The following is a 72089-nucleotide window of genomic DNA, read 5'->3' on the forward strand; positions in this document are numbered from 1 at the left end:
TATAGTGTATTCCTACTAATTGCATTATATTTTTCCTTGCTGTGATGATGTATTACTTATTGTGGAAGTTAATGCTTGTCAAGTGTGTTCTTACTAATTACATGCTTTTGCCTTGTAATGATATCTTAACTCCTGTTGGTATAAAATGTAGTCAAGTGTGTTCATATCAATTTCGTTCTATGTTTCCTTGATGTAATGATGTATTAAATAGTGTGGGTGTACAGAAGATCAAGTGTATACTTACTTATTGTATTCTATATTTCTGTGTTGTAATGATATCTAACCCGTTGTAAATACATATGTATATTACGGATTACAAATGTGTCGAGGTTTGTGATTGGATAACAACACAGAGATGTCAGTATATATTCAGGAATCTTCCGGGGTATTAACGACGTTGTTATCCCTAATTGAAACCTCAAAACATCATAATAACACCGGTTACTATGTGACGTAGTAAAAAGCTATACAGAACACTAAGGAATGTCAGAGGCTTACAGAGGTAAAATACTGGCATGCTTCTGTCAATAATACCTGTTTAACTCAAAATCACGCAATTTACACTTTTAATACTTAAATGTAATGTTAAAAGTGTTATTATGAATTATTACATACACGATATAATTTTGTTCACAGCAAATTAGAAAAATCCTTCACGTATGCCGAACATATCATGTTGGGTTTTTCAAGAAACAACGCCACACACACATACTAACACAAAATATGAAATTTGTCAAGATAAAAAAGGTGCATTCAAATGGATTACTCAAACCTATTAAGTGACAATAAACATGATGTAATGAATATACATGCCGCATCATGAATTATTAATAAAACGCCGTACCTGCACTGGAAAAAAACATTAAGACAGAGGTAATCCGTAATATATGTGTAATTCAGGTCTCAGACAGGGTATTATACTGTGACATTCCCGCCTTAGGGCTTATATCCTATAAACTTTAAGCCGGGATTGTCACAGTATATTATACCCTGTCTGAGGCCTGAATATATAATATATAAACACGTACGTTATTGAAACTATGTATGTCATTTCAGATTTTGTGTTTATGTGTCATTCAATATTGTAAGCTTATTTTCGTTGTTCGTTTACATTTGTTAATTTAGTATATATTTTAACTTTCATCTTCAATAAAAAAAAAAACGATTTTAAATTACATTGTGTTTTTGTTTTCTGAATTTTTTTTTATGATTACCGACCACAACAAACAAGGTATACAACTTTTCTCAAACGACATTTTTTAAGTAGATTGTTGTCAATGTAAACTTTATATCATTAAAACAAATTATGATTATAGATATAAAAAAAAAATCTGTGTTACATTGTCATTTCGGGGACTTTTATAGCTGATTATGTGGTATGGGCTTTGTTCATTGTTGAAGGCCGTTCGGTGACCAATAGCTGTAAATGTCTGTGTCAGTTGGTCTCTTGTTGAGAGTTGTCTCATTGGCAATCATACCACATCTTCTTTTTCATATATACTGAATGACTCATTCCATGAAACGATGCGGTTCTATTCATATGCTTAGGGTAAGATCAACTTGAAAATCGGCAATACAACAGATACATTCTGATAGGTAAGTCGACTGGGATGACGAGCCACAAAAATATACTGCCTCTACCACGGAGGATATTTTAAAAAGGGGTATCCATTTCTTTTATTACAATTTTTGTACATGAAAGCTATTTATCGACATATACATGTAACCGGTCTATAATTCAATGGTTTGTACAACAACACACATGTGTCTATCTGAGAAGAAATATTGATTGAAATGCATTTATCATACTTTAAACATACTGTATATTTAGATAGATGACATGATTTTCCTCCATTGTTTAATATGACCTTCTTAAAAAAAACGACATCGTGAGTTTCTTGCAAGAAGCATTATAGTACTGCAACCAAAGTTCATTTTTTGAACTTTAATGGTCCGGAAGAACACACATCTAAATTATATATCAATGGAGGACAACGTGTACAATAAGAAAAGTTGGGTCGTTAAAATCCAGAGTGGTCACAATTTTGTGAAATTGAGGTCAAAGGTCAGATCTAAAACCATCAATATTTCAACCACAAGGACAAAAAAGAGAAATATTTTGATATTTATTCAATAGAATGCTACAAAAACGATTCAATCATAAGCATATGCTATAAACGATGTTAAAACGACAAATTTGACTACTTATATGAAGAGCTGCCATTACAAAATGGCGTTGATTTGAACCTTCTGATTTTTTTCCATTTAAGACATAGCGAAAGAAGAAGTGGCCTTGAGCTTTTCACATCCATAAACTTTTATATTGTGTATAGTATTTCACTATAGTATATTACAGAATTATTTTCTAAAGTATAAAACACCAGTTTATCAAATTATTTCAATATTTGTTCTATCTTTGAAAAAAACAAAATTCAAGCGCTGAAACAGTGTTTTTAATTTAGCATTTTAAGGGTGGTGTATTTTGTGAAAATTAGTATCTAGTTATAGATAAATACATATTGTATATTTGCAAAATCTGGACATAGCAGTTATACCACAAAATATACTATAGTCACCCGAAGCGAATGCGAGGTTTAAAAAAAAATGAGTGCAAAACAAAGTCAGTTTGGTGCATGAACATTTTTTTAGTGGGATGATCCTGGTAAAAAAGTTAATTCATTAAATTTTTAATGGAAGGATGAAAAAGTATACAATGCAATGCCAATGTTGTTATTCAAAATCAGTCATGATCCTTTTATAACTTTTAAAAACGACACACAATAGCTCAAGTATTCATAAAATAGCGACATGAATCAATCTCTTAGTCATCATATGCGGATTCAGTACCCGTATTAGCATTACAAGACACTTCCCTTTTTTATAAGAACAAGTTCGGCGCAGGACAGAGTTTGTTCAAAGCAAACACAGTTTTTGAGTACAAATGCTATCTGGAGCGTAAAAACCGTCATGATTCGGTCAAACTCGTCAGATATAGTCTTAACTTTGCATAGGAAAAACAAAAGAAATGTGAGTACAAAGTTTCGATCAATGTTCGTGACCCATATTCCCATATGCATATGCATGATGTATCTGTACTGCCAATCCCAAATGTAATGGGGAGAATGTTGCTACAGAAACGATTGATTTAGTAATAGCCATACATTTAAGAACTTTTGTTATCTTTAGGGACAATATACGGTTCAGAAACGCCTTTGTGTTATTTTGCATCAATTAACTAACAAATGAACTTTTGAGCTTAGGCTCCGTGTTGAAGACCGGACCGTGACCTATAATGGTTTACTTTTATAAATTGTGACTTGTTTGGTGTGTTGTATCATTGGCACTCATACCACATTTTCCTATATCTATTAACAAGCTATGCGGGCATCATTTCCATAGAAATACCAAAACGAGGACATAGCTCATAAGAGCACTGGTGGCAGGGTGAAGTAATTGTTCTTCTTTTAATGAATCCTTGATATTTTCAGACACACCTTGGTGTAATTCTGAAAGTCTTAACATAGACTTCAATTTTCCTGCAGCAGATATGGCAACCCCTAAATTGAGTTCAGAGCTAAACTCTATATTTCATATCCCTTGGCACCACTGTGTCTGAATTGTAAGGTATCACAATATCTAGTTAGTTTTGAAGTTTGGCAGTTTGGTAAGCATCAGAGACAATCTTGGTTAAAATTGATCGGTATACATATATATAGAAAATGTGCTACATGAGAAAGGCTTTTTTTTTTTATGGAAGAACAAATCACATCATTAACAATCGTTATTAATGAACTGACAGCAATTTCAAATTTAAATTTTTCAGTAACTGTTTTACTTACATGTAATTGCACAGGTGTTGACTTCAATAAGTACTTGGTTATGCATGGATACATGATTACTCACATTAATAAGCACAACTTAAAAGACTGTCAACACGTTTAGAGGACTCAGTTTTGTGTAGTTTTCTGTTTTTTTTTAAAGGTTTTTCTTTTACACAAAAACCCTGTTTCATATCCAAACTACAAGGAAGAAACTGAGTACGAGATCGTATAAAAGTGTCAGGTTGTGAGGATACATGTCGATCAGTTTGATCACATATATGGATTTCTGATATTTCTAATTTAAAGTTCCTCAAGGGTGACTGGGGAAACTAAATATGGTCACTTGGTCTTCTCCCGACCGGCAGTAAAACGAAGTGGGGCGTCCGTTTGGCTGTGCGGGATGTATCAAGTTCGCAGTCACGTCCGGTCAAAATGGGGTCGTTAAATCCGATGCCTCGTGTAAAAGGAGTGTCACGTTCTTTGCACGTAAAAAAACCCTTGCATCAAGTCTTTGAGGGGTCCGTAGGTGGCATGATGCAATGGAAAATTTCTGTCCCAATCCAATAAACCATCATTTTCCAGTACCAGTCTAAATTTTCCCGATCATCATCCCGAATGGCCTCTATTATGACAAAACCTACCTATTGTTTTTATTGTTAACTTGTTATCGTCTTGAACATGCATATTTGCCACTGGACGTTAAGCAACCAACAATCAATCAATCAATTTAATTTAAAGACGCACCAATTTTGCCTTCTGGTGCAAGTCTCATAACATCACTGTTCAATGTTTCGCCCACGGAAAGCAGAATATCATGAGAAGTTGGTTTTAGCATCACCTTGTCACACACCAAATCTCTGCGAAACTTCAACATGTTCAATAGTACTTCCCTCCCCCCCCCCCTTCCCCCGACCACTTGCTTGCATATCAATTGCTCTGAGGTTAAACATTGACATACAATGTTTTTTCACACAATGTCAACTAGTCATTATCCGGAAAAACGTCTTATCCGAAGGATTTGGTTAACTTTTATATAAAGTCAAAATTTTTATTAACAAAAATATAACTAATTTACAGATAATACACGAAAGAACTACTATATATATTCAAAACACTCAAAAATAAATTAACTTCTCCTACAAAATCTACATAATCACATCGAAACTATCAAATTGATTGTGAAGGAAAAAATAAATGGTGGAGCTGATTGACGGATAGGAAATTTCCGTAATTAAAAAAGGTACAAATGATGTTTTTATTTTTGAGTTTTTGACAAAATTGTTTGGAATTTGCCCAAATAAATTTGCATGCAGTATCGCAATAATATGTTTTGTCCTCTCAAATGTCAAATACTGTTTTTGAATCATACGTTTTCTCGTTTTCAAAGAAAAACGCGTTAAATTTCTATCTAAAAAAACAGCCAACTTTAAGTTTGAAAGTTTTACTTGGAGATGGTATTATATTTATGTCTTCATCATTCCGATGATCCTTGATGATATGTGCATAGAAAATATTTACGAAAATAGCGAGAAATTTAACCAAAAAATATATCTTTGGATTTTAAGGTAACTACCCAAAACCGTAAATTGAGGGGTACCCCCATTAAAGGGATAAAATACAAAAATGTGACCATAAAAACTTTTTACGACCCGACGGAAATTAAAATATAGATATTATTCTATCATTTAAAACAATTTGCAGCCGTGTGTTATTCCGGACCATTAAACTCGTTAACTAAGCGTCTTTTTCGATGTCAGTTGCAGTACTATTAGTAGCGTACCATTTCTGAGTAACTTATTTCATCCTAGTTTTTTTCTGGGGTCATGCTGGTACTAGATCCAATTGCCATCCTATGTACATGTTCCGGACCATATGATTATTTGGACCATACGTGTATACTCATAGGTTCTATTAGTTGGTTATTAACGGGCCAGACCATATGAGTATTTGGACCTTATAGGTATATTTTTTTTAATCACTTTATAAAAGTTTTAATAATACAAAAAAATTATCTAAAACAACAAAGAAGGTTACATGACAATGTATTTTTTTATGTAGGCTTGAGGTGACATTTACTTCCACATGGTATCATAGATTTTTGATTGTGCACGATCCTTTTCATTTACACCTTTTGTTTGCGAGTGAAAATTTAGCTGCGTACAGTGATATCGAGCCTTGGGCCATTCCGATATACCTACGGTGTTTTAAAGAAGCTCTAGATCTCAAATATCGTAACATGATTGCGATACAGCATATTCACAATGCGTTATTGTCTTTGCTCATTGTTGAAGGCCGTACGGTGACCTTTAGTTGTTAATGTCTGTGTCACTTTGCTCTCTTGTCGACAGTTGTCTCATTGGCAATCATACCACATCTTCTTTTATATATGTTACTTTTCAGTTACTTCTTGTGTAACAGTTCATTAAGAAATTTTTGGAATTAATTTTTTTAAGTCCACATATTGCCATTCACTCGTAATAACAAATCTGTAATGACCATCGATAATGATCATCGGTATAAAATGTGTTTATTATAGTTTTGACAAGTAAGTAAAATTAACGATGTGAAACTTCTTATTTTTATATAACTAATCTTTTTATTATAATATAATAATAAAATTACCTATATGAAAGCGTCTTTTTAGTGAACGGTAATCCATATGAAGAGTTTAGAAGCATTAAAAGTAAACTGTAACACAGTCTTAATTACCCGACCATACGCGTACGGTCGGACCATACTCGTATGGTCCAAATACTCATATAGTCCGAAACATACACAAAATATAAAAAAAAATGAAAGGAAATTTTGTATGATTATCAATGAGAAAACTATTTAACACAGTACACGATGTACGATTGTATATAGTTTTAATTATTTGTAGATAAAAAAATAACTGTTTTGTCAGTAGTGAAGGCAGAACATTTAATTCAAACATCTAAATATATGACAACTCGTATATCCAAATTGTTAAAGGAATGAAAGATTGGATGTAACGAAACATATTTCTTCCTAAAAGTTACCTTATTATTAGTTGTTGCTGGATTTTTTTTTAACTAGATATTAGTAACTGCGAGTACTCTCAGATCTGTACTTAGTGTCTTTTTGTTGTCGGGAAATACCAGTACCCGGCCATGTCCACTCTGTATATTTGTTAGATGTATTTCTATTTGTATCCATCTGATGAGTTAAGCCTTAGTCGACTGATTTTTATAGTTCGTTCTTATGTTGTACTGTTACTCCACTGTCCCAGGTTAAGGGAGGTTGAGGGTTCCGCTAACATATTTAACCCTACCACATTCTGTATGTATGTGCCTGTCCCAAGTCAGTAGACTGTAATTCAGTGGTTCTCGTATGGTGATGTGTTATTTTTTTGTATTCAATAATTAGTTGGGGTTTTGTATTCTTTTCATGTATATATATAAAAAAAAAAAAGAAGATGTGGTAAGATTGCCAATGAGACAATTGTCCATAAGAGACCAAAATGACACAGAAATTAACAACTTAAGATCACCGTACTGCCTTCAACAATGAGCAAAGCCCATACCGCATAGTCAGCTATAAAAGGCCCCGATATGACAATTTAAAACAATTTAAACGAGAAAACTAACGGCCTTATTTATGTAAAAAAAAATGAACGAAAAACAAATATGTAACACATATACAAACGACAATAACTGAATTACAGGCTCCTGACTTGGGACAGGCACATGCATAAATAATGTGGCGGGGTTAAACATGTTAGCGAGATCCCAACCCTCCCCCTAACATGAGACAGTGGTATAACAGTATGGTTGTTAACTGAAACCTTAATTACTACATAATTTTTTATAACTTGATATAAAATCTTTGGTTTTTGAGCTTTTTTGCTTCATAGACATTGAACTGCCACAATTTGTTGCTCTCATCGTTCAAGGTGGGTGTTTATTGTGTGAATTCCGATCGGACCTTGTGGAAGCATATGTTTTTTTTCATTTGATTTCATTGAATTGGTAATTATATTTGTAAAGAAAACAAATAACTTTGTATTAATAAGACAAAGGTATGATTTATATTTAAATTCTTATTCTTAATTATAAGTCTATGGCAATAAATTTCACAAGAATTATAATTAAAAGAGTTCATTATTATGATATTAGAGAAAAATCCTTCTGCCAAAAGAATAAACATTGAACGGCGACACCATTAGTATAGCAAATTTCTGAAAACCAGCTGTTAAAACATTTAACAACGTCCTTCTTCCTGTGATGATATCATGTATATTTTTGTTAGGATTGCAGTAATGGATATAACAAATCCATATATATATATCAGGAAATAGGAAACATGTATTGAAAGTAAAACAATGCACAATTAACTTTTTTAAAGTTGAACAAAATAAAACTGGAAAAATGGATGGTTATCTGTTATTTACATACATTCTGTTAAAATGTAAGTCAAAAGAATGAAGTTTTACAACTTATCAAGCTATGAAGTAATACTGTTTGTGAATAATTATACACACTTAAAGTGATTCGTTTTTTTTTAATGATTCCAATCCGTGTTTAAGTATGAAAAGCTGGTGTTTCCTTATTGATTCTTAAAATATCGATCAAATGCTCTTTTGATGATTTTGAGTGCTACACACTGTCAAAATTTTCTCATGCGAATATCACGTGACATTCAGATAAAATTCACCTCAGACGAGCTTATACGTGAAATCTGTGTTTATAGACGCAACATCAATCCTTAATATCTTTTTGAGTTAGAATTTCCCTCTCGTATATTTCGCCCCTGTCTGAAAACAGTAGTACAAACAAGAGGTAATTTATCTGATTTTGATGTAATTGAAGAAATTGAGATGTAATTTGTATAACTTCACGTGATCATAAACATCTGTGATTGTCATTTGGGATTCACGAGAAATCGGTTTTACGTATAAGCTTGTTTGGTGTGAAATTCACATTATCTAAATCCTCTGATACGCTTCAACTTCGTACTTTATTTGGCCTTTTTAACTTTTTTTTATTCGAGCGTCACTGGTGAGTCTTTTGTAGACGAAACGCGCGTCTGGCGTATACTAAATTTGGTCCTGGTATCTATGATGAGATTATTTATATACGTTGGAGTACTCATCTCGAATTCTATGGTTATTGATCCCTACCGAGATACGTATAAGACTTTAACACTTGCATTATTTTGCTGCTAGAAGGAGTAGTTTTTAATAGTGGCCAGTGATGGTATCAATGTGGGAAACATATGAAAATATTATATAGAACAACCTCATTGCCTAAAATCAATTATATTAATCTGTGTTTATAGAAGCATCTACCATGCCGAGACTTAAAAGTCAAATGTTTGAGTTGCTGGTGTTATATATTACGTTTTTATCAAATGCAGTTTATGTAAGTTAGAATTGACCTATGTTTTGTCATGTCAACTATTGTATTATGAAAATTCAATAGATGTGCTTTATCATCTGAACGCACGCAACATTTTCTTGGAAAGTTTAACCATTTGTTTCTTTATTTTCATGAAACCTTTTTATCAGATTTTACCCAAATCAATGGAAAAGTATGCATCAACTGGAGTTTATACAGTGATCAGCTTAGAATAGCGTGTAAAGCAGATAAAATAGTGTTTAGCGTCACAATTTATAATCCTTACGGTGTTGAAGTAGCTCACTGTTTGCTTCCATACCCAAAACCAACGTGCTTCTCGAATGTGAAAAAGGGCGCCATAACACAGGACATATCAACTGGTGAAACAGTGTATTACGTTCAAAGAGATCTACATGATTATTTACTGAATGGAGAGTGGAGGTGTGTTCATGGATCCCAAAATGAAAATGCCAGTGTAGATGTTGAAGTGCCAAAAACGTTAGGTAAAAGTATTGTTTTTATTAATTATTCTTTATTTTTCTATGACGTTAAAAGCATTTTCAAGTGATTTTATTTGAGACAATACGTTTCAAAATGTGTAGGTAGGATTTAGGGTCAACATAGTCCAATAAAAACAGACAAAATTACGGACAAAAATAAAACGACAAAAAGACAAACATCAAAAAGTATCAGAAATGCATGCGCACTACACACACCAAAGATTATCTATAATGAAAGATGGCGAAATAAACAAAGTTCATACTGAATGCAACAAGCACATCCGCGTCTTTTGAATAGCAAAATGCTCATTTAACTTCATAACTGGTGCTTCAAACTTTTGCAAATGTTCATAGATCATCGTTTTAGTAAAGCAGCCCGCTTGGCTTGAACGCTTATTTCTGGAAAGAAGTATCTTCAAAACATACAACTATACGAAAATAACCTTTTATTGATGAAACTCTCCGTAAAAATAGATAAACTATACATTTATTAGATATTGTTAGACTATCTTTTCAAGTCCCTGCGATATGTATTTTGAAGGAAATAAATAACTAGTGTTAATAATAGAATTTAGAATGGAACTGGGAAATATGTAAAAGAGACAACAGTCCGACCAAATAGCAGACAATTGTTAAAGGCCACCGATGGGTCTTTAACGCAACGAGAAAATCCCGCACCCGGAGGTAGTCCTCAGCTGGCCATTCAATAAAATTGTATACTAGTTCAGTCCGGTACCAGAATAGGTAACAAAAGAAACTAAGCAAAATGACAATCACACATAAATGAACAAACGACTACTAGCAGTTACTGGCATAGCAGCTCCAGACCTCATGCAATTAAATGTGTATGAGTTGTAGACGTACTTTATCAACTTGAAGTTTATATGATATATTATAAATGATTTACCCGAAAATAAATACATGCAATCTATGCAATCCAATTTGATTAAAAATGGATATTAGAAAAAGCGCATTTCACTAGTTAAGTGAAAGAATCGTAAAAGAGATTCTGATAAATATAGATAGACAACATATTGTCGTTTATCGTAGCCCATCTACCTTGGGTCGGTTCTATGAAGCTACCATTAGATGTGTCACAAGATATACCTTAGGACATGTCTTATGACCCTCTTATGACTATCGTAGGACATATCTTGCCTCAAGCTTCTTATGAAAATCTTAGCAAAGATATCCTAAACCGGTCGCAAATTCTTTGTATTTTCAAATATTAACATTGAATTACGAAAAACATGAATGTAAATGTAGTAATGTCTTTACCATAAATTTCTAAACGAATTGATTACTATTATTAGATAATTTGCAAAATTTATATAAAAATAAATGCAATTTATATAAAAAATTATCTATAAATAAAACATCAAGATACTTTGTATACAAAATTGAGAAAAAGAATAAAACGATGACATTTTTTTGTACAAGTGAGTTGAATTCAATTTGCTACTGATTCGGTTATAATAAGGTTAAAAGATACGATCGTGCATTATTAGTATCAATAAATCGATTTTTTTTTACAAGTGACCGTTAACATATAAAGATTTAGTTATAAGCCGTAAAAAGGAGAATAGATAGATAGATAATAATTAAATAGTTAGCTAAACAAATACAAAAATTTATTGTTATTTGTATGACCAAACTTATCCCAAGTCCCAAGTCAAGAGCATTTGGTCTTTGATAGTCTTGTATGATTTTTAATTTAGTTTCTTGTGTATATTTCAGAGTTTAGTATGCATCCATTATCACTGTATTATTATACGTTTTTGTTTAGGGACCAGCTAGAGCACGCCTCCGGGTGCAGGAATTTCTCGTTGCATCGAACACTTATTTGTTGCCTTTGGTTGTTGTCTGCTCTTTTGTCGGGTTGTTATCTCCTTAACATATTCCAAATTTCCATCCTCAATTTTATTCTGACTATCCTAAGACCATCATATAACATCTCACGTGTAGTCCTAACTTTATGACCAATTTAAAGAGATGTCATACTACTTTGTGAAACCTACTTAGGACTAAGATATGTCGTAAGACCATCCTTAGACATGTCTTAGTTCTACGACAGCTTCGTGAAATTGGACCCTTATACATATGAGGTACATATACAACTGAACTTTAGGATGGGAGAGGTATTTTTTTTTAAACTTATGTAGATTCAAATCGAAAGTAAACTGTTCTGCTAATAATACAAAACATAGCCTTTGATTGGTGTAATGCTTCCAAACATTTATTCATCGATTTATCAAAGAAATAGTATTTAAAAATACATGATCCGTATTATCACAATCCCATCACAAATGATTATTACTGATTTAAATTCAAGCTATACTATCAACTAAAAATGAAAATATAGAAAAAATATTAATTAAGAGATTTAAAAGAACCCAGTTATTTTGAAATAGTCTTAGTCTTATTTGCTTGTGACCTAATGACTTGAGAGCCAAAATGAATAAAAAAAACCAACAGCCTTTGATTGGTGTAATGCTTCCAAACATTTATTCATCGATTTATCAAAGAAATAGTATTTAAAAATACATGATCCGTATTATCACAATCCCATCACAAATGATTATTACTGATTTAAATTCAAGCTATACTATCAACTAAAAATGAAAATATAGAAAAAATATTAATTAAGAGATTTAAAAGAACCCAGTTATTTTGAAATAGTCTTAGTCTTATTTGCTTGTGACCTAATGACTTGAGAGCCAAAATGAATAAAAAAAACCAACAGCCTTTGATTGGTGTAATGCTTCCAAACATTTATTCATCGATTTATCAAAGAAATAGTATTTAAAAATACATGATCCGTATTATCACAATCCCATCACAAATGATTATTACTGATTTAAATTCAAGCTATACTATCAACTAAAAATGAAAATATAGAAAAAATATTAATTAAGAGATTTAAAAGAACCCAGTTATTTTGAAATAGTCTTAGTCTTATTTGCTTGTGACCTAATGACTTGAGAGCCAAAATGAATAAAAAAAAACAACAGCCTTTGATTGGTGTAATGCTTCCAAACATTTATTCATCGATTTATCAAAGAAATAGTATTTAAAAATACATGATCCGTATTATCACAATCCCATCACAAATGATTATTACTGATTTAAATTCAAGCTATACTATCAACTAAAAATGAAAATATAGAAAAAATATTAATTAAGAGATTTAAAAGAACCCAGTTATTTTGAAATAGTCTTAGTCTTATTTGCTTGTGACCTAATGACTTGAGAGCCAAAATGAATAAAAAAAACCAACAGCCTTTGATTGGTGTAATGCTTCCAAACATTTATTCATCGATTTATCAAAGAAATAGTATTTAAAAATACATGATCCGTATTATCACAATCCCATCACAAATGATTATTACTGATTTAAATTCAAGCTATACTATCAACTAAAAATGAAAATATAGAAAAAATATTAATTAAGAGATTTAAAAGAACCCAGTTATTTTGAAATAGTCTTAGTCTTATTTGCTTGTGACCTAATGACTTGAGAGCCAAAATGAATAAAAAAAAACAACAGCCTTTGATTGGTGTAATGCTTCCAAACATTTATTCATCGATTTATCAAAGAAATAGTATTTAAAAATACATGTTTTAAATAACTCTTTTATACCTTAGGAATTAAAGATGTCGAATTAAAGCGGTCCCATATTTGTAAGATCTTATAAGACTGAAAATGTTAACAATGTTTTTGTTTTATTTCAGGCAATGAAGTACCACCAAAAATTACTTTAAGCGGACCCAAATACGTCAAAACTAAACAAAAAATATCACTCCTTTGTACTTCAAACACCGACCCCAAAGATTCAGCTGTTTCCTTTCGAGTGTACAATAAGTTTAATACAACAATATATAAAAATACGAGCGGCTGTTTCACAGGCTTAAAAGCATCAATTTGTCCGAGTGATGAGTGCCAATGTTTTTCAGATGGCAGAAGTTTTATCTTACAATATCTTGCAGAGTTAGATAGTGGAGTTTTGTCATTCCAATGTTCTATGAATTTCAAGAACTTTGGTTACCTGTCAGATTGCCTTTTTGTTACTATGGTTGGTACGTACGTAAACAAATACATATCTACATAATTTTTGCGTTGATGTAAAATTCATTAAAAAAGGAACGATTATAACACAAAGTAAAATAATTTAATATACAATGTTTTAGTTTCAGAATCGTGATTTTTTGTTTAAGTTGTTTTTGACTCTGAACTAGTAGTCATTGACTGCGCTCAGATCTTTCCTTTTTGTCTTTTTTATGTTGGGATTTGTAGGCCTAAAATGCATTAATTCTTTATGAGAAAGTTACGGGGGCGGGGCGTGCAATTCATTTGTAGAAACAAACGAAAAACGTTTTATAAATATCGTGCGTTTGAAGGGTTATTATTCACTTTCACCAGGAACGCTCAAGTCCCAAAATATGAATGCCCAGAAAGTATAAATACTTAAAAGCGGGAGCAGTTGTATGACTGAAACGGACATAAAAGTGTACTTAAATGCATCTACGACCAACTTTGCCTGAGGGAGTTGGAGCTTTTATATTGAAAAATGTCATAATCAATCATCGGATAATTAAATAAAATCATTATTTAAATAAATATAAATCATATAATTTTATGTTGCAGATATAACAGGTCCTTCCATTTCGTTCGATACAGAATCTCCATTATCTGCCGGTAGTGTTGTTGAAATTACGTGCAAAACCATTTCCAGAGATTATCAGGTCGAACTTACAATGCACTGTCTGAAAACAGTTGTAAAAACAAACGAGAGTGACAACAATAATGCGTACGTAGTAAAAATGTCAAAAGCAGTAACGTCATCAGATAACGAAACAATATGTATATGTAAAGCATCCAGCGTCATAACAACTTCATTTTCAATAACCATGCAGATAATAAGTAAGTTATATATAATTAAAGATAATTTTTCGACAATTTCGTGTAAATATGCCTTTTTCTGAATATCCTTCATAAATGTGTTTGAATACAAACAAATATCTATTATAAATTTTAGATTTCCTGTATCATTAATTATATGATATTGTTCATTTTCGTACTCCATGAGAGAACCAAGATACAAAAGTAGCTTTTCACAAATGTGAGCGAACAGAAATCACAAAAGTTGACTTTAAAAACCAAACGTTTTGCACAATCTTGCTTTGACCTTGTTTGAATGGCTCTGATATTTTATAAACATTAAAAATGCAGAGAATAATTGGTTCAATAACAGTCAATTTACCATGTTTAAGGTCAAGTGCAACGAAAACAGGACTTAAGGAATCCTCGGGGACGAAATATTACAAGAAAGTCGAATCTATCAAGTGGTTGAAAACCCATTAGAGATCATAGCAATTTGAAAATAATGTTCTAAACTGTGAAAGTAAACCGATGCGACAATGTTGTAAGAAGAGTTCAACAAGTTGAACATTCCGCTAGATAAAGACAGAATGTCAATACTTCATGGAGAATAGAATAATGGCATATAGGTCTTATTTAAGCTTGTGTCTTTTATGTTAATATCTAAATATATTTTTATTTCCAGGAGCTCCAATTCTCGACACACTTGAAGACATTTACTGCAACCATACTGACTCAGTCATTTTATCATGCCGAGTCAGCGGTGAAATGACAGAATTGGGATTCATGCCTTGGAAGCACAAATTTCATGGTACATATATTAGATCTGTGACGGGAAATATCACAGGGAATGTTTCATTTCTGTCCATCGATTCTTGTTCATATGAGGACACTGGTGAATACATATGTGAAGCATGGAACCAAGACTCTCTGCAGATATACCACCAACAAAGGTCTACCTATCTAATAGTTTTGGGTAAGAAGTAGCACCAATTTGCCCTGAATTTGTTTCACTCACAGTATCAAATTTTTTTAAGATATTTAAATTCGACTGGAATAAGAAAAGAGTTGTTTTTATATTATTTAGATATTTTGAAATTTTACTTATTTGCATTTAATCAAGTTGCTATGAATCAATTCATTTCCTAAAGACAAAACATGACTTTACCAGCAACATAATTTTGATTTAGCTTTACGATGTTTAATTTTTGGGTTTAACTATCCTTTAGCATTAATAATAAGGTGAACTGTTTAGAAATTAACCATTATATTATTAAAACCTTAAAATTCAAAAATTTGGCTGTAATACTGTGAGATTAAGTAAAGAGTTTTTTTCCACATTACTCCATTTCATATCGATATCTTATATCTCTATTAATACAAGCCAATACGCTACCCTTGTCTTTTTTTTGTGCAGTTTTTTTGTGCAGGTTGTGTAATCATTTTGTGTTCAAAATAATATATTTGAACTGCTGTTAAGGTCCACTCTAGAATAGGCCTACATGTATTACCTTTGCAACAAATTGTTACGTTTCAAAATGATGTTGTTGGAATCTGTTTGGGGAACGATTGCAGGTAATTGCAACACAGAATATCAGAAATAAGTGATGAAAGTAATAGTTTATATGAATTTTGCTATCTACTTTAGGTATTTTTGACATATAGCTGGTCAATGATGTTCGGTACTTATACATCTTCGGATTTCAAATGTTTGGCTTTGAGCGTTCCTGATGAAAGTAAATCCAGAAAAGCGCAATAAATTATTAAACGTGTTGTTTTCCATTTTTTATTTTATACAATTTTTGCAATATATAAAAACTATAATAAGTATTTATTTTTTTGTAGGACAATAGTCTAGAGTTTATGTCGGTGAACGCTTTGCTTAAAAGTGTATTCCATAGCAAATTTTACAATGTTACGAGTGACTTAATTGAATATTCGGTCAGTGACGGTATATCACGTGCACAAATATAGTCAACGCTTTGTTTGACTTCTCAGATAAAACTAGTGCAAAATGATTAATATCTTGTTAATATTATGAATCAGGATAAGCCTCTCAAATTGTATTAGTAAGGTTGAAGCAAAAAACATATAATTATGTCTTTTTTGTCACTGTGTAACTTTTTTGTATGAGGGACGAAAGATACCAGAGGGACAATCAAACTCATAAATCGAAAATAAACTGACAACGCCATGGCTAAAAATGAAAAAGACAAACAGACAAAAAATAGTACACATGACACAACATAGAAAACTAAAGAATAAGCAACACGAACCCCACCAAAAACTAGGGGTGATCTCAGGTGCTCCAGAAGGGTAAGCAGATTATATTCCACATGTTGCACCCATCGTGTTGCTCATGTTATAACAAATCCGGTAAATTGTCTAATTGGGAAGGTCATATTCATGAAAGGAAAGGAGATTGAAGTTACGACATAAGGAACATATTCGATATCATTTGTGAAACGGTTATTCCATAACGGTCAACCACCTCGTGATGGCGTCTTTAAAATTTACGAAGGGATGATTTCAACTTCACCATTTGGAACTCTTGGTTTAATAGCTTCCTTGTGAGCAGCCTTATAACATGTATAAGACTCGATGTCTAATTTTTGATACACTGGATAATCTGTACGGGTTGTAGTAAAGTTTTATTTTCATGCTACGCAACTGAAATTAAGGAGGCATATTTACCCCTTTCCGTTCGTCGGTCCGTCCGTCCGTCCCATTATGGGTACTAGTATATCAATATTTTAGAGTTGCATTAACTTTCCGGATAACTCCTACAGTTTGAATGCTAGGAAGTTTTCACTTTGTAGGCTGTTTGTAAATATATTGGAGGTGTGCAAGTGGTCAGGGTTTTGAGTTTTATTTATATTTGATGTTTTTTGGAGACTGTTGAACTTTTCATTTTTAGAGTTTATACTTGCATCAGAATTGCAGTGAATCATTTACCCTTTGTGCATGATTAAGTAAAAATAAGCGAGTTTTAATGAATTGAAAATGTTAACACAAATTGGTGAGCTGAAATAGTAAAAAGTTTTATTCTCTACTGACCCATATTGTCAACTACTAGATATACGTGGAGATATAAAGCAGACATAGTTAACTGTATTGTATGTTATTCTCTAGTTCAAGTTCGATTGGTTAGATGCAGTCAACAGTTACCAGATATTTTGATTTTTGATTGAGACGACACAATCTTTAAAGCAGAACATTTATTCAAATTTTTGAGTCAAAGGTATATTTGTCTCATTTTATTTTCAATCTAGGTCCTCCAATTGTAGTTGACAAGATAATTACGATGGGTACAACTTTAATATTATCTGTCAAGTTCCTATCAGTGCACAAGCCGCACAAACCTAAGTGGTATTATCAAAATCAGCTTCTACCAACATCAACACAATTTTTCCAAAATACTTCGAAGGATGTTTTAGTGATGAGAATGTATGGACAAATTTTAACACATGACGGTTATATAGCAAACCTCACAGTGCTGAACGGAGACTACAGAATATTCAATTACCTGCTATTACTTGAAAATGATTATGGAACAACGAAATTACAATTTGAATTTAACAATGGTATTACGTTAATAATGCTTTTTATTATATAGTTTTTTTTCACACTTGGCACTATATTGCATGCATGAGTGTAATGATTATGCTGTAATTTCATTTTTAAACTGAATGAATTATTTGTCATACCTTTCCCTAATTTAAGCGTTTTAATTTATTAAATAGAAACCTATAGTCGTCGTGGTATAAGACACAAATATTTGACAGATGACAGTTTTTATATGAGACCGTGTGATTTAAGTTAAATACAGATATTTATATATTTTGATAATTTATCTTCAAAATCAATTTAAAAGCATTCTTTTGTTATAGGTCCTTATGTTTTCAACATTAGACTGTTCAGCTGGATATCGCTTGCAGTTTTCTTGTGTTTGGTTGTAACTGTTGTATTAACAGTCCTGATCTACCAACAAAGAAAAAGTATGTATATGTACATCAGTTAAAAAGTATATTTTCAAACAAGTTGAGATAATTTCGCATTGACATTGATATATTCAACGCAAGTTGCTGCCATTAATTCAGTGTTAAATAGCTGTGTTAAACTTACAGTATCTATGAAAATTATTCTTTTATGTAATAACTGAAAAAAATATAGTCTACAAGATTCTTATGCACGTAATTTCGAGCAAAACATTTATGTTCGTCATCTGTGTGACTAGAGCTACATTACAAATTTCTACCAAATTTAAAAAGTTATAGACTGAAGACACGTTAACAGAAGAATAAAAAATATATCAATAATAATATAAAAAATAATTAGTTGATTGTCTGTAATAAATCTTGAATGTTCTCTAAAACTTGTGGTAGTTTCTTATATTTTTAGTTTCGTTTTATTTTCGTGGAAAGACCTTTTGTTTTTCTTCTTTTTTTTCTGCCGTCTGAGATGCTTTTTTGTCTTACAACATTTCGAATGGATTTTTTGGCCAAGGATGTTGTACAGTAATAGGGGTTTCAAAACTTACCCTGTGTGACCGAACACTTATTTTTATCGGAGTTATCTCCCCACGTCCCCTTTTCTTGTTATCGCTATATCTCTAAAACCGTAAAAGATTTTAACAAACTGTTTTCACCAAATTGTTTGTCTACTCCTAAGAATGATTTAGTTTTATTTGACTGGAGTGATTGGAAGACATCTTATGGGAGTTTTTTCCCTTTGAAAATTATAGTAGGCGATTTGTTGGACAAATTCATATGTTATAAGTCGTAGAGGCCTACAGTCTTTTGATATGAAGTCCTTTGTCCATTTGAAGGACATTGAGGTCAAGGTCAAAGGTCAAGGTAATGTTATAAATTTTGAACTTTGCTTGTTATCGTTATTCAAAAGAAACTGTGACAGTAAATGATATCATGTGTTTGACAAATAACTGTTTACAATAAGGCGCAACTTCAACCTATTTAAGTCGAAGAGTTTTGGTTAACCCTTATTGGAGTTTTCTCCCCTTATGTATTTGAAATCAGTATTTCTCCACAACCTTACAAGTGATTGACCTGGTTTCTTTTGATTTGAGATCACTGACCTTTGACCTCAAAATTGAGGTCAAGGTCAAAGGTCAATTTGACGTTCTAGATTTTGACCTTTGCTAAAAATTCTTTCTGGTTCATTATAAAACAATTAAGTCTTCTGCATAAACTTATAAATCTTATTTTTTTCATATCAGTTTGATTTACCACATTACATCAACACAGAGTGACATTTTCAAACATCATTTTTTTAATTTAGGTGGAAAGACCTTCAATTGTTCTCTGAAGAATTGGTTGTTAATCTGTAATTTTTATTCTGTTGTGCCCTTTATTGGGTCTTTTATGTGTATTCGGGCCTTAACATTAATTTACTTGCAAACCTGTTTCCCTACATTGCCTTGTTTAACCATCTACTTCTTTTTCAAACGAAGGCGTGAAAGTTGTTGGTTTATAACGAAAGCAATGTTTTATTGGTAATCATGTGTTATAATCTGATAGAAATGTGTGCGCTGTTTTATTTTTTCATGTGTGTTTGATGTCGGTCCGATTAAAAATGGAATTTTTTATCAAAAATTAAAACAAATCGTGAAAAGATATAATATTAAGATTGACACCAAAGCACTTGTTATTTGAATATTAAATACAAAATGTACAATTCATTATACATGTAGATTCCAAGTCTAATATTTGGTATTTGCGCATGATGCAGTTCTTTAAAAAAATTAACCTATTTTTTGTTAACCGTATTATGCCTCTTGAAATAATTTCAACTGAAGTGTGCAACTAGTTTGTTGTTGTAGATTTCATAAAAGAAAATCTGTAAATATCTTACGTTTGTCTACTGTATTTGTTTTGTGTTTTTTTCCTGGCGTATTTATTTTACCGAATTTCGCAGATGGTATATAAACAGAAATACATGCGAATATAAACGCAGAATTACAAATGAGAAGCCTAAAATAGAGACAAAATAATTTATTGCAACAAGGGAAGAAATAATTGTTTAGCTTGTACTTAGATAGTTCAACAATTATTGTTAAAGACTGTACGGTGACCTATAGTTTTAAATATCTTTAACCTTTGGTATAGTGTTGATAGTTGTTTCATTACTTATCGTATTACATATCGTCTCTGTATCTAGAATAAATAAAAGTCTTACTTACATTTTATAGAAGATGGTCTTGATTTATAGATTCTTGGTGCTGAAGTGTTTTTTAAATTAATTTTTTTATAGTTTTTCCTTTATAAGCATGCGTACTTTTATGTGTATTTCAGTTGCATGACTTGACGCGGATATCCAGCACACAATCTTTAATATTGGCTTTTCTGTCTGTTTATTTGTACGTTGATTCGATTATTGTAGTCAGTGATTGTATTTCTGTAATGTTTGTTTACATATATTTTTCTGTTGGATCCGTATTATTGTGTCTGTTCCGATTGCGCATTCAATGTTGATGTTGTCAATATCACGGAACTATATATATATATTGCATACCAGTGGGAGGTTTAGCTAGCAATTACAACAGGTTTTATTCACAATTGTCTTCGGAAAATGTCTGTTTCAAGACAGGAATATGACAGTTTTTTCCATTCGATATAGCCGAACTTTTAATTTTGTCAGATTTACTAGACATTGAATTTATGAATTTACCTTGGAGTTCGGTGTCTTTGTTGAAACAGTGTAACTTGCTTTTAAAATGCGACACCTGAGAATTTCAACATCCTGCTTTAACCGATGCATTTCCATGGACCCAAAATATGCCTATCCTTACAGAAAAAACTTCAGTATTCCGACAATCTGCTTAATCTGACATTTTCTTCTGGTCACCAAGCATTAATTTGCATCCTTGCCCCCTCCCTCGGCGACAGTTTTTGTGAAACAATCATAAACATAGGCAATTTTTTCATCGAAAACAGAAAGTCGATTGCAAGCAATTTTCGAAATTTTCCACATGACAACTGACCGGATAATGGTTTTAAGTTCACTTAATTAAAATGGAGAAAAAAACATTACATGATACTCAATAGCTAGTAAATATATTTGTCTTTTACAATACAACTTGCATATAAGGATCGTATTTGTGCTATGGGGATAAATTTCGGTTTACAAGAGCTTAATTGGCGTCATTCCTACAATAGCCTCCATTTTTACGATTAACAACATTAGCTGGCGTAATAGGGAGACATTTTTAAAGAAAGAGATCCTGGCTGTTCTACAACATAATCAATACAATAATAATAAGTCAACATAGAACGAACATGAGTATTGGGTACACAGTTGATGAGGAAGGTCAAATGTTTTTGGTTTATAAAATATTGAAAAATGTGTCCGTTTAGTTGTGTTTTAAATACTAATGATATCATTTACATTTTTATAGATTCACAGAGACTGGGTGCATCAAGAGCAATGTGAGTAAAATGATACTTGATCATGGTGTCAAATATTGTGCAGTAAAATTATTATCAACAAATCAAAAGGTAACCCTTTCTCATCACCGACGTCCGTCGTCCGTCGTCGTCCATTAACTTTTACAAACATTTTCTTCTCTGAAACTACGTATTAAACATGTTAAACCAAAATTGTCGGCAATTAATAATGGGGTGTATTTAAAAAAAAATGTCTGATGAATCCGCCTATTAACCAAAATGGCCGACCTGGCTTAAAATAGAACAATTGGTTAAAATGCAAATGTTTGTATAATACTTTGAAATATTTAATGAAAAGTAAAAACAACTGACAAAAATTTCAGAACGTTGAAATTTACCTGAGTGTTTATTTTTACGTCAAAACTGCCAGACGACTTCTTATAAAGGTTATAGCTGTTAAAGTAAATTTGTTTTCCGTTTTTGTCTAATATTTTGAAAACTATGATAAATACAAAGAAACTTGCTAAAGGAAAAATCAAAGGAAAAATTAGCAAGACAAGATCTAGACGGAAGTTATTACTTGTATTAACGCATTTTACAATTTTTGCGTTTTTGTAGAATATCTTAAAAACTATAAGAGACAGAATGGTATATCACTGTTGTTTAAATTCACGACAGGAGGTAACAATATAAAAGATTCAAGAAGATAAAGGTTTAGCCAGTGATGAAAGACCTGTTTATCTTAATATTGTTTCTTATAAGCATTATCGACCTTACAGTGTTACCACATTAGGCAGTATTATCTATTCGATGTCTCTTTTGCACTTTGTGCATTAATCATGGCATCAACCCAATGTAATGAACCGTTATTAGTTCATATGTATAGACTGTAAATGTAGAAGTAATTGCGATGCTTTTAGTATGAGTTTCGGAGTTCGCAATAATGAAAAACTCGCTTCGATAATTTACAATAAATAATAAACAAGCATTTGCAAATGCAGTAATTCTTTGTCTCATTTTTACCAGTGATCAATGATTTTAATCAGTGATTCGTTATAATAAATTCAATATGTGTGGTATATGTATAAAATATGACTGATCTTAAAGCTGTTCACTTTTAAGAAAGCGATGATATTAAAAAAAATTGATGACGGGTTTGTTTTACAAAGGACTTGTTGCGCACATTCAAATCATAGCTTATTTTTCCTCTACAGCAGATATAATCTGCACCCAGTTGTTCATCTCGAGTAAATATATTTTGTTAAATATAACACAGGGTTAAATCTTTAGCTGTGGGTTAAGTAATTAAAGGTTAAGATTATGTTGTATAACTTCCTTTTAACCAATGGATACTAAACCCATGGCTAAATGTTCAGTGAATGATAATTTTTATCGAAATAAAGAAATATCAACACCTTTCGTCGGTTCTAGATAAACAGTTTGGACAATAAATATGAATTGTATAAAAACAATACGAATTTCTAAGTTCATTTCATAATAAAACAAAAAGGTTGACGAGGTGACAGAGAGCACATTTTGTTTGAACAGATGTGTTGATCGTGGAATTGTATTTCATTAAAGATAAATAAATACAGTATCTTCATAAAAGATGTTTTATTTTCCTATATCATTTTTTCATTGACAAATGAAGATAAAAGGGTAAAAAATGTCAAATAGACACATGTGAACGTTAAACTCAATACAGAAAAGGGGGTGCCGAGGTAAAACGAAATAATAAGTTTTTAGATATTAAAGGTCATAGAAAACGAAAAACATATGTTATATGAACAAGAAATCGTACTTTAAGACACGCACTTTAAGAGACATTATTCCTTGGTAAAAATTATAACCGAGATCCGAGGCAGTGTTAAATTTGGATCATTCAACCACGGATTTAACAACGGACTGAATATAAACCAAGTGTTACTTTATTTAACATGTTTAACCCTTGATGAAAATGTAATCATCATCTCTAGTTAAGCATGTTAAGGGGGACCATTTTTGTTTAATCTTTTTTCATAAGAAAAAGCTGGTATCACTACTTGTATTTACAAAATCAGTCATCTAATGCAGTGTCAATTTACTTTAAAATAGATTTCACTACACATTGCAAATATGCATTATATATGAATTACTGCGCATGAATCCACCAATAATAATATTACAAGAACAATATAATCCTTTCTCAACGTCACACTTTATATTCATTAATTTATATATATCAAAATTATTCTAACTAATAAATGCATACATTGCAGATATTTTGCTGCGCAAGGACAGATACACGATGTTAATATTTATAACGAGACAATATCACCTTATGAAGATATTGATGATGGCTACATAGTACCTGAAATATCAGGTAGTCTTGAAACAAGAGTAAAGGACGACGAAGAAGATAACCAAGATGAAGATGTTAGTCATTATCTTGAATTAGATTAACAGCATAAGTTCTACGTTTCTAGTGATAGGTCAATTACGGAGACATAGGTAATCAAACGGAGTTCGTCTCAATAAAATTTCACGTCGAAGTTACTATCTGTTTGAAATGATAATGTTCAAAATGTCGAAATCTGCATAATTTGTTTTAATAAAGGACTTGCCAGAAAACATCGACAATCACTTGTGGGATACCTCATTTTAATAACCGTCTTGAAAAATAAAAGTACAAATCAAAGAGTATAGTCTTAACTTGAGCATGGATAATTGACTGTTATGCCTGTTATATAATGCTCTGAGATATAATGTAGCTAACATGCACACTGAATTTTTCGTTTAATAACAAGATGTATTTTTATGACTTACATACTCTTCCAATTATTGGATATTTCATATAGAGATTATGTCGAATTCGATATTCATTTTTTGATGCTCAATTCTATAAAAAGAGACATATGGAAGGATGTTCATGTGCAACACATATTTCCTAATTATCAAGTTTTTTTTTTTATCTTATTATTATTGGAAGTTGAAGCTTGTAGGTTCACGATTTGCCAACATAATATTTTAAGAGGAATGCACTGTTGTATATAGTTTGGTAAATATTAATTAGTGTTTCGATTAAAAAAAATGCTGTTCAGTTTTTTAAAGGTATTTGTTCCAAAACAGATAAGGCATGTATAATGTTATGACATGAGGAAAAACAACGGTTGGTAATGTCTTTATATCGATGAGTGTTTACGATTTGGTCATAGTCTGGTTAGGTCCTTCCTGAACGATCGCATAATCTACGAATACGCATACACAAAATAAATAAAAAGTTTCGTTTGATGTTTTAAGTTAAACTTTCATTTTGTCATGGTTTTGATAACATTATCATGGTTTAAATACTTTCAGGAAAACATGAAAATATATTTACTTTTATTTTCTTTCTCGTCGTTGAAAAACTACAAAAACATAAGGTAACAAATGACTAATAAAAGAAACCTCTCAAACCAATTTAATCCAGAGGTTTAGTCGGTTAACCCTTCATGACACATTTTATTTATTAGCTGGTATTAAAATACATCATAGATATGCATCATTTAATTGATATAGGCCTTTGACATTATTATTTTGTGCTGCCTTTCAATGGAATTTTGTTTCGACTAAATATTCTACAAAATGTTGGTTACGAAATATGTCAGAGATGTATAGATGAGCGACATAAGAAGTCAAACAATTAAGAGTGGTAATCTTTGGGTTCTTTAATACTGAAATCCTGAAATATCATCATCAAGACCTCGGAAAAGTTTTTTTATCAAAAGTGTTTTAAAAAAAACCAAGCCGTATGAAAATAGATAGATTTGCAAGATCTTATATTTTTTGTGTACACACACAACCAACTGTACTTCCTGGAAACAGTGCGCTCTAATATGCAATTAAATGTTAATATTTCAGCACAAGTCAGGGTAAATATAGTTTTGACATGAAATGTCTATCACTTTAAATGATTATTTGAACACTTTATTAAAAAAAATACCTAAGAAATCTTGAAATTGTAGAATTTAACAAAGAAAGCAATGGGGCTTTACAATATTGGTTGTATTCCTACAGGATTATACCAATACGATTGGTTGTTACAAATCACAAAATTGTGAGTGCCTTAAGATATCACTGATCCCGTAGTTTTGACAAATTTGGGAAATTTGAGTATTTAGTTCATCGTTAACAAAATCCTAACTTCTGCTTGAATTAAGGTTAAAAAAATGTATTGCTGATATCAAATAAATCACTCGTTGCAGAGTTTGGTAAAACAAACATGCAAATTTTCCATATTTATCAAAATTCATTGAACTCCAACCTTTAAAGCTGACTAGCATTAATTTTTGAATTGTGGAAATATGTAAAAAAAATATTCTTAGTATAAAAATTTTGACTCCTTAATCCGACGGACAGACAATATCTAAAAAAGATACAAGCTTCGTTTTCTTAAACCATCGTTTAATAAATGTAAATATCAGTCGAAGGTCTTTTTTGACAAATGTCTGTAACACGTAAGCATCTCTTTGGTAAATCCAAACTTGTATATTAGTTGAGTAGCTATGTTTTGAGGAATGCTGTGATAAAGCTGAAATACGTAGCTAGTCTTGACTTTGGTTTTCCTGATTAAAGTATTTCATATCAGAACCTACATAGTTACAGTTACTTTATTGTATTAGTTTTTTAAGGATAAACAGCGAAGTATAGTTGCATTAATCAATGTGAGGTGTATCTTGTGAAGTGATTAAGGTGACTCCGAAAAAGTGAAATTACAAAAATACTGAACTCCGAGGAATGTTCAAAACAGAAAGTCCGTAATCAAATTGCAAAATCAAAATCTCAAGCATATCAATTGAATGAACAAAAACTGTCATATTCCTGACTTGGTACAGGCATTTGTTTATGCAGAAAATGGTGGATTTAACCTGGTTTCGTAGATAACTAACCTCTTGTAGTGCATATATCGAGGAATAATATCAATCGCTCCTGTCTTCTTTATAAAAAGGTATTTTTCTTAATTCACCCACTGTAATAAATTAACTTCACCGATTATACAAAAGCACAACACACCGTTCTATAAATTTTATTACTTTTAATGTTTCTGCTTCATTTGGACTTTTAATAATTGCACAAATACAGCTGACAGTTCCTCATCTATGGACCATGTTTCTTACCCATCCCAGAAAAATCTGACATTGCGTCACAACCGATGAAGACATGGACCAGTGGTAAGGCTTTTAATTTCAATGGTACTAATGTAATGCTTAATTCATCCATGAACTGAAATAAATCGGAGGTTCTTTTCAGTGCAAAACCCTATTATTGACAACTGTTCAACCTGCAGTTTGTTTAAACATGACAGAAAATATGTATCAAATAATCTGATCATTATTCTGTTATGATTTTTTTCTATTCAGATTCTTAGGACAGTAACAACATTATGGTATCTGCTTTCTCGTGTGAACATGAGCTCAAAAATTCATAATGTGTTCTGCTGTATTTCAAATGGCGCTGTCCTTGTCAGTAACTACACATTTATTTTCTTGTCTGCCTTGATTACTTTATCATCAAGAATTCAAAATTAACCTCGGTATTTGCTTAAACACTATGCCATCCACTATCATCAAGCCAATTACCAAGAGATTTGAACTCATCGTTTATATGAATATTCCGTCAAACATCATGGCAAAGATGTCCTCACCAAAAATCCGCGGAAAGTTCCATTGTATTAGTTTAACTACCCTACAAGTGGTTAGTCAAAAGCAACAACGGGAGTTTGACCTTGATTTAGCTTTCTTACAGCACTGAGAATTAGTTCAATAAATTTCGTATCATTGCAACAGACTTAGTTTGCTTGTGAAATAGAGATAGAAGGGCAGAATTGCTGGTAGTTTATTTCCGAAGTAAAAATTTCTGACGCTCTGTCGTAGAAAACAAACAGTCCAAGCCTTGATAATAAAATGTCTACTGGTTCACGTTTTCTTGTCACTGTTGATCATTATTTCCAAATAAGCACAAACTATGGGTTCATGGTCTTTAATTTGACGATTTGATTTGATGAGTTAAGACTTTTTCAACTGATTTTTATAGTTCGTTCTTATGTTGTACTGTTATACCACTGTCCCAAATTAGGGGAGGGTTGGGATCCCGCTAACATGTTTAACCCCGCCACATTATGTATGTAAGCGCCTGTCCCAAGTCAGGAGCCTGTAATTCAGTGGTTGTCGTTTGTTTATATGTTACATATTTGTTTTTCTATAGCTGACTATGCGGTATGGGCTTTGCTCATTGTTGAAGGCCGTACGGTGACCTATAGTTGTTAATTTCTGTGTCATTTTGGTCTCTTGTGGAGAGTTGTCTCATTGGCAATCATACCACATCTTCTTTTTTTATATTGTGTAATATTCTTCTTGTATCTTAATCCAGGATATGTAACGTGTGAAATAGCAATTAATACTAATCACCGGGTTTGTACTCACATGAGCAACACGACGGGTGCGAAATGTGGAGCAGGATCTGCATGCCCTTCCGGCTAAGCTGAAATATAGTTTTCTATATTAAGCTGTATGTACGTTACTGCTGTATGTTTTTTCGTCGTTATTTATTTTCATCATGGCATTGTCAGTTTGTTTTCGACTTCTGACTTTGAATTTCCTTTTGATATCGTTCGCTTCTGTTTTCGATTCTGACGTAGACATTCTACTTCAATCAAATCTTTAATTTTTAATTTGTTTATTTTATTATTTTCTCTGATGCAAAATGATACTATGATCGCTGTGTTGACAAAGTATAGCACACTAGCATACATATTTTAGCTTTCTTTGAACTGTTTTATGCCTTAAAACTGTATCAAAGTTGGCAACAAAAAAACCATTCAATGCCAATAGTTATCAAAGATACAAGGATTATAATGTAGTACGCCAGACGTGCATTTCGTCTACATAAGACTCAACAGTGACGCTCATATCGAAATATTTATAAAGCCAATCAAGTACAAACGAATTCGTTTCAATTCACTCTTGAAATGTTTTACGTCATATTTACATTATACATATCATTTATGTTACATGTGTTATATGCTAGCGTATGTGTAACAAGAAAAACAACTTGATTCCTATAACATATAAATGATATCCTGGCGTTAATTTTACATGGATCATTTTTAATGTATATTCTTATCTTGTATCAATTTTATGTTACATGTATCTTGTTCATATTGCTTCTTTATTTTTTCAAATAGGAGAAGCAGCATCAGGAATGGCCATATGCTGTGATGGCGCTTGACCTTATTCAATCTATTCTTAATCAATTCTGTCTATAAATAAACAGTTTCTTAAATAATTAATACTTAAAAAAAAATTCTTGGTGAAATTAAATAGGAGTGTTACCTAAATATCATCAATGGATAAGCACACATAACACGTGATGAGCTACGGTTTTAAATGGACATTAGCAGTCTGTACTTGTTAAAATTCGATGATGTATTAATTGGTTGCCTGTGTTTTTATATTTTATAAATTATATTTATGCTAACGTTAAGTCATATGACCTTCAGAATTCTGTAGAGATCATCTTGATGCTAAATGAGATGGCTTCGATTCTAAAATACACACGAAATGAGGATACGTTTTATCGAGTCCATGCATTGTAAATTGTTTCTTTATTACTTTTTGTAATTTGGATAGTCACTTTAGCTTGTAAATAATAAAATATGAGATGTTTTAGTCAAATTGGTGAACATGAATTTGACAGTTTATGTCCCTTTAAACAAAACTATTTTTTTCAACGAAAATGAAATAATTGACCATCAAAACAATTCAGTGTAAAGAAATGTATCATGAGTTTTACTGTTCTTCGATTCCTAATATAGCATGCCAATATTGATGGAATTTCTGACTCTCGTCCAAGTTATTATTCTATGCTTATTCAATTAATTTTATCAAACAATTTGATATAGCTGGGGGAAATAAATCAGACATTTTTAACCATTTTACTTACTCGTCAACGTTCTGATGATCTGATGATTGATTAGCGGAAACGAAAAAGTGATAAAATTGGATTAAAACAAACTTCATCATGATCAAATCTGTAATACTAAACATATTAATCACCACTGTTATATATTACGAACACAATGCCCAAATGATGATTATATGGTACCGAAAATTACAAAAACGGTAAAATTAATTAATCTTTTCTCAATTGAGTTAGCTTAATAGATAAATGAACATGACTACTGCATGTAACTGTTAACAAATTTCCTTCCGTAAGCGATTTATTTTAGCTACATTTGCGAGTCAATTAATTCAGCTAAAGTAAATCGTTTCCAACTTGACAAACGTTTATCTTCACTTATATAAATACCTCCAACAACGTTTAAAAAATAAAACGATGTTGTATGTTTGCCAGAAACAAAATTTACAAAAGAGACCAAAGGACGTTGAACTTAGTAACTATAGATCACCACATGACCTTCATCAATGATCAAAATCTATACCATACATCAAGCAATGAAAGGCCAAAAAATATCAACAATTCATACGAGAAAAATAACAGCCTGATTTTTGCACAATACAAGAAACGAAGGACGGACAAATTTGGCTCTTATACAGAAATTTAATTGGATAACACTTTTTAGCGGATGCCTAAACTACCCCTAACTTAGGATGGGAGTGTAACAGCACACTAAGCTATAAAATGCAGTTGAAAAAAGCTTTACTCATCAGATCAATACAAAGCACAAAAAACAACTGGCAAAACCAGTAAAGAGACAACGTACAGATCTGAATTTACTCGACGATTCTGAAGCTAATTTAAAGTCAATAGTACCTGAAAAAGTATCCAGGACTGAAAATATCAGTCAGGATAATCCAACATCCAAAAGACTTTAAAAAACATCACTTACAATGATGATCTTGTGCATTGACAGAATTTAGGTATGAACAGAATGTAAGAACGTGAATAAGCACAGCTAAATAGCAATAATATTAAGTTGATTTTTATCTAAATATAACATAGTCATCAATTTATTAGTGTGGAGATTCCGCGAAAATAAATTGATTTACATAAACCGTGTCAATTCAATGGAATAATATTATGATTATCTGAAATTTCATTTTTTCAGACTGAAACTTTCCAAGTGAAAACCATATCATCGAATCTATTACCGTGTTCTTGTGCTTTCGATAGCAATATATTCTGAAATTATTTAGATAACTGATTTGACCCTATGCAATACGTTACCTTCGAAGTAACGAATTATACAATAGTAAATAAGGAGTTAGTTTATGTAAGATAAAATGAAAGGCTGATATTATAGTTGTATAAAATCGATGTTTCTGTATTTGCCGAGATTAGTCAAATTTGCCTTGAGACTCGAAGAGTCGAGGTCCTATTTACTGACGAAGATCTATTACATATGATAATCTTTCAATCAGTTTATGGCGATGTCAGTTTATTTTCGATCTATGAGTTAGACAGTCCCTCTGGTATCTTTCGCCGCTCTTTGAGGTCTGGACCTGGCATGTCAATAACTGCTAGTAGTCCTTTGTTAATTTATATATCATTGTCATTTTACTCAGTTTCTTTTGTTACCTATTCTGACATCGGACTCGGACTTTTTTGACAGTTTAAACTGAGTTTTACTGTTCGTACAGCTGTGTCTTTCCTTATTCTACATTGGCTTGAGGTATAGGGGGGTTGAGATCTTACAAAACATGTTTAACCCCGCCGCCTTTTTGCGCCTGTCTTAAGTCAGGAGCCACTGGTCTTTGTAAGTCTTGTATGGTTTTTTTAATTTTAGTTCATTTATATGTTTTGGAGTTTAGTGTTTCGCCCATTTTTCTCTGAACTAGTACACAATTTTATTTAGGGGCCAGCTGAGGACCACCTTTGTGTGCAGGATTTTGACGCTGTTTTAAAGACTCAATGTTGGCCTTCGGCTGTTATCTGCTCTCTGGTCGGGTTATTGTCTCTTTTACATATTGCCCATTTCCGTTCTCAATTTCATTATCATTACAGAAACAGTCAGTTCATAACTTTTGTTATGAGATGACCCTAATCATTCGTTTAAACAAAGAAACTTACTGTGAAACAGGGACATAAATTCATACTTTACTTGGTTTTTTTTTTTGCAGTCACCATGTATTTATGTCAAGCATGCCAATATTGATTAAATTTCTGATTCTCGTCTAAGTTATTATTCTATGCTTATTCAATTAATTTTATCAAACAATTTGATATAGCTGGGGAAAAGAAATCAGACATTTTTAAGCATTTAACTTACTCGTCAACGTTCTGATGATCTGATGATTGATTAGCGAAAACGAAATAAGTGATAAAATCGGAAGGTTTAGTCCAAAAGACGGTGTAATATTTTGTTTTAAATAGTTACAAAACACAGCGTATATTTAAAACTTTTTTATGTTATCATTTTACTATACAGAAGATGATAATAATGTATACTATACATAAAGATACGTCCTAAGTTAGATGAGGTGGCACAAAAATTAAAACCGGAAGCGAAAGTCATGTGTAGGCAAATGGGTAAATACGGATTTGTTTTCCCAAAAGCGATATTAACTCATGGTTTGTGTCAACAGGTCGACGTCATCAGTATTGCTCATGTTGATGTATCTGTATTATTTGCTCATGGTGTTTTATAATCCATTTTCATGCTCATACAGTTCATACACAAATATTCATAAAATCAATAGTTGTGTTCCTTAGATTAACAAAAAGCTTTAAACATGTTTAACACTCGTAAAATAATTTTTTAAACTTTGTAACTGAATAAATTTTCAAAATAAAACTATAATTGTGAGAACTGCACACACTAGCTCCACCGTCACAACTTCTACTAACAAATCGACTGCACACTGATTGCCTGGTTTGTTTGCAATATTAGTTAAGAATCATGATATGAAGCTTTCATATTCAGTATATCATGTAGATGCTTTCCAAAATATTAATGTTCAGTACTTCCACCGCATAGATACACAAGTTGTTCTCCTAACTTTAAATGGTACAAGTTATTATCTGAAATCTTGAAGCTTTGACACATCGTATATATTTCCTGGTTATTCTATTATCCTGTTTTCACTAGAAATAAAGGTACGATAAGCCCCTGTTTTGGCTCCTCTATTTTCTCATTTTTCTCATTTTATTTTGGAAAGCTACTTATAACGTTAAAATATTCCCTGAGGTTTGAAGTTTGTTTGGATGAACTTCAAAAACATTAATTCATCAACATGATCAACTGGGTGGGGTGAGGGGGGTAAAAAACATGAAAAATGTAAAAAGACATCAAAACCGCCAAAAGTAGGAAAAATTACGATTTTTTGGCCTGTGTTTTTTAAGATTCAATAGAGTGCAACTACGAGACCCAAAGGAAATTATGACAATTTAGACAGCAAAAACAGGGATAATGAAAATGGAATAAAACAATTCCCTGAGTTACGTTGGTGCTGGCACTTAAAAACTAAAATAATAACTGAAAGTTTAACCCCAATACTCACTCACCTCAACTCACTCGGTGTCTGAAATTAATAGTTTTGAAGTTCATCCAAACCAAATTCAAAACTGAGGGGATAATTTAACATAAGTAGCTTTCCAAAACAAAATTTGAACAAGAGCTGTCAGAATGACAGTAAACCGGATTTTTTTTAATTTATTTGTGTCCTGGCATTTGTCAATATCACAAGGACCAAAACTCCTAAATGGTAAAAGTTACAATCATCAATATCAAACTTGATCTCCATTTCGTCAACAGTAACAACATCTTAAAATTTGAAAAGGCTTTGGTTGAATGGTTCATTAGTAAATGCAACGACGTGACTGGAAATGCCATTTTACAATCTTTCAAGAACAATAACTCCTGAACGGGAAAAGTGAAAATCGTCATTATTGAACGTGATCTCCATTTTATCATCAGTAACAGCATATTTAAATTTGAAAAGCTTTGTTTGAAAGGTTCGTGAGTAAATACACGGACACGACTGGAAACACCATTTTTAATCTTTCAAGAACCATAACTCCTGAACGGTAAAAGTCCAAATCGTCATAATTGAACTTGACCTCCATTTTGTTGTCAGTAACAACATATTAAAATTTTAAACCTTTGGTTGAACGGTTCATGAGTAAATACACGGACACGACTGGAAAGGTCATTTTTCAATCTTTCAGGAACAATAACTCCTGAACGGTAAAAGTCAAAATCATCATTATTAAACTTGATCTCAATTTTGTTCATGAGTAACTGCACGGACAACATTTGGCTGCCGCCCGGCCGCCCGCCGTACATCACAAAATCATTATCCGATTTTTACTATCGTACCTTGTCCGTTCAATCCTCTTAACTTGTACCACCAAAAGTGAAACCATACCCGTTATGGACATGGACATAATAATAGTTTATACGTGCTAACCATCTATTCTTATTTTCCATATACGAACGTAAGAACATATATTCATTTTTGTTATTTAAAGATCTGATTAAAAAGAACAAAACATATTAAATAGATAAAAACAATCAAAATATTAAGGAATTATTAAAAGACTTACAACGATATCAAACAACAAAATAAAGAAAAAAGAATATAAAAGGATTCAATGCCGTTTAAGCCTTTGAGTAAACTGATGAATTGTTGTTCTATATTGTCAACATGAAAGATTTCATGCGACTGTCATACAACTGAGAGGTTTAACTAGCTATAAAACTAGGTTTTATCACCATGTTGTACATAAGAAAATGCCTGTACCAATTTATTATTATGACACTTGTTATCCATTCGTTTGATGTGTTTGAGCTTTTGATTTTGCCATTTGATTCAATACTTTCCCTTTTTGAATTTTCCTCGGAGTTCAGTGTTTTTGTGATTTCATTTTTTCATATAATTGGTTTTTTAATCACTTGACAAACTTATAGATAAATAATAATAGTACAAAAAACCTAGCCAAGCTGGATTGTGAAGAAATTGACTTTTATAATTATTCTATTAGTTCAAACCAGGGGTTTCAGCAAGAAGAAGCCCTTTGCAATGCTTTATTTTTATAAAATATAATTGTTTCAATAAACAAATTGTCCTAAGATAACATTTTTTCTAGCTACAATATTTACTTGTCCACTTTGCATTTATGTTCTTCTTATGTAATATTAGGTTGATAATGTTATGAGATTTATTATGGTTTCTTGGGCCGTTTTGTCTAATATCTCGAAATTTGACTACGTCTATGTTTAGTGTTTTTGGCCATGGTGTTGTCAGTTTGTTTTCGGTCTGTGAGTTTGACTGTCCCTCTGGTATCATTCGTTCCTCTTTCAGTGGTTATTCAAAATAGACTTTTGTATATATCCATCGATTGAGTCCAATATTTTTTAACATATCAAGAATAAAGTAAAACATCAAAAATACAGAACTCCGTGGGAAATTCTAAACTGAAAGTAACTAAGCAAATGGCAAAATCAAAAGCTCGAACACATCAAACGAATGTGTGTTATATGGTTTCAATTGAGTACGCACAGAAAGTACATTTATTCTTTTGCATAACTTTAATTTTGTGGAGAAATTCATCTTCACCAAAATTTTGTGAGTGATAGTGTAAGTTATTTTGTGTATTGGAGCAATTGTAATTTGAATTTTAGGTTATGTAACATGGCATTCTATTCAATTTATTCCAGATAACATTATGCCTTTATAGGATTAAGGACCATTTTACATGTAATGGGATATTTGTAGTTTTATCTTTTAAAATATTGTTCATGTTTTTTACAGACTGTTGCTTTTATCTAAATATATTGAAATAAGAATTTGTATATGATTGACCCCTAAAGCTCACAAATCCTATTACATTCCATATAAAGATTTTTCATCTATAAGAGTTAACTGCTGCAATCACCCCTGATAAATAGGAAAGTTAAAATAAATAATACATGGTTTATATTTTTAATTCCTGCTAGTTTATTACGTCCATTATAATCAATTAAATGTTTTGTACAGAGTGTTTGATGATCAAATTTTATATTTTTATTGTTCGAAATATTAGATTTGATAAAATCGTATTTGTTCTTACAAGCTACAATAGTTTGGATAGCATGTTTTTTTGCATGTGTTATTGGACCTACATAGAGCAGTTCATTCAATTTTATTTTTCCAGATAAATTATGTTTCTATTTAATGTTTAACATATTACATCCATCTTATTTATTTATTTGCGAAATTGGTTCTGTTTTTAATTCTGTTATGTGTACCATCCAAAAAAAAAGATAAAAAATAAGTTGGTTTAATAACCCATTATTCAGATTTGGTGATGTTAAAAATAGGTGTTTAAGCTTTGAGATAATAAGACTTTTCTAGATTCCGACATTTATTATTAAACACATGCTATTAGATGTTCTGCTTCACAAACAATTACATGTTAGAAAACGACAAAGAACAGTTGAAAGAACATTTGACTACTAAACAGATGTTCTAAGATGTTGGTCTGTATTAGAATTTATCTTGTCTTGTGTTTGTTATTTTTTTTCTTTCGCCAATCTCACACTTTCATCTTCTTCTTTTTTTTTCATTTGCATCTTCTACATGTGAAAATATACCTATACAGATAAAAAGGAAAGAAGTCATAAAACTAATTAAGAATATAACTATCTAATAGATAATTATATTTTATTATGTGTTTAGAATGTCAGAGCTTTGAAAAAAATAGAATGTTTGAAAAAAATGTAGACCACCAGAAATTAATATATATATATTGAGATAATTTTATTGCGTTTCAAGTTACAAACCTGTCATATAATATTACTTTTAAAACTTTACATCAGGAATGTTCTTTATTAGATTAGTGCGACGTGGAAAACATAAACACTTTATATCTCTACCTGTGTGACGTTTACATTCTGACGTCAAACGCGCGATTCTACTTCAGAGTAAATGTTAATCTATCCATTCGGTCACAGTACTTACTATCTTTTTAATACTTTATGAGTGGATTTAACATACATAAATACAATACAAAAAATACGACAGCAATGAAAGAGGTTGTTATAATTGATATTTGCTTTTTTGTGCTTCTTTGTTAAATATTTGTTTTTTTATTGTGATTCAGATTATAACACAATGTTGACTGCTGTACCCCTAATTTTGACTTTTTACCCAATATTTCTGTTTGTATTGTTCCCGCATCGTTGTCAATATAATGAAATTTGATGTGGCTGTCGTACAAAAAAGTAAAATCACAAAAATACTGAATTCCGAGGACAATTCGAAACGAAATGAAATGAGAGATTTAGCGCTATAAAACCAGGTTCAATCCACCATTTTCTGCATAAGAAAAGGCGTGTACCAAGTCAGGAATATAACAGTAGTTATCAATTCGTTTGATATGTTTGAGCTTTGGATTTAATGTCATTTGGTTATGGACTTTCCGTTTTGAATTTTCCTCGGAGTTCAGTATTTTTGTGAATTTTCTTTTTTTTCAAACAGTCAAAAAAGTCTTTTGGAGAATTAACTGTCATGTTTGTAGGATTGCACATTAAAATAATAAATTGAAATATCTTAATCATTCAAGTAACGAAGTATGATAATGATGTAAAATGAATCATATGATTCTATTCTGAATTAACAATATTTAAATTCATACAATGTAAACGGACCACAACAAAGTTTGTACAATTCATAAATTTCAAAAATGACGTAGGTTTTGTATTTATAACAAATACTCCATTGATAAGTTTCCATTTCTCGGTAATATGCGATGTGAACTGGTACATTTCTAAAATTTCAATAGTTAAGATATTACAACAAAGACTAAACCAAAGACTAAAAACAGTTTTCTAGTTGGCACTCATATCACATCTTCTTATATCTATTAACACTAGTTTAAAAGGTGGAGATTACTTTAATTTTGATGTAAGTTTGTTTAAAATTATTATATCCTTTTACTACCGAATCCCATCTGTACACCTTATCTCTAATTGACCGCCATTAATAGACATCACAAATAATTGGTTTAAGTAAAATTTCGACGTCACAATTAAAACATTTGACGCAACAAATGATAAATGATAGTTAGATGATGTCAAAAATTCAAAAGTCAAAAATTTCCAGGTGAAATGTCGTAGATTCCCAAATACCGATAAGTTATATTGCATTCATTCAAGAATGCGTAGGCATCAAGGTACAACTGTACCTTTCTTTTAAAAAGGGAGCTAAATTGTTACAAGTTTTTCTGGCTCCTCCAAGAATTCAAGGCCATGCACAGGACAGTGTTTATTGAAAAATAAATCGAATACATAATTTTAGTATATTTTGGGCATAAATCTTCAAATTATTCTTAATGCACGTGTGTTTCATTTTTTCCTACATAGATAAAGGCCGATGTGGTGTGAGTGCCAATGAGACAACTCTCCATCCAAATAACAATTTAAAAAAGTAAACCATTATAGGTTAAAGTACGGCCTTCAACACGGAGCCTTGGCTCACAACGAACAACAAGCTATAAAGGGCCCCAAAATTACTAGTATAAAACCATTCAAACGGGAAAACCAACAGTCTAATCTATATATGTTATATTTCATTTGATTATTTTTATTCGTAATACAAAAACAAAGAAGGGAGCGGGTCAGAGAAGATAAGTTATCAACTAAAGGTTACCATACGGCTTTCAAAAATCAGCAAAACCAATAACCTACATTTCCAGAATGATTGAGATTTGAAAAGGACAGTCATTCCTTCAGTTTGTATATAAGATGCATTATTATTATAAATACATCCAAGAAAATCATAAGGAGCTTGATAATTTTTATCAGTGGTACCCTAGAAATATAATAAGTAATAGATTTGTATCTCTATACCTTCTTTTCGACTCAAGCAACTCAAGACAGGAATTGACCAACACCTTCTTTATAGACAATAATTATGTTTGTCATTTCAAACTATAATACACATCACAATGGTTTTCTAACAGTATGCCACAAATGACTTATCCCCACACAAATCCATTATGCAAATGCAAGTAAGAATGTTCACACAAAATATTTTCTTATCATATACTATTCAAATCATTGCCGCACATAATTTGTGAAATATGAAACTCCAACTTCTTTGTTCCTTGTCAATAACCTACTTCATTAAGTGCATTTCATTCTTTATAATCAACAAATAATATTAATTTTCAATTAGGAGTGATTTCCCGAATAGGCAAACGTGATATTATCAGAAACAACACTGCTAGCATGTCTTACTTTTTCTTAATTTAAGTCCCATAAAGGAAACTTTTGTTATCCATTCGTTTGATGGGTTTGAGCTTTTGATTTTGCCATTTGATTAGGGACTTTCTGTTTCGAATTTTCCTCAGAGTTCAATGTTTAGTAATTTTACATTTAAGATTGTTACGCCTCGATTACCTTCATTACCACGATTAGTTAAGATTTTAATCAATGGTCGCCATTTCGGACGGTATATGCGGGGAAAAAATAGTCGAACAAGTTACCATCGGCAATATTATTTTAAACCCTTTGAGTTGTTAAAAGATACGATTTTTCGTGGATTTCGTGGGTAGAGGTGAACCACGAAATTAAATGTTCAACGAATGACAAATGTTCTAAAGGCTTGTATAAAGACTTCTCCAAAACCACGAAATTAAATGTCCACGAAAATGCTACTTTTCCTTCATCAAAGAAAAATGGTATCCACGAAAATAAATGAATTCACAGTAGTGAGGAAATGGATAATTGCTGAAACTCACAACAACGGAGTGTTATAGTTTGTTTTATAATAATAAAAAAGGGGGATGCTTAGAAAATCAATGAAATCCAGCATTTACCTACCTCCATAAAAAAAGGAAAATAATGAAAGCAACACATGTCAATGGTCCTAAACGTTGTAGAAGTGAAGTAAACGTAGACTCTGAAAAGAAACATTGAAGATACTTAAATGATATAACCATGCAAAAATGTAATGGTTGTCGTTTGTTGCTGTTCATCATATTTGGGGTTTGTTCACTTTTTTGTTCATAAATCAGGCCGATATGGTTCTCGTTTGAATTGTTATACATTGGTCATTTCGGGGCGTTAAATAGCTAAGAATGCGGTATGGGTTTTGCTCATTGTTGAAGCCCATACGTTGGCCTCTAGTTTTTATTGTCTATTTCATTAGGACTCTAGTGGAAGGCTGTCTCATTGCAATCACACCACACTTTTATATGTATATATGAGAGCATATATTGCATTTAGTGTCACAAAATTCATTTAGTTGGTCGTTGAACCTGATTTCGAACTTTCTCTCTATCTCTAAATTGTAACGGTCTGGGTTTTTTTGTCTGCAAATGATTACAATTCTAAATACGTTTATTCTAAGTGTTTAAATTATTCTACGCATTATTTATCGCGCGTGATGATTGTTGAGTTTTGTTTTGGCAACTTCGTGAAAAGTCTAAAATGAAAACAACGTTTAAACCTACGATTGCGTTGCATTGGCTAGATAGACTCGTAAATTATTGTATATTCTGAATAATTGCATGATCATGTTAATATTGTAGTGTAATTTATTGTAATTCGTAGCGGACTTCATAAGTATGGTTTACTTGTGACCAATTCGTTTTACTGTGAGTAAATAAGATATGTTTAAACTAAAATTGTGTTGGATAAAAACCGCAATTACATACGTACATATATATATACTCTATTGAGATGTGTTGTGAAATCCTCAAACATATATAGAAAACTCTGTGTAATGTGTATCTTTCAGTTGCATTTAGTGTACAATATCGATAGGATATTAAAAACACTCATGCAAGCAACATAGGATATGTTGATCATGTGTTGCTAGTCTTTGATTGTAATTTGGTTTCAAACGCAATCGTTTTTATTTGTGTTTGTGGACTGTTGTACAGTTTTGTTTTATTATTCCTGATCTTCTTAAACTTGTCAATAAATGTTGAAACTTTCAAGTCATTAATGGGTTGGTATTCGACACGTGAAAAAAGATTAAGTCGTACAACTCTAAAAGGACAAAAGTGGTAATCATAAAAAAAAATTACAAACTCTAAATAATAAATCAAAGCAGTAGTTTGTCGATGTTGAAATATCATTAATCGCTTTGATATACATAATCATCACAATATAACACTAGAGTAATTAATGTTATGAATATTAAACTGGATCGGCTTATAATGGTATCGTGTTTTTTCTTTGACTGTTTATGACATCTGTACGCAGAATCTATTTTGGATGTGTACTGATTGATGATTTAGTCTTTGATGCATGGTTCTTTTAATAAGTTGTTATTGGCTTTAAACTAGCTGTCATTAACCGCGATTACTTTGTGTCGTTTTGTTGTTGGGATGTACGAGTACCAGGCCATGTCCACTCTGTGTTTTTGTTTTATGTATTTCTATTTGTATCCATCTGATGAGTTAATACTTTCTCAATTGATTTTTTATAGTTCCTTCTTATATTGTACTGATCACCTTTTTCCCAGATTCGCGGGAATCCCGCTAACATGTTCAACCTTCCACATCATTCTGTGTGTATTTTCCTGTCCCAAGTCACGAGACTGTAGTTTAGTAGTTGTCGTTTATTGCTGTGTTATATATTTGATTTTCGTTTATTATTTTGTACATTAGTTTGGCCGTTATTTTCTCGTTTGAATTGTTTTACTTTTGTCATTTCGGAACTTTTTATAGATAACTATTTGGTAAAGGCTTTGCTCATTGTTGAAGACCGTTAGACGACCTATAACTTAATTTTTGTGTCATTTTGTCTCTTGTTGAGAGTTGTCTCATTGGCAATCATGCCACATCTCCTTGTTTAAATAAAGTATTCTTAAAATGAGCGACATGGGGAAACAAATGAATTGATGAATCGACCAAATACTTGGAAAACAATCTTAATAATTGTTCTTCCTCTTCTTATTCCTATGACAGAAATAAGATTACGTGATCAACATTTAATTTGCTCATTCAAATTCATATTTTGTTATACAAAAAATCAAAAATAACTATAATGTTAGGTACGTATACAACCCACATCAAAGTCATTTCATATGTATGTTGATGTTTGTTTTTGTAGGAATTCAGTGTTTTGCTTATTCCGTTAATTTTGTGTCCCTTATAGTTGATGTGTTCCCTCGGAATTGGTTTGTGACCAAGATTTGATTTAGATTTATCGATTTATGACTATTGAACAGCGGTATACTACTGTTGCCTTTATTTAGTATGAGCTTTGAACAACATTATATACTCCGTAGAGAGATTCACTGAGAAGCTTTAAACTCGTTTTTACCTATATTTTTTTTATTATCAAAGAATAGTCCTATTAATTTGTAAACAACCAAGTTCATTTCAATATTTTAACAACTAAGTACTTCACTTCCTTTGTTGTTGGTTCACAAATTAAAGTGCACTAACTGTACAAATAACTGAACACGTAGAAACAAAATCATTATTGCTTGATATCTGTAAATACCAGTGGTTGGATTCATAATAGAAAGTTTGTAATGTAACGCATACTAGTACACGGCCGACACTCGGCTAACCGAGGGATTGGTCGGTTAATCTATATTGAGTATGCGGCTATATGGGAGATTGGTCTGTTAATCGGGTTGGTTATACGTCTGTTAAGAGTAAAACGCACAATTTAATGTAAAACTCTATTAAATATAAAGATTTTTGGCATATTATAAGAACCAAATCAAAAAAAAAGAAAACTGTCTGACAAAATGATATCTATCATAGAACATTTTCCACTTGTAAAAACATTTCATAGTCTACGCAGTTTTCAGTAAAATCAAAAGGCGTCGCGCAAGTATGTAGTATTTATGCTTATACGCATAGCAATTGTTTTAATAAAAGGCGAAACAAACAATTTTAGATATCATTTAAAGGACACAAAATAGTACTTTGGTTCTAAAACATAAATTTACATTGGTAAATATTTCATAATTGTAATAAAAAGTGAATATTACCACGTTTTAGTGAAAATTATGGGAATAAAGTCTGTTAATGGGTTGGACAATTGAAATTGTGTCAGTTAAGAGTAATTTAGCCACAGTTATTTTTGCTACCTTTATATTTTCCTATAGAAAACAGTTATGAATGAGATGTTCCTGAGTAAAAAAAATGATAATACGGTGCAACAGTATCCTACGGAAGCGAATTAGCGCAACACATTTTTTTTTAAATTTTTCGTCCTATATTTGCGTTACAATGCAAACCTTTTGCGTTATAATGCAAACCTTTGCGATAAAACGCAGACCTTTGCGTTGTAACGCAAACCTTTGCGTTATAACGCAAACCTTTGCGAAATAACACAAACCTCAAATATTTTGATTTCAATTGTTCATTAAGTTTTGTAAAACATGTCCGTCTGTCATTCATTTCGGTTGTGATTTACTAGTAAGAGCATTTTTATTTTGACTTTCTTTGCATTTTATTGAAGGGTGTGTCACTTCAATATAGTGTGATATGGATTGGCCGCTGGAATACGCATGAATTTATTATTAACGTTTTCAATCAGCCTCAATTTTTGTGTCTGTTCAAAGTAGCACGTTCTCAAATCCGACTGAAAGTGTCTTTCTAATACAACACAGGGTACATATAACGTGTTGTCATTCTCATATGCACATGATATTTGTCACTGGAACTTTAACCTTAATTCGGAAGCATCGTCCAATTGGTTCTTTATTTCTATTACTTAATCATGTTGTTTACAAATCATTCTCAAGTAGTAAATGGAAATGAGCGAATGCAGCTACATTTGGTCATCTTGAGTTTTAATACATTTTATTCCGTTTAGTTCCTTTCTTCATAAGTGTAGAGGAGAACGGCAGTTGTCCGCATGTAAACTTCTAGCATTTGTCACCAATTAGAGTACATCGAAATCTGTTACTGTTTATTTCTGTATTCTTTAAATTGTTATGTCACGTTTCCTCCGTGACTTTTTTTCCTTTACCTTTTATTTATCTTACTCATTATTCTTTCTCTATTCTTTATATTTTAGCATCCCAATACATTTTACTTACTGATGTTTAGTTACATTACGATGTTTATCTCTTATCTATATACTGGTTACCAATGTAGATGACAAATTGGTGTCATTCATGACAATTAAACAGAATCCACATGACATATGCGACCATTCTTGGATCAAATTAACATTACTTTAATATTACACTTTTTGAAACCGTTTTTATCAATTTTCAATTTCCATTGTTTAAATTGTTCATGTGTTGTTTCCGTATATTTTATGTTTCATTGCTCATGTGTTGTTTCCGTATATTTTAGCCGCTCGTCTTGAGCATACCCATTTGATCCGATAACACCCCATATAGCAATACAATTATACTTTCATTGCCATTCATAACTCTTAACAGACCAATTAACAGACTGGGTTTTATACATCCGACCCATTAACAGACCAGGTTTTAAATGAAGATTTATTTATGTCACCAAAATACAGATTTTCGTGAAGATTTTTCACACAATGATTTCATTATGGTTAACAAACATAATGCCTGTCTTTTCTCAATGTTCAAAATATTGCATGCACGTAAATTCAACCAACGTGTCATTTTGTGTACAGTTTGTGTGTGTAAAATGTGTATAAATTTATTGATGAGTAACCCGCCTTTTCATTTTATAGATCGTACATTGAAGCTAGAAAAAAAATAATTACACCACTGGATTCAGAACATTGAATTGTTTTGTTAGATATGAATATTTTTTATGATAAAAATATATTTAAAAAGTTATACAATGAAACATGCTGAACTTTCAATGATTTTCTCGATAACACCTGATTAACAGACTTTAGCCAACCCGATTAACAGACCAACCACCGATATAGCCGCATACTCAATATAGATTAACCGACCAATCTCTCGGTTAGCCGAGTGTCGGCCGTGTAGTATGATCCGGTGAAAATATTCACATTAAATATTTGATAGAAAAAAAATAAACACAGTGTCAAACTATTTTGCAGTTGTCGCTCTTTGATTATTGGCTATTTTGTAATTTAAACAAAAACATATTTATTGAAGGTAATTATTCACGTATGCTTTTTTTTTACTAATACAAAAAATTGTAAATCGTCAAATTGTACAAACCATCATAAATAGATGCAACAGCAGTTTACCGATGATAATCATATTACGAAAGCGCTCCATATAGATAGGTCATTCTTTCTACGAGACAGCCCGGACAATTCCAAATTTCAATGACATGTGCTTAAAGGAATAAAATAGTGACGTATGTCAGGTTATTATTTCGTCCGAATATAATACACACTTCAGTTAGTGGGGTGTCAGAACTGTCCTACGATTGATATGTCATAAGACAATCCAGAGATTCTTCTGTTTCTTATTCGATAAGACAACCTTAAATATGCATTATACATAACAGAATAATAGACAGAACAAAACAATATTGAACAGAACATAGGGCTACAGAAAAGTGAGGAATATGGTACTTGTTTTCCATTTTGTTCTTTTTGATGACATAGTCGATATTGTTTAATGTTGTCAAATTTATTTTGAATCCTCCTTAGAGTCATTTTCTATTTTTCAAATGTTGACGAAGAATATGCAGGTTGATTACGAAAAGAAAAATATCCACCATAGAAAAAACGAGGTAGATAGTATCGTCGTGTCATATGTAATCGTATGTCATATGTTTTCGTATCATCCATATTTTAACGTTTTCGATTGCATACGCGTGTATTGTGGTGTGTTTTTTTTGGGAGGGGTTTCTATATTTAGAACAACAACAATACTACAACTTGACAAATTTAAAACATATTCAAGGTCGCTTTAAAAGCCGTTAGAACAAATTTAATAAAACTGACCTGTTTAGCCATTTCTATTTAATGTCAAAAATAGGCATCACTAGAGTAGTTGTTGAGAAAAATTCTGAAGGGTTACATGAAATACAGCTATGTTGTTTGGCTGTCAGACACCGGATCTTCAAGACATGTGACTGTCATGTGTTTTTTTTTTTGTCGTTTTTATTACATACAAGCGAGTTAAAATTATCATGGTTCTGATATGAAATGGTTGTTCAAACTCCATTCATTCAATGTTCTATAAACACAAACATCTTAAACACAAAACTATGAAAACAGTCTTAGATTTTTACAAATTTAAAAAAAATACTCTTCTGTAGAAGGTCATTGGCAATCTGAAAGTTGTTTACAATGTTACAATTTCAGCACATGAAACATGAACCAACACCTATTTACTACTCAGTTTTAGTACTTAAAAGAATTAAATGATAGTTTTTATGAGTCAAGCAATAACCAGAACCACGACTTTAGAAAATGCTCATTTCCGGATTTTATAGTCATTTTCTGTCCGTGTACTGATCCAGTTTTTACTTCATACGAAAACATATGAAGCCGTGAAACCCTCACTATAATGCATATATCATGTAAAACAAAATAGTGTCCACAACAATTTGATTAGAAATCACAAGTGGTAATGCAATGAAAATTGTGACATACCTTGCAGATAACTCGTAGTTACTTTAGTGACTGTGTTCTGTATTCTTGTCTGTTCATTGCTTTGTATTATATCCAGCTCTCTATGTCCTCTATAAAACCCGTGTCCAAGAAAGTCTAAAAAGACATTCCGTTTAGTATAATTCGATATAATCAAATGAATCAACAAAACATCAGTGATTCTTCAAAATGACAGGGACATATTGGTTTTACAGTTGACACAAATATTTTTTTTCATAAAACGAAACGAACAAATCTAAATTTCTGTAAGTATGCCCAGGTAACATTTCCCACTAGAGTATTTTGTATATTGTTTTATGTGTCTTTTTAGATGTTTTTAAAGTCAAAGGTATTGATACGCAGATCATCAACTCATATTTTAATAGATTACTGCTTGAAAGACATGTAAAAGTTTTTCAGCACCATATGCGCATTTCGCCAAATGTCTATTCATTGAAAATGTTTTGCTATAAATCTGTATTCGAATTACTTAAAATATCTAAATGTTAATAAATCCAAAGTTATAAGTCACTTACCTAGATCTTTAAATGATGAATATATTTCCTTTATTTTACTGTGATGCCCATTTTTATCTGCATATCGCATTCTACACCCAAATGAATAAATCTTTGTACTGGTAGACATTTCAAATTTGAAAACATTAGAATCAGAAGAGCAAACACAACTTTTGGGATTGCATTCCCCAGATTTATGGTAACATTTGTCACCAGAACCTCTTAGTTCGTCCAATGTGATGTTATTCAAAAGAATCATCACTACATTTCCTAACGTTGTTAAGCCAGAATGAATTTCCAATCTAATAAAATATGTATTATTCTGTATCTCTATTTCTGTTTTCAGGCTTATCTTGGTTGAAAAGACAACAGCTGTGAATTAAATATTTTCTAAAATTCAGTATGTCATACAAAAACGATAGATATAAAAATTAAACATATATGGACAAATATTAACCGGAGACCAATTGACTTAGATCTAAGCAACTATGCGTCGCCATATTGCATGCATCAATAAGCATAAGCAATGGGGCATTTAATTGAACAGGCAATGGAGAAAAGTAAATACAGTCGAAAATCATAGAATTAAGATCATTGTTAATAAAATAGGTTTAACAAAATAGGTTGGTCAGTCGAAACCCGACACATCTTAAAAATGAAAGTTTATCATTTTTATATTTAAATGTAAATTAACAATTTAACATTTTGACCAAAAAAACTGCATTCATGCTACTTAGTATGTTTAACATTAATATTATAAAATTCAATATATATATATATATATATAAGAAGAAAAGAAGATATAGTGTCAATGACAATGAGACAACTGTCCACCAGAAACCAAATGACATATAAGTTAACAACTAAAGGTCATCGTACGGCCATCAATAATGAGCAAAACAATGTTTTGTTTTGTGTAAAAAGTACTGATCTTGTTTATATTGAGACAGCTTTACATTGAGAGAGTTCATAGAAATGTCTTATTAGGAAAAGGATGCGAATTCAAGGTAAAGATTATCCACTTTGTCAAAAAGAACCTACTGATTGTACATGTAGGATAAAAGAATAAAAAAGAAAACATCGTTTCAACACTTAATAACTATCCAAGGTATAACTTCTCGGTTGTATCATTATGATTTACTAATTAAATGTAAATAAAAGTAAAAAATAGTGTTAATTACACGACAAAAATGTTGGTACATCTGTTATGTTGCAAGTGAAGTTAAAAAATTTCCACACGTCTCGAAATCAACATAAACCCTTTAATGAGTACTTTCAACCTAGGTTAAGACTGAATAAATGATCTTCTCTATACATTTTTTAATAACAGTTTTAACTTAGTAAATATGTTAGTAGTTTTTGTATTTAGTACAATCTGATTTGTCAAGCCTATTTCAACTAATTTTTATAGTTTGGTTTAATGTTTATGTGTTCTGTCCAAGAGAAGGTTGGTGGCCCGCATTCTGTATGATCATGTCCTAAAGTCATATGCTTTTAGTTCAATGGTTGTCGTTTGTTGTTGTAAATCTTATTGACCTTTTGCTATTTGTTTTTGAATATCAATCAGACCCTTTATTTTCTCGTTTGAATTATAATCGTTTGTTTTATTAGTGTCTTTTATGGCTTGATATTATGCAGTTTAGGTTTTTGTCATTATTGTATTCCGAACGATAACCTATAGTTACTTACTTCTACTTCATTTAGTCCTTTGGTGTTTAGTTGTCTCATTCAAATAATCACCCACACCTTCATAATTTTATATCTGTCATATATTAAAGTGTATGCAGCCAAAAATATGATTTGATATGTGTTGCATTTTCTTAAATAAATAACACAAACAACTTACTGAATAAAGACGAAATCCCTAAAACTAATAGCTGTAGTTTCATTGTGGCAATACCCAGCAATAAATTGCTACTAAACCACAAACCTGTAACATAACTCTTTACAGTATGATTTTTAATAAGAAAAAATGTTAACACTTCTTTAATCATTATCCTATACAAGTAGAAATTAAGAGATTACATATTCTAAAATAATATCGCTGTCATTATTGTAACAATATGAAGGTATTTCGTCAGACGCATCGCTAATTGTACATTTTAGAGTAACGAAATTCATATACAGGGTCTACATGATGAATTTGTTAACTATTTTTAACGGTGTATCGTAGAAACGTTCCTCTTACAATTTACTTTGATATTATTATAAGCCTGGTATCTTTGTTGAGATATGTTAATACATATGTAGCATAACTAATATATATACCACTACAAGTGAAATTATAGTCTCCAATGGTGTCAACGGCTCAATAGCTTGTGAATAAGTACTAAAATATTACCCGTTAGCAAACGAGAAAATTTTTCAGAAATAAAGGTTCCAACCCAACGAGGTTAAGTTGAATTTGGCTTTTTTTTTCGTCATCCTTTTGGCGTCTTACGTTTTTATTTGTTTATACCCCTATAATTCAATCGTTGAAATTTGGAAGTTTGTCATGACGATTAATCTAGAACACCGCCTACAAAGCACGGAATTAATGAAGTGTCATTTTCATGTGTCACTAGATTTTGTAAAAGGACAAAAACAAATGATAAAAATAATCAGTTTTTGTGTAAAATATTTTTTTTGTGTTTTACATATGCTGTACGCTTTAAATAATTCTTCAAATTCTGTTCAAAAACGACTTGTGGACTCTGCATAACATTTATCTGCAGGTTGTTTCAAATTTCAGTAAATGGTTTTTTTTAACTGAAACAATTTTCTGATCATATTTATTTACGGTTTATTTACGGTTATTGATATTAATCCTTCGAATCAAATAAAAAAAAACATTTACGAGATATATTCACTGGAACTGTGATGAGATTATTAAAATCATAAATTAATATGGACATGAAATGTACCACTTGAATACAAGACGTGTTCCTATGTTGATATGAATCGCAGCTAACTCTAAAACAATTCAGTTTCATCCGATGTAACAAAATGAATTATTTACGCTAACCGTCACCTTCATGTTTTCTTTAACATGAATGCATAGTCAAGACTATTTTAATCCATGTTAGCATATTGGGGAATTTATTAAAAGCAACTTGCTATAAATATATCTAACAGAATACGCTGGTGTTTGTTTGCCTGTTTCTTTTTTATTCCATGGCGTTGTTAGTTTATTTTCGATAAATGAGTCTGAATGTCCCTTCGGATTCTTTCGCCTCTCTTGGAAGTCTGATGTAACAGGGTGCATTTACTTCTAGAAATCAGACTTTAGTAGCTTATAATAGTTACCCCTAATAAACAATCGTATTTGTATATCTTTTTATATATTTTTTTATGTATAAAGTGAAGATCTGGTAAGCCATTTTCAGCTTATAATCCAATTGTATAATGATATTTGGTTTTTTTACCACTGTTGTTACGCAGGAGAGGAGGGTTGAGCGAAAACATATCGCACGTCATTCTACATGTGTCTGTCCTTAGTCATAAAAAAGGAAACATGATGCTCTCTACCATCTTGTTATTGGTTCAATGTTAAAATATAAATCAGGCCGTTTTGTTTTTTTCTTTTGAATTGTTTTACATGAAATGGTGTATTATTATGACCTTATCTAACGTACAAATCAATGATCATTATTGAAGGAGCTATTGTGACCTGTAATTGGGCAGTGTTTTGCTATTTGATCTACGGATAGTTGTCTCATTTGCAATCCTAGCACATCGTCTCATTTATTTATCAATGTCATGAATTAATAAATACTGTGAACATCCGACTATTCGTTGCATTTTCATTACCTCAAAAAACTATTGTTGTTATACTCTCAAGACAAATGACTTAACACTATACAGTATATAAAAAGAGACAGTATATCAATTAATTATGTGTATATAAAGGCAACAGTAATATACCGCTGTTCAATAGTGTAATATTCACATTATCGAATTGTATGATAAATTTAACCGATTTTTACAACTAGGTATTTAAAAAGTATCAGCTGCCAAATCTATATGCGTCGTTTTAATCAAATTCTCATTCTAGTATTTAATTTATATACTAAAATATATATTCAAATTAAGAACTGTTCTGGACTCCCAATTAATTCAAGAACAAAAGGAAACGCAGCAAATTAAAAATAATTTTGTATATTTCACGTCTTATTACATAAAAGAAAGTCATACAATATAGTTTAAGGGTAGTTTAGTTTGAATTCTGACCATGATTTTGTAAGATTCAATTGCGAAACCTTGAAATGATAACATGAATACACATACATTAAAGAAAAGATTTATCTTAATCAAAAATCTTGTTACCAGTCGAATGTATGGATTATTGCAATTTGCACTAATTGAAAATTTTGTATTTTTAATGTATATTGTTCACTATTATTGGTATTAGTTCCTTTTAAAACTCAAAATTCAAATAAATTATATTCTTTACAGTGTATAAAAATGTAATCATTCAAACACTATTCAAAATCAAAAGTCAAAAGCAAACGTTGATTCGTTGACCTACCTAGATTTATTCAATTTGTTTTGTCTACAATCATAGGTCGATTATATACGTTCATTTAAAGTTTTGTATATAAATAACCACGTACCTGCACATATCATACACATGATATAGGTAAAATACAGGTATATCCATAGCAGATATATTATTCCTGATTTTCTATAGTAATTATATATTTTCAATCTTCTTTCGCTAGGGTGTATACCTACCGACAGTTCAAACATCAATCAATCACACGGTAAGTTTTATTCCATAAAATCTATTATTAAAGCAGACACGAAATAAATAATGATATTACATCATAAACTACAATTTTCCTTGTATGTCACTTCCTTTTTGGTAAAACGAAAAAATTGCTCCATTCATACAAATATCGAAACGTGTGTAATGAAACATCTTTTTGATGCACAAATGCTGTAGCACATGGTTTTGATATCTTACTTGCGTGAAAAATAAATCTAACGAAGGGTTCAACATTTATTTTACAGAGAAAAGCGTGCTAATGTGGTGACGCCTTACAATCTTTTTTGAGGTTTGAAATTTAATAAGCCTTAAAACTTGTTTGATTTGAGCATCACTGACGAACATTTGATAGACCAAACGCGAGTTCCCAGTAATATATTACCTTAGCTGTATTTGCCAATTGTTTTAGGAATGGTTTTTCAATGCTCAACTTTGTACTTTATTTGCCCTTTTTAATTTTTGATTCAATCGTCACTGGTGAATTTCGTAATATTTCATAAATTTTACGGACGCCATCACGAGTTGGTTGACTGTTATGGACTAACTGTTTCACAAATGATATCGGATATGTTCCTTACGTCGTAACTACAATCCCATTCCCTTTCATGAATGTGACCTACCGAATTCGACTATTTACAGGATTTGTTATAAAATAAGCAACACGACGGGTACCACATGTGGAGCAGGATCTGCTTACCCTTCCGGAGCACCTGCGATCACTCCTAGTTTTTGGTGGGGTTCGTGTTGCTTATTCTTTAGTTTTCTATGTTGCGTCAGGTGTTCTATTGGTTGTCTGTTTGTCTTCTTTCATTTTTAGCCACCAGGCTTTGTCAGTTTATTTTCGATTTAAGAGTTTGACTGTCCCTCTGGTATCTTTCGTCCCTCTTTAGTAGACACAAATCATGCGTCTGGGATACAGAATGTCAATCCTGTTATGTATGATGTGCTTTTTTATGTACTTAAATATACAGAGAATCATTTGATAATGACAATACTTGAAATTAACAGTAATTGCATAATGTGAAATGTATTTTTTACTACCTGGATTTCTTATATAAAGTTTAATTGCCAATGAATCAATTACCTACCAATTATTTGAATACGAGGAGATGTTGGATATATTTAAATGGGACAGTAGCCAAATAACTAAAAAAAAAGTTAAATAATTCAGAGGTTTGAATGCAGTTTTAAACTGAAAAGAAGTCGATATATAAAATGTTCGGTTCCGAGATTCCATTGTGGGTATATCGTCACCAAACCTTGAAACGTGATAACATATAAATAACAGTTTCCAATAGTTTTACTTCCCTATTTGAAAGGAAGTTAAAGATAACGACTAGAGAGAAAAAAATCAATACTTCAACAATTTGTGCTTATTCTTTTATTTTAAATAGTAAATAAGCTTTCATTCAAAATTGTGTGTGTTCACCTGCAACATAATTCATTTTGAAAAATCTTTATGATATTTACAAAGTAGTCAAAAAGACATTGCATCTATTGTATCAGACTTTGTAAAGTTATATCTTTGGGGACTTGATTCTGTTCGTCTGTAAATATACGCAATATCACGCAATAGCACATGTGTGTTAGATAAAATACCAAACTTTTTGTTTTAAAAAGCATAAAGATCATTTATATGAATGAGTGTTCATATAACAAAGAGTTTCTCATGTATTCAGTTTAAATCTTTTGTTGTGTGATCTTATCTTCTTCCGCGAGTTTTAATAAGTAGATAAATTAGATTTAAACTATACTTTAAATACAACTTTGTCGCTGAAAAACATTGAATAATTAAGGGTGTTCGCTACTTTGTTAAAAGATAACAAGCTTTTTAAAAGACTATTATGAATTGATAGTATATTAATAAAGAAACTCAAAAAGTAGAAAAAAATGGAGGGTCCGTGTGCTCATTTTCGAGATATAAGCCATTGAAAATTTGGCGGGAAATAATTCTCTCTAGATTTTTCATACACTTAACATTAGCGCCTTTTTCCTTACAAAATTGATGAAAAAATAACAAGGATTTTTTAAGATTTTCAAAGAAGACATTTTAAACTATATGTAATCAAATTATGAAAAGAACAGTAGGGGTCAGTGGGCAATTTTTTTAAATGATACTAAATGGATGAAACTAGAGGATTCCGAAATTCTGGCAAAAAATCAAAAACAAGAGGAGCGAACATCCTTAAAGCCATTTTGAAATACAAATAACTTTCTACAAATGATCACGACTACGAAGTAACCGTCTGCTTTTGCTTTTATTTAAAAAAAAGTTCAAATCACAAAATACAAAAGACAAGAATGAACGATTACTTGCATATAACTGAAATTATTAATCTACGGAACGAATATAAAACTATGTATTATCTTTTCATTGAGTTATTAAAAGCACCTCATTTTAAATATCTTGTTTTTATGTTAAATTTCAGTATTTTTCATATCAAAATCGTAGTGTTGTACTCGATTAAAAGGGAAGACTCTGATCTCGTGTTATTTACAGGTATTTGGCTATTTTATGTATGTTTTGGTCATATAGCTCCTAAACTGTTTTGGTTCTTATATATAGCTCAGATTTTAAATATTTAGCCTTGAGCGTTCATGATTGATGAAGGTAAACCCAGAAAAGCGCGACTGACTCATGAAATTATTTAAAGTATTGTTAAATGTTTCATTTTTTCCGAATTCTCATTCATATTATTATACTAATTTACTACAACTATGTTACATTGGATTATTCACAAACACTGATTTCAAAATTTCTTACACTAAGGTTGATTACGCGTTGTTCTTGAATTTTCTTGTCTACAAAAGTAAAATAACAATAAATTTATTCAGCCACTGGTTTAATAATAGTGAACTGTTGACTGTGGATAGATTTGCATTGCGAATGCACGGCAAAAAAGTATTAGCAAAAAAACAAACTCGAAAGTAAAGTAAAAAAACGGAGTAAGTTCAAAACCCTGAAAAAATCTTCTGAAGAACATAGTGGATTAAAACTTTTATACATAAGTAAACCTCCCATATGTATGAAAGTTATTCATTGCTCCATTTAATCGACAGCATTGAATGAGCAACCCAAATACACATACCGGTAATTGGTTCACATGACAATTAATAGGATCCAGCTTCCAAACATTGTGTTTGAATACATCGCAGACAGCATTAACTGCTTACTTTTTCAGCGCACCCGGTCTCCCTGCTATCGAAGTTACTGCGATTAACTTTGTTTAATGTATTTTACCTTGATGTTCGTCGTTCATGTTTTATGTTATGACCTTGTCTGTTTTCTCTAAAACTATAAGTATTAAAAGTACAATTAAAAAATACTAAAATCCGAGAAAAATTCGAAACGGAAATTCCCTAATCAAATGGCAAAATCAATAGCTCAAACACATCAAACAAATACACAACAACTGTCAGATTCCCAGCTTGGTACAGGGATTTTTCTTATGTAGAAAATAGTGGATTAAACCTTAACGTTTCCTTAGTCTCCTTCGTCTAAATTGATATCCTCTCTTTTTCTTGTGGTGTTAGTCAAATAAACGACCAGTTGAAGAACATTAGTGGTTTCGTCTTTGTAGACGAAACGCGCGTATATACGAAATTTAAATTCTGGTATCTATGATGAGTTTATTAATGGCCATTGTTACACTATAGTTCGTGTCTGTGTGTGTTACATTTCGGTGTTGTGTCTCTGTTGTGTCGTAGTTCTCTTATATTTGATACGTTTCCCTTAGTTTTAGTTTGTAACCCGGATTTGTTTTTTCTCTATCGATTTATGAATTTTGAACAGCAGTATACTACTGTTGCCTTTATTTATTTACAACCACTTGGTCGATGCCACTGCTGGTGGAGATTTATATCCCCGAGGATATCACCAACCCAGTAGTCAGCACTTCTGTGTTGACATGAGTTATCATTGATATGTTCATAATTATAAATTAACTGTTAACATAATTTTGAATTTTTGAAATACTAAGGCTTTTTTACCTCAGGAATAGATTACCTTAGCTGTATTTGGCAAAACTATTAGGAACTTTTGATCCTCAATGCTCTTCAACTTCGTTCTTTATTTGGCCTTTTTTAACATTTTTTGATTCGAGCGTCACTGATGAATCTTTGTAGACGAAACTCGCGTCTGGCGTATATACGAAATTTCAATCCTGGTATCTATGATGAGTTTATTTACAACCACTGGGTCGATGCCACTGCTTTTGTCCATTGTTTAAAACTTATTTTTGCCCTCTATATGTCCTATATGTCGTTTTGTTTCCTTTGTCTGATATTGGGCATGTTGGGTCCTCATTGACGTTGGGTCCTCATTGACGTATACTCGTATGTAATTTATCAATGTGAATATGAATGAAATTCGTCAACGTAGAACGGCCTTAAGCTCCAACCCCATCCTTTTCTAGATAAAAAAAAAAAAAAGGATGGGTGGGGTGTACCTTCGGGTGTACCTCCCTATTTCTTGATTCATAAGCGGATCCAGGGGGGTCCTGGCTCCCCCTTTCGTGGGAAAAATTTGGTTGATTATATAGGGAATCACTGAAGTGTGACGGGAGCGGGCCCACTTAGTTCAGTCAGCGCCCCCCCTTTACAAAACGTTCTGGATCCGCCACTGGATAGTGAGTTTGTCATATCTTTACACCGTCATTGCTAGAATTTCAAACTTCTGTGACTATACATGTACATGTATATATTTGTTTTGTTATTGGTAAATTCGATATGGCAGTATGGTATCTGCGGAATTCCAACGTGAATGCCAGGAGTAAATTGGGATATACCATTTTCATGGCTGTAATGTACATGTACATGTACATGTAGGTCATTTAGACAAGATTCAAAGAGTAGATAAACTGTGTGTCACGTTTCTGTATAATAAATTTTTAGATCAATGACCATCAAGTATTATAAAATTGAGCTGTTTTCATTTAGAAACACACACAAACATACGTTTATCATACAACTCAAAATGTAAACAACCCCTAAAATACAATGTTATATTGAATCGTCCAACATACATTTATCATATGACTCAAAATGTAAACAACCCAATAGAATGTTAATTTTGAGTGTAAATTCACATTGCGATAAGACGTGTCACGGTACTTGTCTATCCCAAATTCATGTATTTGGTTTTGATGTTATATTTTTATTCTCGTGGGATTTTGTTTGTTGCTTGGTCCGTTTCTGTGTGTGTGTTACATTGTAGTGTTGTGTCGTTGTTCTCCTCTTATATTTAATGCGTTTCCCTCAGTTTTAGTTTGTTACCCCGATTTTGTTGTTTGTCCATGGATTTATGAGTTTGAACATCGGTATACTACTGTTGCCTTTATTTAATTTTTATAGAGAATCGTCCATAGCTGTGTTATAGTAGTCTCAGTCCATAGCAAGTGATAGAATTCACGAATACACGGTTTCCGCTGATTTTGTCAGTTGGTATGACTGACATTAGCTGAAATAAAAATAGATATGTCAGCTGATAAAATATTCAATAGTTTTTTGTTGGTTGAAATGTCCTGAAATGTGATTTATGCATTACATGTATCCCTTCTCTGACCAGTTCACTGGATTCAGTTGTGAATATAGACTAGAGTAGGGACTAAATGTGTACAAACCTGACATCTAACTATGTTGTTGAAAATGTTATCATCAATTAATCAAAAATATATACACAGAGAACAATATATTTCACAATACATATGCATTAATCCAAATTTACATCTCTCGTACGGTCTCAATAGAAGAATTTCCCGCGGAAATGTCATGTGATATAAACATGGAATTGTCCACACCAATACAGGTGAAATACGTAGAATAACAATTGTGGACACAGCAATAAAAATCAGATATAATGACCCTCATGAGCTCGGTGTAAAGTAAAGAAAAAGTAAAAATCAATTATTAAATAAATTTGCTCGATTAACCTTGAAGTTAAGACTTATAAAATTTGCGTCTATCGAGTGAACCCCCTAAAAATAATACTGTATTCATGACGACTTCCCAGCGGGATGATCGATAGAAAAGATATTTTACTATATAGTATGTTAATTAATAAAGACATATAGTATCGAATTCATAACAGTGTGGCTATGGACATTGATTGGCGCACTTTAATATCCCATTGACTGGGACAGATTAGGTGAACGATCGTCTATAACGCCCATTGCTCACGACGTCCTTAATATAAACATTTAAACCGTGGGATCACCAAAGGTTCTCAACGCCTATATAAAATAATTCGAAATACTAATCAGGAATTTGTGTTTTGATTTATATTGATTAATTAAACGTCCTTTACTTGTGTTTTTGTTATGTTTCGACAATCAATTTTCATAATAAGATATCGCAAAGCCATGTTCTTTCAGAAAAAAAGAATGACTTACTGAATGCATGTATTGATTGATTATCTTTTTCGGATTTAACAATTGCGATTGTCGAGTTTTTGAATCTTTTAACTTTTATCTGGTCTAATTTTATTTTAGAACGAATGCATAATCCACTTTCAAAAGTTGTGCAAATACGAAACATAAAGACAAAATATACTTCTGCCCTCTCTTTTTCGTACTTGAAAGTTATTGGATAGTAAGAAAGCTATTTGGATTAAACCTTGTGAAATTTGCATGCATTTACGTTATTGTATTGGCAAAATGTATCATTTGGTGTATATAGGAAACTTAAACCGTTCTGCTATACTGATACTATACTTGTGAAAAACACTTGGCAACAGAAACGCATTCATCTGATCTATATAAAAAAATCGACCCAATTTACATAGAAATGGACGTCTTCGTGCATTTGTGATCGCAAATAAAATATGTTCCGGACCTTATGCGTATTTGGACCATACGTGTATGGTTGGACCATATTAGTATACCCTTATGGTCATGATATATGCGTATGGTCCAAATACTCATATGGTCTGGAACACATACATGATATTCTGTGCGTTGTCGGTCGTCTATTAATTTTTTTCTTTTGTTGATGGATTTGACGTCTTTCTGTGAGTGATTATTTGTTCATGACTTAAAACTTACTTGCAAATAATTTAAAAACAAGACTTGATTTATAAAAATGTCCAAACAAACCATGATTTTTTTTTAAACATACATCACATCCATTGCAAAAGGCTAAAATTCGCCAGGTCTTTAATTTCAAATAAGTGAGTTGACTAAATTAATGTTGCGGACCATTTTCCAATTTCCATGCGGTATCCCTATTTTTTTTCTCGCTCATCTTTTATGTTTGTTTTTTTTTTCATCCCAAGACCTCTTGGAGCTTTCATTCTATAAAGTGTGTATTTTGCTAATGGTCGAAGGCCATACGGGGACCTATAGCTTGATAACGCCTGTTGGTCCCTGGAAAGAATGTGTCTGATTGTCTATCACACTTCATATTCTTATTTTAACATGCAGTTATATCTATGATAAGAATGAAAATTGAATTGTCATTGAGACAAAAACCCAACCAAAGAGCAAAAAAAAAAGAAAATAAAAGCCCAAGGCAACATGCAGATCTTTCGTATCAAGGGAATTGCTATAAATATATTTATTTCAGGTTAATAGTATTAGGCCATACTCAAGTTATAAAATAGATCTTGTCGTCAACTTTTGCAACCAGCTTCTATGTTTCTATAATGCACTGTTCATCTTTTTTGGGCTTCGACTTTTCCATTGGACAGACAATTTTGTTTTCGACTGTTTTAAAAAGACGCATTTTTTTACAAAATCATACAAGTAAGGAGTCTCTGGCCTTTGGTAGTGTTGTATGTTAATTAATGTTTGTTTATTTATTTGTTTAGGAAATAAGTATGACGTACATTTTCACTGAACTAGGACACTTTTTATAATAGTTTTTCGATATCGCTCGGGCAAAAATAATCACGAATATAATGCCTACCCATGCATTGAAAAAAAACCGGGTATAAACTGCACAGTGCAGCTTCCAACAAAAATACAAGATTTATTGATTTTCAAAATGCGACCAAAATTAAAAATTTGCTCGCAGCGGAAAAAATTCAACAGTTTGATTTTCATTGAAATAAAATAATTGTTATGATTTACACACCGTTACTTTTTCCAATATAAATATTCGAACTATTTTGTTTGTTGTTTCCTTTATAAATTTACATCATTTTTAAAAAGACCACGCGTCTTCGATATTTAGAAGACTATAAAAGCGATGTTCATTATCTTTCTTCTGCTGTAAGTTTAATTTAGTTATTTTGTGTCATAATTGCCATCTCGTATGTTTTAAATTTGAATAAAGAAGATTCAGGTTGTCTTATACGTCAATGATACACACAAAAAAACACGATAACAAATAAAATAAGGTGCAACATTCATTCTCCATGAAAAGAATACATCACATGGATGTAATTTTTGTAAGAAAAATACCAATTTCGTGAGAAGTTGTGTGTTGGACTTGAAGAGCCAAGGCAAACTGACAAAAATCTGAATGAACGAATCGATTTATGGTATATAAAAAAAAAAGCCCACATGGTTAGCATTGAATAAATAAAAGGCCACTCTTAAATGATCACAACGTAGAAGTTTTTGTTCTCTTAATCAATAAGATATTTTCTGAAATAACGCGGGTCCCTATTAACTTAAAAGTTTTTTTGCCATGAATAAACTTTTTTTTTTATTATTATTTATTGATATCAGCTCTGGACATAAATATTCTTAAAAGTGAAACTGTTGTAAGTGATGGTATAACAATTATTTAAAATAAATTCCTTAAATGATTTGTGAAAAGAAAGTTTCATTTATGTATCAAAATTTGTAACAAATGATTATTTAAATCCCCACTTGAAGGTCTCCGATAGACTGAGTGAGCATAAAATCATCGCCCACGACAAACAAGTTAAAGGTAAACTTTTCAGTACAATTACTAATAAACGTTTTACTGTCGAACACACTGTTATGAATTTCGTTCTAAGTAAATTATCATTTAGATTCATCCAAAACTATCTAAATACGTTATTGTAAATAGTTTAAGCATGTCACAAATTCAGGGCCTACTTCGATTCGTCCAACTCGGGTTAACTCTAGTTGAAAGGTCAGTGCTAATGCGCATGTGCGCAACCGTTCCGAATCGAAGTCAAAACTCTTCCATCGAGTTGACTATTATAATGGAGGTGAAAAAAAATGTTTTTTGCTGAGCATTAAAATAAAAAAAAATATATTACATAGTGTTTCACAAAGAAAAGTCCTGATCCTGTTTGCTTTAGAAAAAATTGAAACTCGGAAAAATCGTTCAAAGAAAACAATTAATTTCTATTTTATTTCCAACCACCACCGACAGCTGATAATAAACTCATCATAGATACCAGGAATAAAATTTAACATTTACACCAGACACGCGTATCGTCTACAAAAGACTCATCATTGACGCTCGAATTAAAAATGTTATAAAAGGTCAAATAAAGTACAAAGTTGAAAAGATTTGAGGACCAAATATACACATGAACAATATTGGCTGATTCCGAAATACAGGCAATAATAAATTCCCCTTGTTAGCTTTATTCTTCGGCTGTATTTTGTCAAATACCAGTTTATTTGTATCACTTTTATTTGTTGCAAATACTTGACGCCATCTTGAAACTCGACTAAACCTGCCCCGACCCAGGGTTGATGTCGAGTTAACTCGGGTAGGTTCAAAAGGTCAAACTCGGGGGGTTCGGTTGTCAGTCGAGTAAACTCGATAAACTCTACTAACCCGAGTTGGACGAATCGAAGTAGGCCCAGTTTGCCACGTTCTTTTACGCAAATTAAAGGGGCTGCTTCATTTGTTCTAGGTCGGGCTATGCCCGGTTCGCCCTATCACGTGACCGGATTAACTATGGCTGAAAATGAAAAGAATGGACCCGGCTAATTTAAAGATGGCGACAGAAGTTTAAATTTATACTTTTTTGCTTTCTAAGCTACAAAATATAAAAAATGAACCTATTAACAATAAATATATATTTTTAAAATGCAATCTTTTTTCTTAGGCCTTATTCATCATAAAAACGTTTCTCCGAGATAATTTTATAAATTTAAAAATAAAATATAGCATGGCAATTTATTATCGTCATAGTGGACCAATGCAGTATCATGTAATGTAGTCTGATTAGAAAAAAAATCAATCTAAAATTGCGCTTCCCGCCATACTTTTATGACCGGCTGATTGCCTGCCGGTGAGTGAAGACCGGCGAGGACGGCGTATGCCTATTTTCGCCGGCGGCTGATTTGACAGCAAATGAAGCGACTGTGCCTATACCGGAAGAGTCGACCGGGCTAACCCGGGTTAAGCCGCTGTGGCAAATGAAGTACTACCTAATAGTGCGTTTATTTATGGGAACGGCAAATATTTGCCTCAACCTAGAGCGCTTCGATCCAAAAGAATTGCCGTATTTGTCCTATTAGAATCGAAATAATTCATGGGGGCTTGAATATATCGTCATTTTACCACGGGTTGTCCCTTTATGCATATATTTTACCCCTCGCTACCGCTCAGGGTAAAATATTTGGCATAAAGGGCCAACCCGTGGTAAAATCACGATATATTCAAGCCCCTATGAATTATTTCTTAAATAACTTTTTTTTTAATTAAGGTTTTAACTTTTAAGTCTGTTTTAAAGTTTTGATAGATAAAGTTTGTGATCTTTTTCAACATAAACGTTTTCACCAATGTGTGAAAAAAACTTTTTGATTAATTATATTAGTACATCAGCGGACCAAAGAATTCAATTATTGCGTGGCTTTTACATATATTGCAAACTTACGAACGAATCACGTGATTCGTCTTGTAACCATTGAAAAAAATAGTATTTTTATGAAAAGTACACCTACTGTAAATATTTGTTATAAGATCACTTACTTAGTTAGTCAGATTATGAAATACATAGTAATTGATAAAAAAACCGAGATAATTAACAATATTCGATTACTAGATATTAAATGTGCAAATGCTATATGATATACATAAATTACATATACATTTTCTACTTCCTTTGCATGCATTTCATATTTGACAACCAAAAGTTACAATACTCATGAGGATTTGAATTGCACTGCTTCAAATATTGTGTACGGTATTGAATGTACTCTTTGTGGATTGATCTACGTCGGGGAAACTCGACAAAGACTCAATTTTAAATGAATGACCATCGGTCTTATGTTAATGATCCTAATAACAACATATTTCTCTATAAACATTTCAATCAGCCTCACCATTCTATTGTTTCAATGAAAGTCCGGATTACAGAGAAAATATATCATTCAAAAAATTATCCCATTTTGAGTACACCATATCGTTTACAAAGAGAAGACTTCTTAATGAGAGAGTGGGGAACATCCATCCCTAAGGATGCAATGACAAAATTGATGGTATAGGTATTTTGTCTAGTCCCAGGTGTAGTACTGTAAATACATTACAATTATTTAATACTTCTGCTCGACGAAATAGAAGTCATGGTGACAGAAAATATATACCACCTGCTGTGCACACCGTGCCAATTGATAGTTTGTTAACGTCTGTTCCAAAACCTTTAGGAATTCACCATATCAGAACTAAGTTATACTTCATTCCATTATCTAAACTTTATTTACTATTTCAAGAGGCCCAAAATACTTCCGTTATTGATTATAATTCTGTTTTGTATAGATTAGTTGCAATAATCATGGACATTGCTAACCATAGACTATTCAAATCCGTACAAAATACTATACCTGATTACTTCAAAAATAGAGCTACACCTGTAATTTCCTATACTAACACCAGGTCTATTACATCCACGATTTTCAACCACAAGAACGTTTAAAAGGCCGTTAACCTCAAAGATGAAAAATCCAAGCCTCCGGATTGCTCATGTGCCTCGTCACAATACAATTATAGTCCAGTTGGTCATGTTATTACTAGCAACCTTGGAATCGTTACCAATAAACAACTAAGAGCGTTGTTAGCCAAGAGACCAAAATATAGAATTCCCCAGCCCATCAAATTGAAAAAGAACTTCAGGTTACTGATGTATGCAGTTGAGGGCTATGCTAGAAAACGGGTAAAGCGCGAACCAGACAAACCAGAACTGGACACTTTGTCTGAACGGATCAAAGCTATTCGATCATGCATTCAGGAGCACATTCAGAAACTACGATGTACTATGAGCACAAGGGTTGCTAACCCTTTCTAGAATGCGGAGGTTGTGAATGCTTTATCCCATTTGCATGACAAATATGTCGTTGTTCCAGCAGATAAAACCTCTAATAATATTGTCTTCATATGTAAAAGCCATTATGTGCAATGTCTCACAACAGAGCTTGGAATAAACAGCACAACTGGTTATCCTACATATTCTTTAACATCATTTACAAAGAATGAAATTTTACAAACTCACAAATCTGTCCTTCTTTCTTTTGGTATCAACACCAAAGAAATCGAAGAAAATTTACCGTCATTATACTGGATACCAAAACTTCACAAAACTCCATATAAAGAACGATACATAGCTGGATCATCAAAATGTTCGACTAAACATCTTTCTAAAGTACTGACTTCTACTCTTTCTACAGTAAAAGATGACCTTCAAAAATATTGTGATGGGATATATTCTACCAGTGGTGTTAACTAGATGTGGATTCTAAAAAATTATAAAGATCTACTGCTTAATCTTAGATCACAATCTCTGCAATTTTGCAGCAACATTAAAACTTTTGATTTTTCTACGCTTAACACTACTATTCCCCATGCTTAATTGAAAGATCGACTTCACCATATCATTAAACAGGACTTTTTCTATAAATATGGGAATCGTAGATACAAATTTCCTGTTTTGGTTATAATAATTCTTATTTTGTGAAAAACCACACTGAAACTACCAGAAAATATACTGAAGATGATAATATCAAAATGCTGTACTTTTTGATCGACAATGTATTTGTTGAGTTTGGAGGATTGATGTTTCAACAGACAGTGGGTATTCCAATCGGTACTAATTGTGCACCCCTACTGGCTGATTTGTTTTTTACTCGTATAAAGCAGAATTCATTCAGAACCTGAAAAAGAAAAAGCACCTTGCGAAATTCTTTAATTTTACTTTCAGATATATTGATGATGACTGAATAACCCATATTTCAGCCAATACTTACATCTCATATATCCCAGTGAACTTGAAATTAAGGATACTATTAATGTTAGAAGGACTGCTTCATACCTTGATCTTTTCCTCAATATTCACACAGATGGACGACTTCACACTAAAATCTAAAATGACAAACAGGACGATTTCAACTTCCCAATTATCAATTTCCCATTTTCTCAGCAGTAAAATACCATCTGCCCCATCGTATGGTGTTTACATATCTCAGTTGATACGTTATGCTGAATAGGCATTGATATAAGACGTGTCTCGGTTTTTGTTTATACAACATTCATGTATTTAGTTATGATTTTGTATTTGTAACTCTGATCGGATATTGTTAAATGTCTTATCGTTTGTAGTTGTAATTCTATTTTTTTTATTTTCTATTCGTATGTAAAAGTAAAAGATTATTAATCACCCAGCTCATTTATAAGATTCTAGTTTAAAGCAACTAAACTTACATGATTTATTTGTTTTACCGTTTGATTTAGAAGAAATACCGACATAGCTAGATAATACAATTAATTATCTAATTACAAACACAATTCTATATTAATAGTCGTGTAATTGTTATAAAAATCTTATACCATAATTATACAAGCCTGATCTCTAACTGTAAATCCATCTTCTATTATATTTAGAAATTTACCTGTGACGTCACTTTTGTGGCGTCGATGCAGTCGTGTGACAGACAATGCGTAGTTCTGTTGTGCTGTTTTTATGTGCTGTCCTAGATTGTTATACGTGTTTGTTTTTATTCTGTGGTTAGTCAGCACTTCGGTGTTGACTTGAATATCAATTATATGGTCATTTTTATAAATTTACTGTTTGCAAAAGTATGAATTATTCTATAAATTAAGGATTTTCTTATCCCAGGCATATATAACGTTAGCCGTATTTGGCACAACTTTTTGGAATTTTGGATCATCAATGCCCTTCAAATTTGTACTTGTTTGGCTTTCTTACTATTTTGATCTGAGCGTCACTGATTAGTCTCATGTAGACGAAACGCGCGTCTGGCGTATTAAATTATAACCCTGGTACCTTTGATAACTATTAGCATGTCGAAATGTACTATTGTATTGTTTATTTATGTATTTCTCTGTCTGAATGTTTTTGCATTTATTTGCACTGTAGTCCTGTCATGTAATGGTGTCATTTTACATTGCCATAAAAGCGCGAGGTTTGGCTACCCACAAAACCAGGTTCACCCCACAGTTTTTACTTCAAATGTCTTGTACCAAGTCAGGAAATGGCAGTTGTTATCTTATAGTTCGTTTTTTTGTGTTCCATTGTGTTCCATTGTCTTTTGTTTTTTGTTGCAATCCAGTGTTTCTGATGTTTCGTTGTTTCCCTCGGTTTTAGTTTGTAACCCGGATTTGTTTTCTCTCAATCGATTTATGACTTTCGAACAGCGGTATACTACTGTTGCCTTTAGTTATATAATTTTTCGTTCTATCCTGATAAAATTCAATAAAAATTACTCATTAAAATGTAATTGCTTGCGGATGGATAACAGCAGATCAGGATATAGGAAACTTGCCTTGCAGACATATAAAACGCACAATTACATGTTGACATATTATAGGAAACATTAACAAAATGTTTGGTCATTTTTTGTATATTTTTGTTCTACTTAAATGTAAGTGAAAAGTTGAGCCATAAAACTAATTTAGGAAAGTACAAGAGAGTGCAGTCACGGGGTTTAATCTAGCAACATCGGCAATACTACAGAACCTAACTGTATCACAAAAAAAACTGTTTTGGTCATCATTTTATTTGGTTTTATCTAGACTAAATGTTTGGTGATCGGTTTTTGTTATTGGTCACACTTGTTTATCCGTGTGTAGTTACATGTAATTCATAATCACGGTGTACCAACCTTGCAATTAAGAAAGCTATAAAACCAGGTTTAATCCACCATTTTCTACATAAGAAAATGCCTGTTCCAAGTCAGGAATATGACAGTTGTTATCCATTCGTTTGATGTGTATGCAGTTTTGATTTTGATTTTGCCATTTGATTAGTGACTTTCCGTTTTGAAATTTTGAAATTTACTTGGTGTTCAGTATTTTTGTGATTTTTCTTTTTGTTATTGTTCCTCAACTTTGCTATTTCTAAAGTTTTTAAAGAATTAAATTAACGCGTTTTTAATATAAATAGTAGTAATCTTAATTGAAACCGATTTTTACTGCACCGGGTTAGTCAATGTAACTTCCGTTATGTACGATGCCAAATTATTTTAAAATAAAAAAAAAGCCATGAAATGCTTTCATAATAAAAAAAAAAGGACCTTAAGTATTTTTCAACCTTACCAAATAGTAAGAGCTAAGAAAGATCCACTTATTCATTACAATAAACTTCTTATGTTAGTTCCAAGTACAAAACTACTGGGGTAAATATAAAATAGTTACGGTTGGATATTTTGGGGGACCTGCTACGAGTGATTCCGATAACAAAGGTAGGCCTGATGTACACCATTATGTAGATAAATCTATTTGAATTTACAGCATACTAGTAATTAGTTTTAGTGTGGTTGACAACCGAGAAATCGAAACAAAACGGAATTTCGGGACCGGGTGACATTTTTCAAAAATGCGAGTTAAGTGCCTTGTGTTATATAAAGGTATATAGGATTTTTTAGAGACAAGTGCCTGTGTTACTGCATCATTGATATTTACCAAAATATCTCATTTTCATTATGCAGTGTTTTAAAATATAAGTTGTGTAAGATCATTCTATACCTGTTATATTTCAGAAGATTATACAGGGTCAGATATTACTTGGTAAAGTCATACAAGGAAATGTTAGACTTGAAAAGTAATACATGGTAAATTACAATGTAAATATGATTAGGTTATACATTGTAAGGTTATGCAGGGTAAGGTACAAATATTTGGTAATGTTATGCAAATTAAGAAAACACAAGTTGTTTTTTTTTTCTCGATAAAGTTATGTATGGTAAGGTTACGAATGGGAAGGATTATACATGGGAGGGTTACACATAGAAGTGTTATACATGACAGGATTATACATGGATTGGTAATGCATTGTAAGATTGAGACCAAACATGATAAAGCTATTCTTGGTGTAATTGTGCTAAGAAAGGTTATGCACAGTGAAGTTCTACTGGGTAATGTTCTATTTAGTAAGGTTATACATGGTAAGGTTAAATACATGGTAATGTTATACATAATAAGGTTATACTTGGTAAGGTTATACTACGTAAGGTTATCTTTGATAATGTTATGGAAATGCGTGGTTTGGTAATACTTCGTAAGGTTATAAAAGGTATGGTTATACATGGTAAGGTTATTCATGTAAAGGTTATGATTGGTAAGGTTAAACATACCGGGGTTATTCATAGTTAAGTTATACTTGGTAAGCTTATACAAAGTAATTTAATAAATGGTATGGTTATATATTTGAAATTTTACATGGTAAAAATATGTATGATAAAGGAAAACGCATAAGACTTAACACTTTTATTTGGATAGTTTTATAATATAATGTTATATTCCAGTACTTTACAGTTTTACTATAGTGAGACATGAGTAATAGCTGTAATACTGTTTCACGTTGCCTTTCCAAACACTAATCTTGTCGTTGACGTTTAGTTCTACCACTGTGTTAATAGTACCAGAATTGAATTGCTTGTCATGGTCAGGAATGTATCCAGGAACAATCATTAACTTATTTTTTCTCACTTCGAAGTATGCATGACTCGTTTTTGTCATTATTGTTACGGAAATGTGATACAAACCAGCATATTCGCAAGTAAACACGCCTGAATTAATAAATAGTGAGATATTGTTCACGCCGACAGATGTTCTCTTTTTGGGGAACTTGATCATGCCATCACTGGTAGGATTTAAGTACTCATAAGGTCCACAAGAGGTGAGTGCCACTGAAAATAGTAAAAAAAATGAAATTAATAATCACACATTTATTTTGAATAAATAAATAGTCTTGAAAGAGATTAAAATTGATATAATTGTTGAAGATCCTTTCATTCTCACACTTATCTGTGATTTGACTTGCTTAAATGTTTTTAATACAGTTAATGTATTGTTAATCAACTGTCTATTTCGGGATAATATCTTTTAGATAGGTATACCAGGAATATTCGAATTAAGATTATGTTCACCGACATCAGTGTTACTGTGCATCTTCTACCTCAGTGGATGTTTTTTTTCAAATTATCTACGTAATCAAGTAATTTTCAGTGAATCATCTTGATATAGAGTTTTGAAATTAGTTTCTATTTTGTTTAGTTGTTTGTCACTTATTCATTTATCTCAATTAAGTGCTAAATCATTCAACAAACCAAAATAGTTTTATTTATGCTCGTCGGACAAATATCCCTTATTGTCCTTATTACCCATTTCATATAATCGACAATGAAATTCTTTTTTAGCTTTTGTCACTTTTTCTCACCTTTTAAACAAGGGATGCAGATGTTTAAAACATTTCTTACCAACTTGGCTTTTGTCCCCAGCGGGTCCCTTATCTCCTGTTTGTCCTTTGTACCCCATTTGACCTTTGTCCCCTAGTGAACCCTTGTCTCCCATTGGACCTGTGTTGCCAATTGAACCTGTTTCGCCTTTACTACCGACTCGTCCTTTGTCTCCTATCGGACCTTTGTCTCCAATAGAACCTTTGTCTCCATTTTGACCTGTGTTACCACTCGAACCTTTGTCTCCTATATCACCGATGTATCCTTTGTTTCCTACTGGACCTTTTTCTCCCATTGGACCTTTATCACCAATAGGACCTTTGTCTCCAATTGAACCTTTATCGCCCTTTTGACCTGTGTTACCACTCAAACCTGTGTCTCCTATGTGTCCTTTGTTTCCTATTGGACCTTTATCTCCCATTGGACCTTTATTTCCAAAAAGACCTTTCTCTCCAATTGAACCTTTATCGCCCTTTTGACCAGGGTTTCCACTCGAACCTTTGTCTCCTATATTACCGATGTGACCCTTGTTTCCTATTGGACCTTTGTTTCCAATTGAACCTTGTTCTCCAATTGAACCTTTATCTCCGATAGAACCTTTGTCTCCAATGGAACCTTTGTCTCCAATGGGACCTTTGTCTCCCATTGAACCGTTATCTCCAATAGGACCTTTGTCCCCAATTTGACCTTTATCTCCCTTTTTACCTTTGTCACCATATGACCCTTTGGCTCCCATTGAACCGTTATCTCCAATAGGACCTTTGTTCCCAATTTGACCTTTATCTCCCTTTTTACCTTTGTCACCATATGACCCTTTGTCTCCAATTGATCCCTGGTGTCCAATTGAACCCTTGTCCCCCATTGGACCCGTGTTGCCAATTGAACCTTTGTCTCCTATAGGACCTTTGTCTCCCTTTTGACCTTTGTCTCCTATAGGACCTTTGTCTCCCTTTTGACCTATGTTCCCAATCGAACCTTTGTCTCCGTTATGACCGTTTTGTCCTTTGTTTCCTATCGGACCTTTATCTCCAATAGGACCTTTGTCTCCGATTGAACCTTTGTCACCAATTTGGACCATATTTCCAGTTTTGATTTTATCACCTAGAATATATTGATTTTCACTTAAGTTTTTGCCAGGTGAAATTACTTTAAACAGTTCATCACTCTTTGTGCTATCCTGTTCTCCCATATCTTTCTCACATTTCATATTTATTCTCGATGAGTTAAAGCAATTGTAACATTTGTGGATAAAACAAGCAATAACTACGTTTTTGTAATTCTGGGTATGCACTTATTCTTCTTTTACACATGTTTTGAAATCATTTTATCTCAGTTTAAAAATAAAAGTCGAATTTATATTAGACTTTATCCGAAGCATTCCTTTGCTTATTTTAGGGTACATAGACCTAGGTTGTAGCACATTACTTATTAAAAGTACAGGTCTATTTGTAGAATGTAGCATAACCTTTCAAGTCACACAGATTTATATATTGTCAAACATCGTGAACGGTTTTTTTTATCAAGACGACGAGATATGTTACGCAAAAATAAAAACTCGCATTTTAAATTGCGATAGCGAATTTTGTTTGCATTATTTTCTAAAATCGTGAATATCTATCTCGCATACTTGTCCATTGTTAAAAAAATCGCAATAAAATATGCAATCAGATAATTCTAATTTTACAGAATTAAACATCTCTATCACATAAATGCTTACAAAGCATTGGGGAACCGCATTTACACACATTTCTGATATAAGAAGTATCTGTCCTTAACCCAGGGCACTCAAGTGAAGTTGTTGTGTACCTTTGCTCAACTACTATTTCTATCTGAGAATCTTATTTTATGTCACTTTGATCCTATTGAAAATAGTACGCATTCTAATCCCCACCCCTGAATATTGCAGTCTTTACTAAACAGTCTTTAGAATTGTGGATGTCGGACACGTTCATGAGACTGATATATAAATTTATATTTCTGTATTAAAATTTGGTAAATTTTTAATTTTCAAATATATCACCGTAAAGGTTGCACTTTGTAAACACAGCTGTTTCTCAAACCACACCTCTTTTGGGGAGATATAGAATATTCATAGAAAATTAATTTTGTTGTCGTACTGGTTCCCAGTTATGATCTTTATGTTTCATCTCGTAGAGACATAACTTGGCAATGTTACCAGTAAATTTGCATATGCATACCAGTCATTATTAAGTTGACTTACCAACTGGATTTATCAGTTGTATATGTCTATTTGAATCATAAAGTTCTGACACATTTGTTTTCAGTTGTTGTATCTGTGTTTCAACTGTTGACTTTTGATCTATGCACACTGAAAATGAATGTGAAAGTTCCAGCTAAAAAAAACCAGCTACATATAGTACTGGATATAAGTAAATATTCAGATTATTTTTAGGTTTTCCTTTCTGAAAATGACCCTAGTACATATAGCACCTGAATTTTCCAATATTTCAGCAAGGAAATAACATATCATTACCATACTACCAAACAAATACTTGTTGTTTCAAAACTATCTTTTCATACAGTTAAATATATTTTTCTCCTGAAACATTCAATACGAAAAATGCAGAGAAACCTTTTCCGCCAAATGTGTGTTTTTAATCTTGTTCACTCACAGCTCACAGAGCAATCTTTAATTTCAATAATGCTGGTGTAAGAAACATAACCTTTTCAAAAGGATACCATTCGTGAATTTTTTTTATTTTGAATCTCAGCAGCGGACATACTTAAAAGGAGCAGTTATTTATTCAATTAGAGGAGAAAACACAGAAAGAAGTCACGATTTATGATACCCAAGTAAAATAAAGTGAAGACATGAAAAT

The 72089-nt window shown here is 31.9% G+C and overlaps 3 protein-coding genes across 3 annotated transcripts in view; 1 reads left to right on the plus strand and 2 right to left on the minus strand.

The window, feature by feature from the left end:
* Positions 1-36264: 36264 nt before the first annotated feature.
* LOC139488963 (uncharacterized) lies at positions 36265-47285 on the minus strand. The gene is made up of 4 exons (XM_071274954.1): positions 46942-47285; positions 46409-46522; positions 39743-39821; positions 36265-36511 (listed from the first exon to the last, which is right to left on the minus strand). Exons 1-4 carry the CDS (start codon positions 47177-47179, stop codon positions 36481-36483), a joined length of 462 nt encoding a protein of 153 aa, XP_071131055.1. The 5' UTR covers positions 47180-47285; the 3' UTR covers positions 36265-36480.
* Positions 47286-51534: 4249 nt separating this feature from the next.
* LOC139488960 (uncharacterized) overlaps positions 51535-72089 on the plus strand; it is a 32112-nt gene continuing 11557 nt past the window's right edge. The window contains exon 1 of the mRNA XM_071274947.1: positions 51535-51662. The gene's annotated coding sequence lies outside the window, so the exon portion shown is untranslated. The remainder of the gene's footprint in view (positions 51663-72089) is intronic.
* The window catches only part of LOC139488956 (fibril-forming collagen alpha chain-like), a 4215-nt gene continuing 391 nt past the window's right edge, over positions 68266-72089 (minus strand). Inside the window, exons 2-4 of the mRNA XM_071274943.1 lie at positions 71471-71578; positions 69271-70350; positions 68266-68700 (exon numbers count right to left, since the gene is read on the minus strand). Coding sequence (XP_071131044.1) covers positions 68321-68700; positions 69271-70350; positions 71471-71578 — 1568 coding nt within the window. The 3' untranslated portion in view covers positions 68266-68320. The remainder of the gene's footprint in view (positions 68701-69270; positions 70351-71470; positions 71579-72089) is intronic.

The sequence above is a fragment of the Mytilus edulis genome, chromosome 9 (assembly GCF_963676685.1).
Source record: "Mytilus edulis chromosome 9, xbMytEdul2.2, whole genome shotgun sequence".
NCBI classification, from domain to species: domain Eukaryota; kingdom Metazoa; phylum Mollusca; class Bivalvia; order Mytilida; family Mytilidae; genus Mytilus; species Mytilus edulis.

Bases quoted from the DNA above. Each gene is read 5' to 3' on its own strand.
- LOC139488963 (XM_071274954.1), bottom strand. From the start codon at position 47,179: ATGATTCTTTTGAATAACATCACATTGGACGAACTAAGAGGTTCTGGT. The intron at 39,822-46,408 runs GTATGTCACAAT...GTTTCTTTTCAG, and splicing joins AACTACGAGTTATCTGCAAG to AGTCTACGTTTACTTCACTT. The intron at 36,512-39,742 runs GTAGGTAAATGC...TTATCTGTATAG, and splicing joins ATTTTCCTTTTTTTATGGAG to GTATATTTTCACATGTAGAA.